A 72,089-nucleotide genomic window follows, 5' to 3' on the forward strand; every position below is an offset into this window, starting at 1 on the left:
TTTCCATAGAAACGTTACTCGATTTAGAAGGAAAAGTTTTAGAACACATAGTATTTCAAAGCGACGCAATTTCCGTGTGAATTCGTCAATGAGTGGGAGTGAGGGATACAGTAAAGAAGGATTAGAGGTTCGGAAATGTGATTGTCGTATCCCAAAAGAAAATCCTGTCGTTTCCATAGAAACGTTACTCGATTTAGAAGGAGAAGTCATAGAACCCATAGTATTTCATAGCGACGCAATTTCCTTGGGAATTCGTCAATGTGTGGTAGTGAGGGATGCAGTAAAGAAGGATTAGTGGATCGGAAATGAGATTGTCGTATCCCAAAAGAAAATCCTGTCGTTTCCATAGAAACGTTACTCGATTTAGAAGGAAATGTCTTAGAACACATAGTATTTCATAGCGACGCAATTTCTGTGTGAATTCGTCAATGAGTGGGAGTGAAGGATGCAGGAAAGAAGGATTAGTGGATCGGAAATGAGATTGTCGTATCCCAAAAGAAAATCCTGTCGTTTCCATAAAAACGTTACTCGATTTAAAAGGAAGTGTCTTAGAACACATAGTATTTCATAGCGACGCAATTTTCGTGTGAATTCGTCAATGAGTGGGAGTGAGGGTGCAGTAAAGAAGGATTAGTGGATCGGAAATGAGATTGTCGTATCCCAAAAGAAAATCCTGTCGTTTCCATAGAAACGTTACTCGATTTAGAAGGAAATGTCTTAGAAAACATAGTATTTCAAAGCGACGCAATATCCGTGTGAACTTGTCAATGTGTGGGAGTGAGGGATGCAGTAAAGAAGGATTAGTGGATCGGAAATGTGATTGTCGTATCCCAAAGTAAATCCTGTCGTTTCCATAGAAACGTTACTCGATTTAGAATGAAATGTCTTAGAACGCACAGTATTATTTAGCGACGCAATTTCCGAGTGAATTCGTCAGTGTGTGGGGGTGAGGGACGCAGTAAAGAAGGATTAGTAGATCGGAAATGAGATTGTCGTATCCCAAAGTAAATCCTGTCGTTTCCATAGAAACGTTACTCGATTTAGAATGAAATGTCTTAGAACGCACAGTATTTCTTAGCGACGCAATTTCCGAGTGAATTCGTCAGTGTGTGGGGGTGAGGGACGCAGTAAAGAAGGATTAGTAGATCGGAAATGAGATTGTCGTATCCCAAAGTAAATCCTGTCGTTTCCATAGAGACGTTACTCGATTTAGAAGGAGAAGTCATAGAACCCATAGTTTTTCATAGCGACTCAATTTCTGTGTTAATTCGTCAATGTGAGGGAGCTAGCAATGCAATAAAGAAGGAATAGTGCATCGAGAAGGAGATACTCGTATCGCAAAAGAAAAGCCAGTCGTTTCCAAAGAAACGATACTCGATTTAGAAGGAGAAGTCATAGAACCCATAGTATTTCATAGCGACGCAATTTCCGTGTGAATTCGTCAATGTGTGTAAGTGAGGGATGCAGTATAGAAGGATTAGTGGATCGGAAATGTGATTGTCGTATCCCAAAAGAAAATCCTGTCGTTTCCATAGAAACGTTACTCGACTTAGAAGGAAATGTCTTAGAACACATAGTATTTCATAGCGACGCAATTTCCGTGTGAATTCGACAGTGAGTGGGAGTGAGGGATGCAGTAAAGAAGGATTAGTGGATCGGAAATGTGATTGTCGTATCCCAAAGTAAATCCTGTCGTTTCCATAGAAACGTTACTCGATTTAGAAGGAGAAGTCATAGAACCCATAGTATTTCATAGCGACGCAATTTCCGTGTGAATTCGTCAATGTGTGGGAGTGAGGGATGCAGTAAAGAAGGATTAGTGGATCGGAAATGTGATTGTCGTATCCCAAAAGAAAATCCTGTCGTTTCCATAGAAACGTTACTCGATTTAGAAGGAGAAGTCATAGAACCCATAGTTTTTCATAGCGACGCAATTTCCGTGTGAATTCGTCAATGAGTGGGAGTGAGGGATGCAGTAAAGAAGGATTAGTGGATTGGAAATGAGATTGTCGTATCCCAAAAGAAAATCCTGTCGTTTCCATAGAAACGTTGCTCGATTTAGAAGTAAATGTCTTAGAACACATAGTATTTCATAGCGACGCAATTTCCGTGTGAATTCGTGAATGTGTGGGAGTGAGGGATGCAGTAAAGAAGGATTGGTGGATCGGAAATGAGATTGTTGTATCCCAAAAGAAAATCCTGTCGTTTCCATAGAAACGTTACACGATTTAGAAGGAGAGGTCATAAAACCCAAAGTATTTCATAGCGACGCAATTTCCGTGTGAATTCGTCAAAGTGTAGGAGTGAGGGATGCAGTAAAGAAGGATTAGTGGATCGGAAATGTGATTGTCGTATCCCAAAAGAAAATCCTGTCGTTTCCATAGAAACGTTACTCGATTTAGAAGGAAATGTCTTAGAACACATAGTATTTCATAGCGACACAATTTCCTTGTGAATTCGTCAATGTGTGGTAGTGAGGGATGCAGTAAAGAAGGATTAGTGGATGGGAAATGAGATTGTCGTATCCCAAAAGAAAATCCTGTCGTTTCCATAGAAACGTTACTCGATTTAGAAGGAAATGTCTTAGAACACATAGTATTTCATAGCGACGCAATTTCTGTGTGAATTCGTCAATGAGTGGGAGTGAAGGATGCAGTAAAGGAGGATTAGCGGATCGGAAATGAGATTGTCGTATCCCAAAAGAAAATCCTGTCGTTTCCATAGAAACGTTACTCGATTTAAAAGGAAATGTCTTAGAACACATAGTATTTCATAGCGACGCAATTTCCGTGTGAATTCGTCAATGAGTGGGAGTGAGGGTGCAGTAAAGAAGGATTAGTGGATCGGAAATGAGATTGTCGTATCCCAAAAGAAAATCCTGTCGTTTCCATAGAAACGTTACTCGATTTAGAAGGAAATGTCTTAGAACACATAGTATTTCATAGCGACGCAATTTCTGTGTGAATTCGTCAATGAGTGGGAGTGAAGGATGCAGTAAAGAAGGATTAGTGGATCGGAAATGAGATTGTCGTATCCCAAAAGAAAATCCTGTCGTTTCCATAGAAACGTTACTCGATTTAGAAGGAAATGTCTTAGAACACATAGTATTTCATAGCGACGCAATTTCTGTGTGAATTCGTCAATGAGTGGGAGTGAAGGATGCAGGAAAGAAGGATTAGTGGATCGGAAATGAGATTGTCGTATCCCAAAAGAAAATCCTGTCGTTTCCATAAAAGCGTTACTCGATTTAAAAGGAAATGTCTTAGAACACATAGTATTTCATAGCGACGCAATTTTCGTGTGAATTCGTCAATGAGTGGGAGTGAGGGTGCAGTAAAGAAGGATTAGTGGATCGGAAATGAGATTGTCGTATCCCAAAAGAAAATCCTGTCGTTTCCATAGAAACGTTACTCGATTTAGAAGGAAATGTCTTAGAAAACATAGTATTTCAAAGCGACGCAATATCCGTGTGAACTTGTCAATGTGTGGGAGTGAGGGATGCAGTAAAGAAGGATTAGTGGATCGGAAATGTGATTGTCGTATCCCAAAAGAAATCCTGTCGTTTCCATAGAAACCTTACTCGATTTAGAAGGAGAAATCATCGAACCCGTAGTATTTCATAGCGACGCAATTTCCGTTTGAATTCGTCAATGAGTGGGAGTGAGGGATGCAGTAAAGAAGGATTAGTGGATCGGAAATGAGATTGTCGTATCCCAAATTATAATCCTGACGTTTCCATAGAAACGTTACTCGATTCAGACGGAACTGTCTTAGAACACATAGTACTTCATAGCGACGCAATTTCCGTGTGAATTCGTCAATGTGTTGGAGTGAGGGATGCAGTACAGAAGGATTGGTGGATCGGAAATGAGATTGTCGTATCCCAAAAGAAAATCCTGTCGTTTCCATAGAAACGTTACTCGATTTAGAAGGAGAAGTCATGGAACCCATAGTATTTCATAGCGACGCAATTTCCGTGTGAATTAGTCAATGAGTGGGAGTGAGGGATGCAGTAAAGGAGGATTAGTGGATCGGAAATGAGATCGTCGTATCCCAAAAGAAAATCCAGTCGTTTCCATAGAAACGTTACTCGATTTAGAAGGAGAGGTTATAGAACCTATAGTATTTCAAAGCGACTCAATTTCTGTGTTAATTCGTCAATGTGAGGGAGCTAGGGATGCAATAAAGAAGGAATAGTGCACCGAGAAGGAGATACTTGTATCGCAAAAGAAAAGCAGTCGTTTCCATAGAAACGAAACTCGATTTAGAAGGAGAAGTCATAGAACCCATAGTATATCATAGCGACTCAATTTCTGTGTTAATTCGTCAATGTGAGTTAGCTAGGGATGCAATAAAGAAGGAATAGTGCATCGAGAAGGAGATACTCGTATTGCAAAAGAAAAGCCAGTCGTTTCCATAAAAACGATACTCGATTTAGAAGGAAAAGTCATAGAACACATAGTATTTCATAGCGACGCAATTTCCGTGTGAATTCGTCAATGAGTGGGAGTGAGGGAAGCAGTAAAGTAGGATTAGTGGATCGGAAATGTGACTGTCGTATCCCAAAAGAAAATCCTGTCGTTTCCATAGAAACGTTACTCGATTTAGAAGTAGAAGTCATAGAACCCATAGTATTTCATAGCGACGCAATTTCCGTGTGAATTCGTCAATGAGAGGGAGTGAGGGATGCAGTAAAGAAGGATTAGTGGATCGGAAATGTGATTTTCGTATCCCAAAAGAAAATCCTTTCGTTTCCATAGAAACGTTACTCGATTTAGAAGGAGAAGTCATAGAACCCTTAGTATTTCATAGCGACTCAATGTTTGTGTTAATTCGTCAATGTGAGGGAGCTAGGGATGCAATAAAGAAGGAATAGTGCATCGAGAAGGAGATACTCGTATCGCAAAAGAAAAGCCAGTCGTTCCATAGAAACGATACTCGATTTAGAAGGAGAAGTCATAGAACCCACAGTATTTCTTTGCGACGCAATTGCTGTGTTAATTCGTCAATGTGTGGGAGTGAGGGATGCAGTAAAGAAGGATTAGTGGATCGGAAATGTGATTGTCGTATCCCAAAAGAAAATCCTGTCGTTTCCATAGAAACGTTACTCGATTTACAAGGAGAAGTCATAGAACCCATAGTATTTCATAGCGACGCAATTTCCGTGTGAATTCGTCAATGAGTGGGAGTGAGGGATGAAGTAAAGAAGGATTAGTGGATCGGAAATGTGATCGTCGTATCCCAAAAGAAAATCCTGTCGATTCCATAGAAACGTTACTCGATTTAAAAGGAAATGTTTTAGAACACATAGTATTTCCTAGCGACGCAATTTCCGTGTGAATTCGTCTATGAGTGGGAGTGAGGGATGCAGTAAAGAAGGATTAGTGGATCGGAAATGAGATTGTCGTATCCGAAAAGAAAATCCTGTCGTTTCCATAGAAACGTTACTCAATTTAGAAGGAGCAGTCATAGAACCCATAGTATTTCATAGCGACTCAATTTCTGTGTTAATTCGTCAATGTGAGGGAGCTAGCAATGCAATAAAGAAGGAATAGTGCATCGAGAAGGCGATACTCGTATCGCAAAAGAAAAGCCAGTCGTTTCCATACAAACGATACTCGATTTAGAAGGAGAAGTCATAGAACCCATAGTATTTCATAGCGACGCAATTTCCTTGTGAATTCGTCAATGTGTGGGAGTGAGGGATGCAGTATAGAAGGATTAGTGTATCGGAAATGTGATTGTCGTATCCCAAAAGAAAATCCTTTTGTTTCCATAGAAACGTTACTCGACTTAGAAGGAAATGTCTTAGAACACATAATATTACAAAGCGACGGAATTTCCGTCTGAATTCGTCAATGTGTGGGAGTGAGGGATGCAGTAAAGAAGGATTAGTGGATCGGAAATGTGATTGTCGTATCCCAAAAGAAAATCCTGTCGTTTCCATAGAAACCTTACTCGATTTAGAAGGAGAAGTCATAGAACACATAGTATTTCATAGCGACGCAATTTCCGTGTGAATTCGTCAATGTGTGGGGTCAATGTGTGGGAGTGAGGGATGCAGTAAAGAAGAATTAGTGAATCGGAAATGAGATTGTCGTATCCCAAAAGAAAATCCTGTCGTTTCCATAGAAACATTACTCGATTTAGAATGAAATGTCTTAGAACACACAGTATTTCATAGCGTCAAAATTTCCTTGTCAATTCGTCAATGTGTGGGAGTGAGGGATGCAGTAAAGAAGGATTAGTGGATCGGAAATGAGATTGTCATATCCCAAAAGAAAATCCTGTCGTTTCCATAGCAACGTTACTCGATTTTGAAGGAGAAGTCATAGAACCCATAGTATTTCATAGCGACGCAATGTCCGTGTGAATTCGTCAATCTGTGGGAGTGCGGGATGCAGTAAAGAAGGATTAGTGGATCGGAAAAGTGATTGTCGTATCCCAAAAGAAAATCCTGTCGTTTCCATAGAAACGTTACTCGAATTAGAAGGAAATGTCTTAGAACACATAGTATTTCATAGCGAAACAATTTCCGTGTGAATTCGTCAATGTGTGGGAGTGAGGGATGCAGTAAAGAAGGATTAGTGGATCGGAAATGTGATTGTCGTATCCCAAAAGAAAATCCTGTCGTTTCCATAGAAACGCTACTCGATTTAGAAGGAGAAGTCATAGAACCCATAATATTTCATAGCGACGCATTTTCCGTGTGAATTCGTCAATGAGTGGGAGTGAGGGATGCAGTAAAGAAGGATTAGTGGATCGGAAATGAGATTGTCGTATCCCAAAAGAAAATCCTGTCGTTTCCATAGAAACGTTACTCGATTTAGAAGGAAATGTCTTAGAACACATAGTATTTCATAGCGACGCAATTTCCGTGTGAATTCGTCAATGTGTGGGAGTGAGAGATGCAGTAAAGAAGGATTAGTGGATCAGAAATGAGATTGTTGTATCCCAAAAGAAAATCCTGTCGTTTCCATAGAAACGTTACTCGATTTAGAAGGAGAGGTCATAGAACCCAAAGTATTTCATAGCGACGCGATTTCCGTGTGAATTCGTCAATGTGTAGGAGTGAGGGATGCAGTAAAGAAGGATTAGTGGATCGGAAATGTGATTGTCGTATCCCAAAAGATAATCCTGTCGTTTCCATAGAAACGTTACTCGATTTAGAAGGAAATGTCTTAGAACACATAGTATTTCATACCGACGCAATTTCCGTGTGAATTCGTCAATTTGTGGGAGTGAGGGATGCAGTAAAGAATAATTAGTGGATCGGAAATGTGATTGTCGTATCCCAAAAGAAAATCCTGTCGTTTCCAAAGAAACGTTACTCGATTTAGAAGGAAATGTCTTAGAACACATAGTATTTCATAGCGACGCAATATCTGTGTGAATTCGTCAATGAGTGGGAGTGAGGGATGCAGCAAAGAAGGATTAGTGGATCGGAAATGAGATTGTCGTATCCCAAAAGAAAATCCTGTCGTTTCCATAGAAACGTTACTAGATTTAAAAGGAAATGTCTTAGAACACATAGTATTTCATAGCGACGAAATTTCCGTGTGAATTCGTCAATGAGTGGGAGTGAGGGATGCAGTAAAGAAGGATTAGTGGATCGGAAATGTGATTGTCGTATCCCAAAAGATAATCCTGTCGTTTCCATAGAAACGTTATTCGATTTAGAAGGAAATGTCTTAGAACACATAGTATTTCATAGCGACGCAATTTCCGTGTGAATTCGTCAATGAGTGGGAGTGAGGGATGCAGTAAAGGAGGATTAGTGGATCGGAAATGAGATTGTCGTATCCCAAAAGAAAATCCTGTCGTTTCCATAGAAACGTTACTCGACGTAGAAGGAGAAGTCATAGAACCCATAGTATTCCATAGCGACGCAATTTCTGAGTTAATTCGTCAATGTGAGTTAGCTAGGGATGCAATAAAGAATGAATAGTGCATCGAGAAGGAGATACACGTATCACAAAAGAAAAGCCAGTCGTTTCCATAGAAATGAAACTCGATTTAGAAGGAGAAGTCATAGAACCCATAGTGTTTCATTGCGACGCAACTGCTGTGTTATTTCGTCAATGTGTGGGTGTGAGGGATGCAGTAAAGAAGGATTAGAGGATCGGAAATGTGATTGTCATATCCCAAAAGAAAATCCTTTCGTTTCCATAGAAACGTTACTCGATTTAGAAGGAGAAGTCATAGAACCCATAGTATTTCATAGCGACGCAATTTCCTTGTGAATTCGTCAATGAGTGGGAGTGAGGGATGCTGTGAAGAAGGATTGGTGGATCGGAAATGAGATTGTTGTATCCCAAAAGAAAATCCTGTCGTTTCCATAGAAACGTTACTCGATTTAGATGGAGAAGTCATAGAACCCTTAGTATTTCATAGCGACTCAATTTGTGTGTTAATTCGTCAATGTGAGGGAGCTAGGGATGCAATAAAGAAGGAATAGTGCATCGAGAAGGAGATACTCGTATCGCAAAAGAAAAGCCAGTCGTTTCCATAGAAACGATACTCGATTTAGAAGGAGAGGTCATAGAACCCATAGTATTTCATTGCGACGCAACTGCTGTGTTTATTCGTCAATGTGTGGGTGTGAGGGATGCAGTAAAGAAGGATTAGTGGATCGGAAATGTGATTGTCGTATCCCAAAAGAAAATCCTGTCGTTTCCATAGAAACCTTACTCGATTTAGAAGGAGAAGTCATCGAACCCATAGTATTTCACAGCGACGCAATTTCCGTTTGAATTCGTCAATGAGTGTGAGTGAGGGATGCAGCAAAAAAGGATTAGTGGATCGGAAATGAGATTGTCGTATCCCAAAATATAATCCTGTCGTTTCCATAGAAACGTTACTCGATTAAGACGGAACTGTCTTAGAACACATAGTATATCATAGCGACGCAATTTCCGTGTGAATTCGTCAATGTGTGGGAGTGAGGGATGCAGTAAAGAAGGATTAGTGGATCGGAAATGATATTGTCGTATCCCAAAAGAAAATCCTGTCGTTTCCATAGAAACGTTACTCGATTTAGAAAGAGAAGTCATGGAACCCATAGTGTTTCATAGCGACGCAACTTCCGTGTGAATTCGTCAATGAGTGGGAGTGAGGGATGCAGTAAAGGAGGATTAGTTGATCGGAAATGAGATTATCGTATCCCAAAAGTAAATCCTGTCGTTTCCATAGAAACGTTACTCGATTTAGAAGGAGAAGTCATAGAACCCATAGTATTTCATAGCGACTTAATATCTGTGTTAATTCGTCAATGTGAGGGAGCTAGGGATGCAATAAAGAAGGAATAGTGCATCGAGAAGGCGATACTCGTATCGCAAAAGAAAAGACAGTCGTTTCCATAGAAACGAAACTCGATTTAGAAGGAGAAGTCATTGAACCCATAGTATTTCATAGCGACTCAATTTCTGTGTTAATTCGTCAATGTGAGTTAGCTAGAGATGCAATAAAGAAGGAATAGTGCATCGAGAAGGAGATACTCGTATTGCAAAAGAAAAGCCAGTCGTTTCCATAAAAACGATACTCGATTTAGAAGGAAAAGTCATAGAACACATAGTATGTCATAGCGACGCAATTTCCGTGTGAATTCGTCAATGAGTGGGAGTGAGGGAAGCAGTAAAGAAGGATTAGTGGATCGGAAATGTGACTGTCGTATCCCAAAAGAAAATCCTGTCGTTTCCATAGAAACGTTACTCGATGTAGAAGGAGAAGTCATAGAACCCATAGTATTTCATAGCGACGCAATTTCCGTGTGAATTCGTCAATGAGTGGGAGTGAGGGATGCAGTAAAGAAGGATTAGTGGATCGGAAATGTGATTGTCGTATCCCAAAAGAAATTCCTGTCGTTTCCATAGAAACGTTACTCGATTTAGAAGGAGAAGTCATAGAACCCATAGTATTTCATAGCGACGCAATTTCCAAGTGAATTCGTCAATGTGTGGGAGTGAGGGATGCAGTAAAGAATGATTAGTGGATAGAAAATGTGATTGTCGTATCCCAAAAGAAAATCCTGTCGTTTCCATAGAAACGTTACTCGATTTAGAAGGAGAAGTCATAGAACCCATAGTATTTCATAGTGACGCAATTTTCGTGTGAATTCGTCAATGAGTGGGAGTGAGGGATGCTGTAAAGAAGGATTAGTGGATCGGATATGAGATTGTCGTATCCCAAAAGAAAATCCTGTCGTTGCCATACAAACGTTACTCGATTTAGAAGGAAATGCCTTAGAACACATAGTATTTCATAGCGACGCAATTTCCGTGTGAATTCGTCAATGTGTGGAAGTAAGGGATGCAGCAAAGAAGGATTAGTGGATCAGAAATTTGATTGTCGCATCCCAAAAGAAAATCCTGTCGTTTCCATAGAAACGTTACTTGATTCAGAGGGAAATGTCTTAGAACACATAGTATTCCATAGCGACGCAATTTCCGTGTGAATTCGTCAATGAGTGGGAGTGAGGGATGCAGTAAAGAGGGATTAGTGGATCAGAAATGAGATTGTCGTAGCCCAAAAGAAAATCCTGTCGTTTCCATAGAAACGTTACTCGATTTAGAAGGAGAAGTCATAGAACCCATAGTTTTTCATAGCGACGCAATTTCCGTGTGAATTTGTCAATGTGTGGGAGTGAGGGATGCAGTAAAGAAGGATTAGTGGATCGGAAATGAGCTTGTCGTATCCCAAAAGAGATTATTGTCGTTTCCATAGAAAGGTTACTCGATTTATAAGGAAATGTCTTAGAACACATAGTATTTCATAGCGACGCAATTTGCGTGTGAATTCGTCAATGTGTAGGAGTGAGGGATGCAGTAAAGAAGGATTAGTGGATCGGAAATGTGATTGTCGTATCGCAAAAGAAAATCCTGTCGTATCCATAGAAACGTTACTGGATTTAGATGGAAATGTATTAGAACACATAGTATTTCATAGCGACGCAATTTCCGTGTGAATTCGTCAATTAGTGGGAGTGAGGGATGCAGTAAAGAAGGATTAGTGGATCGGAAATGAGATTGTCGTATCCCAAAAGAAAATCCTGTCGTTTCCATAGAAACGTTACTCGATTTAGAAGGAAATGTCTTAGAACACATAGTATTTCATAGCGACGCAATTTCCGTGTGAATTCGTCAATGTGTGGGAGTGAGAGATGCAGTAAAGAAGGATTAGTGTATCAGAAATGAGATTGTTGTATCCCAAAAGAAAATCCTGTCGTTTCCATAGAAACGTTACTCGATTTAGAAGGAGAGGTCATAGAACCCAAAGTATTTCATAGCGACGCGATTTCCGTGTGAATTCGTCAATGTGTAGGAGTGAGGGATGCAGTAAAGAAGGATTAGTGGATCGGAAATGTGATTGTCGTATCCCAAAAGATAATCCTGTCGTTTCCATAGAAACGTTACTCGATTTAGAAGGAAATGTCTTAGAACACATAGTATTTCATAGCGACGCAATTTCCGTGTGAATTCGTCAATTTGTGGGAGTGAGGGATGCAGTAAAGAATAATTAGTGGATCGGAAATGTGATTGTCGTATCCCAAAAGAAAATCCTGTCGTTTCCATAGAAACGTTACTCGATTTAGAAGGAAATGTCTTAGAACACATAGTATTTCATAGCGACGCAATTTCTGTGTGAATTCGTCAATGAGTGGGAGTGAGGGATGCAGCAAAGAAGGATTAGTGGATCGGAAATGAGATTGTCGTATCCCAAAAGAAAATCCTGTCGTTTCCATAGAAACGTTACTAGATTTAAAAGGAAATGTCTTAGAACACATAGTATTTCATAGCGACGAAATTTCCGTGTGAATTCGTCAATGAGTGGGAGTGAGGGTTGCAGTAGAGAAGGATTAGTGGATCGGAAATGTGATTGTCGTATCCCAAAAGATAATCCTGTCGTTTCCATAGAAACGTTATTCGATTTAGAAGGAAATGTCTTAGAACACATAGTATTTCATAGCGACGCAATTTCCGTGTGAATTCGTCAATGAGTGGGAGTGAGGGATGCAGTAAAGGAGGATTAGTGGATCGGAAATGAGATTGTCGTATCCCAAAAGAAAATCCTGTCGTTTCCATAGAAACGTTACTCGATTTAGAAGGAGAAGTCATAGAACCCATAGTATTTCATAGCGACGCAATTTCCTTGTGAATTCGTCAATGAGTGGGAGTGAGGGATGCTGTGAAGAAGGATTGGTGGATCGGAAATGAGATTGTTGTATCCCAAAAGAAAATCCTGTCGTTTCCTTAGAAACGTTACTCGATTTAGATGGAGAAGTCATAGAACCCTTAGTATTTCATAGCGACTCAATTTGTGTGTTAATTCGTCAATGTGAGGGAGCTAGGGATGCAATAAAGAAGGAATAGTGCATCGAGAAGGAGATACTCGTATCGCAAAAGAAAAGCCAGTCGTTTCCATAGAAACGATACTCGATTTAGAAGGAGAGGTCATAGAACCCATAGTATTTCATTGCGACGCAACTGCTGTGTTTATTCGTCAATGTGTGGGTGTGAGGGATGCAGTAAAGAAGGATTAGTGGATCGGAAATGTGATTGTCGTATCCCAAAAGAAAATCCTGTCGTTTCCATAGAAACCTTACTCGATTTAGAAGGAGAAGTCATCGAACCCATAGTATTTCACAGCGACGCAATTTCCGTTTGAATTCGTCAATGAGTGTGAGTGAGGGATGCAGCAAAAAAGGATTAGTGGATCGGAAATGAGATTGTCGTATCCCAAAATATAATCCTGTCGTTTCCATAGAAACGTTACTCGATTTAGACGGAACTGTCTTAGAACACATAGTATATCATAGCGACGCAATTTCCGTGTGAATTCGTCAATGTGTGGGAGTGAGGGATGCAGTAAAGAAGGATTAGTGGATCGGAAATGATATTGTCGTATCCCAAAAGAAAATCCTGTCGTTTCCATAGAAACGTTACTCGATTTAGAAAGAGAAGTCATGGAACCCATAGTGTTTCATAGCGACGCAACTTCCGTGTGAATTCGTCAATGAGTGGGAGTGAGGGATGCAGTAAAGGAGGATTAGTTGATCGGAAATGAGATTATCGTATCCCAAAAGTAAATCCTGTCGTTTCCATAGAAACGTTACTCGATTTAGAAGGAGAAGTCATAGAACCCATAGTATTTCATAGCGACTTAATATCTGTGTTAATTCGTCAATGTGAGGGAGCTAGGGATGCAATAAAGAAGGAATAGTGCATCGAGAAGGCGATACTCGTATCGCAAAAGAAAAGACAGTCGTTTCCATAGAAACGAAACTCGATTTAGAAGGAGAAGTCATTGAACCCATAGTATTTCATAGCGACTCAATTTCTGTGTTAATTCGTCAATGTGAGTTAGCTAGAGATGCAATAAAGAAGGAATAGTGCATCGAGAAGGAGATACTCGTATTGCAAAAGAAAAGCCAGTCGTTTCCATAAAAACGATACTCGATTTAGAAGGAAAAGTCATAGAACACATAGTATGTCATAGCGACGCAATTTCCGTGTGAATTCGTCAATGAGTGGGAGTGAGGGAAGCAGTAAAGAAGGATTAGTGGATCGGAAATGTGACTGTCGTATCCCAAAAGAAAATCCTGTCGTTTCCATAGAAACGTTACTCGATGTAGAAGGAGAAGTCATAGAACCCATAGTATTTCATAGCGACGCAATTTCCGTGTGAATTCGTCAATGAGTGGGAGTGAGGGATGCAGTAAAGAAGGATTAGTGGATCGGAAATGTGATTGTCGTATCCCAAAAGAAATTCCTGTCGTTTCCATAGAAACGTTACTCGATTTAGAAGGAGAAGTCATAGAACCCATAGTATTTCATAGCGACGCAATTTCCAAGTGAATTCGTCAATGTGTGGGAGTGAGGGATGCAGTAAAGAATGATTAGTGGATAGAAAATGTGATTGTCGTATCCCAAAAGAAAATCCTGTCGTTTCCATAGAAACGTTACTCGATTTAGAAGGAGAAGTCATAGAACCCATAGTATTTCATAGTGACGCAATTTTCGTGTGAATTCGTCAATGAGTGGGAGTGAGGGATGCTGTAAAGAAGGATTAGTGGATCGGATATGAGATTGTCGTATCCCAAAAGAAAATCCTGTCGTTGCCATACAAACGTTACTCGATTTAGAAGGAAATGCCTTAGAACACATAGTATTTCATAGCGACGCAATTTCCGTGTGAATTCGTCAATGTGTGGAAGTAAGGGATGCAGCAAAGAAGGATTAGTGGATCAGAAATGTGATTGTCGCATCCCAAAAGAAAATCCTGTCGTTTCCATAGAAACGTTACTTGATTCAGAGGGAAATGTCTTAGAACACATAGTATTCCATAGCGACGCAATTTCCGTGTGAATTCGTCAATGAGTGGGAGTGAGGGATGCAGTAAAGAGGGATTAGTGGATCAGAAATGAGATTGTCGTAGCCCAAAAGAAAATCCTGTCGTTTCCATAGAAACGTTACTCGATTTAGAAGGAGAAGTCATAGAACCCATAGTTTTTCATAGCGACGCAATTTCCGTGTGAATTTGTCAATGTGTGGGAGTGAGGGATGCAGTAAAGAAGGATTAGTGGATCGGAAATGAGCTTGTCGTATCCCAAAAGAGAATATTGTCGTTTCCATAGAAAGGTTACTCGATTTATAAGGAAATGTCTTAGAACACATAGTATTTCATAGCGACGCAATTTGCGTGTGAATTCGTCAATGTGTAGGAGTGAGGGATGCAGTAAAGAAGGATTAGTGGATCGGAAATGTGATTGTCGTATCGCAAAAGAAAATCCTGTCGTATCCATAGAAACGTTACTGGATTTAGAAGGAAATGTATTAGAACACATAGTATTTCATAGCGACGCAATTTCCGTGTGAATTCGTCAATTAGTGGGAGTGAGGGATGCAGTAAAGAAGGATTAGTGGATCGGAAATGAGATTGTCGTATCCCAAAAGAAAATCCTGTCGTTTCCATAGAAACGTTACTCGATTTAGAAGGAAATGTCTTAGAACACATAGTATTTCATAGCGACGCAATTTCCGTGTGAATTCGTCAATGTGTGGGAGTGAGAGATGCAGTAAAGAAGGATTAGTGTATCAGAAATGAGATTGTTGTATCCCAAAAGAAAATCCTGTCGTTTCCATAGAAACGTTACTCGATTTAGAAGGAGAGGTCATAGAACCCAAAGTATTTCATAGCGACGCGATTTCCGTGTGAATTCGTCAATGTGTAGGAGTGAGGGATGCAGTAAAGAAGGATTAGTGGATCGGAAATGTGATTGTCGTATCCCAAAAGATAATCCTGTCGTTTCCATAGAAACGTTACTCGATTTAGAAGGAAATGTCTTAGAACACATAGTATTTCATAGCGACGCAATTTCCGTGTGAATTCGTCAATTTGTGGGAGTGAGGGATGCAGTAAAGAATAATTAGTGGATCGGAAATGTGATTGTCGTATCCCAAAAGAAAATCCTGTCGTTTCCATAGAAACGTTACTCGATTTAGAAGGAAATGTCTTAGAACACATAGTATTTCATAGCGACGCAATTTCTGTGTGAATTCGTCAATGAGTGGGAGTGAGGGATGCAGCAAAGAAGGATTAGTGGATCGGAAATGAGATTGTCGTATCCCAAAAGAAAATCCTGTCGTTTCCATAGAAACGTTACTAGATTTAAAAGGAAATGTCTTAGAACACATAGTATTTCATAGCGACGAAATTTCCGTGTGAATTCGTCAATGAGTGGGAGTGAGGGATGCAGTAAAGGAGGATTAGTGGATCGGAAATGAGATTGTCGTATCCCAAAAGAAAATCCTGTCGTTTCCGTAGAAACGTTACTCGACTTAGAAGGAGAAGTCATAGAACCCATAGTATTCCATAGCGACGCAATTTCTGAGTTAATTCGTCAATGTGAGGGAGCTAGGGATGCAATAAAGAATGAATAGTGCATCGAGAAGGAGATACACGTATCACAAAAGAAAAGCCAGTCGTTTCCATAGAAATGAAACTCGATTTAGAAGGAGAAGTCATAGAACCCATAGTGTTTCATTGCGACGCAACTGCTGTGTTATTTCGTCAATGTGTGGGTGTGAGGTATGCAGTAAAGAAGGATTAGTGGATCGGAAATGTGATTGTCATATCCCAAAAGAAAATCCTTTCGTTTCCATAGAAACGTTACTCGATTTAGAAGGAGAAGTCATAGAACCCATAGTATTTCACAGCGACGCAATTTCCGTTTGAATTCGTCAATGAGTGTGAGTGAGGGATGCAGTAAAAAAGGATTAGTGGATCGGAAATGAGATTGTCGTATCCCAAAATATAATCCTGTCGTTTCCATAGAAACGTTACTCGATTTAGACGGAACTGTCTTAGAACACATAGTATATCATAGCGACGCAATTTCCGTGTGAATTCGTCAATGTGTGGGAGTGAGGGATGCAGTAAAGAAGGATTAGTGGATCGGAAATGAGATTGTCGTATCCCAAAAGAAAATCCTGTCGTTTCCATAGAAACGTTACTCGATTTAGAAGGAGAAGTCATAGAACCCATAGTATTTCATAGCGACGCAATTTCCAAGTGAATTCGTCAATGTGTGGGAGTGAGGGATGCAGTAAAGAATGATTAGTGGATCGGAAATGAGATTGTCGTATCCCAAAAGAAAATCCTGTCGTTTCCAAAGAAACGTTACTCGATTTAGAAGGAAATGTCTTAGAACACATAGTATTTCATAGCGACGCAATATCTGTGTGAATTCGTCAATGAGTGGGAGTGAGGGATGCAGCAAAGAAGGATTAGTGGATCGGAAATGAGATTGTCGTATCCCAAAAGAAAATCCTGTCGTTTCCATAGAAACGTTACTAGATTTAAAAGGAAATGTCTTAGAACACATAGTATTTCATAGCGACGAAATTTCCGTGTGAATTCGTCAATGAGTGGGAGTGAGGGATGCAGTAAAGAAGGATTAGTGGATCGGAAATGTGATTGTCGTATCTCAAAAGAAAATCCTGTCGTTTCCATAGAAACGTTACTCGATTTAGAAGGAGAAGTCATGGAACCCATAGTGTTTCATAGCGACGCAACTTCCGTGTGAATTCGTCAATGTGTGGGAGTGAGGGATGCAGTAAAGGAGGATTAGTTGATCGGAAATGAGATTGTCGTATCCCAAAAGAAAATCCTGTCGTTTCCATAGAAACGTTACTCGATTTAGAAGGAGAAGTCATAGAACCCATAGTATTTCATAGCGACTCAATATCTGTGTTAATTCGTCAATGTGAGGGAGCTAGGGACGCAATAAAAAAGGAATAGTGCATCGAGAAGGCGATACTCGTATCGCAAAAGAAAAGCCAGTCGTTTCCACAGAAACGAAACTCGATTTAGAAGGAGAAGTCATTGAACCCATAGTATTTCATAGCGACTCAATTTCTGTGTTAATTCGTCAATGTGAGTTAGCTAGAGATGCAATAAAGAAGGAATAGTGCATCGAGAAGGAGATACTTGTATTGCAAAAGAAAAGCCAGCCGTTTCCATAAAAACGATACTCGATTTAGAAGGAAAAGTCATAGAACACATAGTATGTCATAGCGACGCAATTTCCGTGTGAATTCGTCAATGAGTGGGAGTGAGGGAAGCAGTAAAGAAGGATTAGAGGATCGGAAATGTGACTGTCGTATCCCAAAAGAAAATCCTGTCGTTTCCATAGAAACGTTACTCGATGTAGAAGGAGAAGTCATAGAACCCATAGTATTTCATAGCGACGCAATTTCCGTGTGAATTCGTCAATGAGTGGGAGTGAGGGATGCAGTAAAGAAGGATTAGTGGATCGGAAATGTGATTGTCGTATCCCAAAAGAAATTCCTGTCGTTTCCATAGAAACGTTACTCGATTTAGAAGGAGAAGTCATAGAACCCATAGTATTTCATAGCGACGCAATTTCCAAGTGAATTCGTCAATGTGTGGGAGTGAGGGATGCAGTAAAGAATGATTAGTGGATCGGAAATGAGATTGTCGTATCCCAAAAGAAAATCCTGTCGTTGCCATACAAACGTTACTCGATTTAGAAGGAAGTGTCTTAGAACACATAGTATTTCATAGCGACGCAATTTCCGTGTGAATTCGTCAATGTGTGGAAGTAAGGGATGCAGCAAAGAAGGATTAGTGGATCAGAAATGTGATTGTCGCATCTCAAAAGAAAATCCTGTCGTTTCCATAGAAACGTTACTTGATTCAGAGGGAAATGTCTTAGAACACATAGTATTTCATAGCGACGCAATTTCCGTGTGAATTCGTCATTGTGGTGAAGTAAGGGATGCAGCAAAGAAGGATTAGTGGATCGGAAATGTGATTGTCGTATCCCAAAAGAAAATCCTGTCGTTTCCATAGAAACGTTACTTGATTTAGAAGGAAATGTCTTAGAACACATAGTATTCCATAGCGACGCAATTTCCGTGTGAATTCGTCAATGAGTGGGAGTGAGGGATGCAGTAAAGAGGGATTAGTGGATCGCAAATGAGATTGTCGTAGCCCAAAAGAAAATCCTGTCGTTTCCATAGAAACGTTACTCGATTTAGAAGGAGAAGTCATAGAACCCATAGTTTTTCATAGCGACGCAATTTCCGTGTGAATTTGTCAATGTGTGGGAGTGAGGGATGCAGTAAAGAAGGATTAGTGGATCGGAAATGAGCTTGTCGTATCCCAAAAGAGAATCCTGTCGTTTCCATAGAAAGGTTACTCGATTTATAAGGAAATGTCTTAGAACACATAGTATTTCATAGCGACGCAATTTCCGTGTGAATTCGTCAATGTGTAGGAGTGAGGGATGCAGTAAAGAAGGATTAGTGGATCGGGAATGTGATTGTCGTATCCCAAAAGAAAATCCTGTCGTATCCATAGAAACGTTACTGGATTTAGAAGGAAATGTATTAGAACACATAGTATTTCATAGCGACGCAATTTCCGTGTGAATTCGTCAATGAGTGGGAGTGAGGGATGCAGTAAAGGAGGATTAGTGGATCGGAAATGACATTGTCGTATCCCAAAAGAAAATCCTGTCGTTTCCATAGAAACGTTACTCGATTTAGATGGAGAAGTCATAGAACACAATGTATTTTATAGCGACGCAATTTCCGTGTGAATTCGTCAATGTGTGGGAGTGAGGGATGCAGTAAAGGAGGATTAGTGGATCGGAAATGAGATTGTTGTATCCCAAAAGAAAATCCTGTCGTTTCCATAGAAACGTTACTCGATTTAGAAGGAAATGTCTTAGAACACATAGTATTTCATAGCGACGCAATTTCCGTGTGAATTCGTCAATGTGAGGGAGCTAGGGATGCAATAAAGAAGGAATAGTGCATCGAGAAGGAGATACTCGTATCGCAAAAGAAAAGCCAGTCGTTTCCACAGAAACGATACTCGATTTAGAAGGAGAAGTCATAGAACCCATAGTATTTCATTGCGACGCAATTGCTGTGTTAATTCGTCAATGTGTGAGAGTGAGGGATGCAGTAAAGATGGACTAGTGGATCGGAAATGTGATTGTCGTACCCCAAAAGATAATCCTGTTGTTTCCATAGAAACGTTACTCGATTTAGAAGGAAATGTCTTAGAACACATAGTAATTCATAGCGACGCAATTTCCGTGTGAATTCGTCAATGTGTGGGACTGAGGGATACAGTAAAGAAGGATTAGTGGATCGGAAATGAGATTGTCGTATCCCAAAGAAAATCCTGTCGTTTCCATAGAAACGTTACTCGATTTAGAAGGAAATGTCTTAGAACACATAGTATTTCATAGCGACGCAATTTCCGTGTGGATTCGTCAATGTGTGGGAGTAAGGGATGCAGCAATGAAGGATTAGTGGATCGGAAATGTGATTGTCGTATCCCAAAAGAAAATCCTGTCGTTTCCATAGAAACGTTAATCGATTTAGAAGGAAATGTCTTAGAACACATAGTATTTCATAGCGACGCAATTTCCGTGTGAATTCGTCAATGAATGGGAGTGAGGGATGCAGTAAAGAAGGATTAATGGATCGGAAATGAGATTGTCGTATCCCAAAAGAAAATCCTGTCGTTTCCATAGAAACGTTACTCGATTTAGAAGGAGAAGTCATAGAACCCATAGTATTTCATAGCGACTCAATTTCTGTATTAATTCGTCAATGTGAGGGAGCTAGGGATGCAATATAGAAGGAGTAGTGCATCGAGAAGGACATACTCGTATCGCAAAAGAAAAGCCAGTCGTTTCCACAGAAACGATACTCGATTTAGAAGGAGAAGTCATAGAACCCATAGTATTTCATTGCGACGCAATTGCTGTGTTAATTCGTCAATGTGTGGGAGTGAGGGGTGCAGTAAAGAAGGATTAGTGGATCGGAAATGTGATTGTCGTATCACAAAAGAAAATCCTGTCGTTTCCATAGAAACGTTACTCGATTTAGAAGGAAATGTCTTAGAACACAAAGTATTTCATAGCGACACAATTTCCGTGTGAATTCGTCAATGTGTGGGAGTGAGGGATGCAGTAAACAAGGATTAGTGGATCGGAAATGAGATTGTCGTATCCCAAAAGAAAATCCTGTCGTTTCCATAGAAACGTTACTCGATTTGGAAGGAAATGTCTTAGAACACATAGTATTTCATAGCCACGCAATTTCCGTGTGAATTCGTCAATGAGTGGGAGTGAGGGATGCAGTAAAGAAGGATTAGTGGATCGGAAATGTGACTGTCGTATCACAAAAGAAAATCCTGTCGTTTCCATAGAAACGTTACACGATTTAGAAGGAAATGTCTTAGAACTCATAGTAATTCATAGCGACGCAATTTCCGTGTGAATTCGTCAATGTGTGGGAGGGAGGGATGCAGTAAAGAAGGATAAGTGGATCGGAAATGAGATTGTCGTACCCCAAAAGAAAATCCTGTCGTTTCCATAGAAACGTTACTCGATTTGGAAGGAAATGTCTTAGAACACATAGTATTTCATAGCGACGCAATTTCCGTGTGAATTCGTCAATGAGTGGGAGTGAGGGTTGCAGTAAAGAAGGATTAGTAGATCGGAAATGAGATTGTCGTATCCCAAAAGAAAATCCTGTCGTTTCCATAGAAACGTTACTCGATTTGGAAGGAAATGTCTTAGAACACATAGTATTTCATAGCGACGCAATTTCCGTGTGAATTCGTCAATGAGTGGGAGTGAGCGTTGCAGTAAAGAAGGATTAGTGGATCGGAAATGAGATTGTCGTATCCCAAAAGAAAATCCTGTCTTTTCCATAGAAACGTTACTCGATTTAGAAGGAGAAGTCATAGAACCCATGGTATATCATAGCGACTCAATTTCTGTGTTAATTCGCAATGTGAGGGAGCTAGGGATGCAATAAAGAAGGAATAGTGCATCGAGAAGGAGATACTCGTATCGCAAAAGAAAAGCCAGTCGTTTACACAGAAACGATACTCGATTTAGAAGGAGAAGTCATAGAACCCATAGTATTTCATTGCGACGCAATTTCCGTGTGAATTCGTCAATGAGTGGGAGTGAGGGATGCAGTAAAGAAGGATTAGTGGATCGGAAATGTGATTCTCGTATCCCAAAAGAAAATCCTGTCGTTTCCATAGAAACGTTACTCGATTTAGAAGGAAATGTCTTAGAACACATAATATTTCACAGCGTCGCAATTTCCGTGTGAATTCGTCAATGGGTGGGAGTGAGGGATGCAGTAAAGAAGGATTACTGGATCGGAAATGAGATTGTCGTATACCAAAAGAAAATCGTGTCGTTTCCATATAAACGTTACTCGATTTAGAAGGAGAAGTCATAGAACCCATAGTATTTCATAGCGACTCAATTTCTGTGTTAATTCGTCAATCTGAGGTAGCTAGGGATGCATCAAAGAAGGCATAGTGCATCGAGAAGGAGATACTCGTATCGCAAAAGAAAAACCAGTCGTTTCCATAGAAGCGATACTCGATTTAGAAGGAGAAGTCATACAACCCATAGTATTTCATAGCGACGCAATTCCCGTGTGAATTCGTCAATGTGTGGGAGTGAGGGATGCAGTAAAGAAGGACTAGTGGATCGGAAATGGATTGTCGTATCCCAAAAGAAAATCCTGTCGTTTCCATAGGAACGTTACTCGGTTTGGAAGTAGATGTCTTAGAACACATAGTATTTCATAGCGACGCAATTTCCGTGTGAATTCGTCAATGAGTGGGAGTGAGGGATGCAGTAAAGAGGGATTAGTGGATCGGAAATGAGATTGTCGTAGCCCAAAAGAAAATCCTGTCGATTCCATAGAAACGTTACTCGATTTAGAAGGAGAAGTCATAGAACCCATAGTATTTCATAGCGACGCAATTTCCGTGTGTATTCGTCAATGTGTGGGAGTGAGGGATGCAGTAAAGAAGGATTAGTGGATCGGAAATGAGCTTGTCGTATCCCAAAAGAGAATCCTGTCGTTTCCATAGAAAGGTTACTCGATTTATAAGGAAATGTCTTAGAACACATAGTATTTCATAGCGACGCAATTTCCGTGTGAATTCGTCAATGAGTGGGAGTGAGGGATGCAGTAAAGAAGGATTAGTGGATCGGCAATGAGATTGTCGTATCCCAAAAGAAAATCCTGTCGTTTCCATAGAAACGTTACTCGATTTAGAAGGAGAAGTCATAAAACACATAGTATTTCATAGCGACGCAATTTCCGTGTGAATTCGTCAATGTGTGGGAGTGAGGGATGCAGTAAAGAAGGATTAGTGGATCGGAAATGAGATTGTCGTATCCCAAAAGAAAATCCTGTCGTTTCCATAGAAACGTTACTCGATTTAGAATTAAATGTCTTAGAACACATAGTATTTCATAGCGACGCAATTTCCGTGTGAATTCGTCAATGTATGGGAGTGAAGGTTGCAGTCAAGAAGGATTAGTGGATCGGAAATGTTATTGTCGTATCCCAAAAGAAAATCCTGTCGTTTCCATAGAAACGTTACTCGATTTAGAAGGAAATGTCTTAGAACACATAGTATTTCATAGCGACGCAATTTCCGTGTGAATTCGTCAATGAGTGGGAGTGAGGGATGCAGTAAAGAAGGATTAGTGGATCGGAAATGAGATTGTCGTATCCCAAAAGAAAATCCTGTCGTTTCCATAGAAACGTTACTCGATTTAGAAGGAGAAGTCATAGAACCCATAGTATTTCATAGCGTCTCAATTTCTGTGTTAATTCGTCAATGTGAGGGAGCTAGGGATGCAATAAAGAAGGAGTAGTGCATCGAGAAAGAGTTACTCGTATCGCAAAAGAAAAGCCAGACGTTTCCACAGAAACGATACTCGATTTAGAAGGAGAAGTCATAGAACCCATAGTATTTCATAGCGACTCAATTTCTGTGTTAATTCGTCAATGTGAGGGAGCTAGGGATGCAATATAGAACTAATAGTGCATCGGGAAGGAGATACTCGTATCGCAAAAGGAAAGCCAGTCGATTACACAGAAACGATACTCGATTTAGAAGGAGAAGTCGTAGAACCCATAGTATTTCATTGCGACGCAATTGCTGTGTTAATTCGTCAATGTGTGGGAGTGAGGGATGCAGTAAAGAAGGATTAGTGGATCGGAAATGTGATTGTCGTATCCCAGAAGAAAATCCTGTCGTTTCCATAGAAACGTTACTCGATTTAGAAGGAAATGTCTTAGAACACATAGTATTTAATAGCGACGCAATTTCCGTGTGAATTCGTCAATGTGTATGAGTGGGGGATGCAGTAAAGAAGGATTAGTGGATCGGAAATGTTATTGTCGTATCCCAAAAGAAAATCCTGTCGTTACCATAGAAACGTTACTCGATTTAGAAGGAAATGTCTTAGAACACATAGTATTTCATAGCGACGCAATTTCCGTGTGAATTCGTCAATGTGTGGCAGTAAGGGATGCAGCAATGAAGGATTAGTGGATCGGAAATGTGATTGTCGTATCCCAAAAGAAAATCCCGTCGTTTCCATAGAAACGTTACTCGATTTAGAAGGAAATGTCTTAGAACACATAGTATTTCATAGCGACGCAATTTCCGTGTGAATTCGTCAATGAGTGGGAGTGAGGGATGCAGTAAAGAACCGGAAGTGAACAGTAACGAAATCCTAGACACAGAATGGAATATATACCGCAAGGATAGGATAAACGCCAATGGTGGAGGAGTATTTATAGCAGTAAGGAATTCAATAATATCCAGTGAAGTTATTAGCGAATGCGAATGTGAAATAATCTGGGTTAAGTTAAGTATCAAAGGTGGGTCAGATATGACAGTCGGATGCTTCTATAGACCACCTGCATCAGCAACCGTAGTAGTTGAGCGCCTCAGAGAGAACCTGCAGAACGTCGTGAAGAAGTTTCGTGATCATACTATTGTAATAGGGGGAGACTTCAATCTACCAGGTATAGAATGGGATAGTCACACAATCAGAACTGGAGCCAGGGACAGAGACTCTTGTGACATTATCCTGACTGCCTTGTCCGAGAATTACTTCGAGCAGATAGTTAGAGAACCAACTCGTGAAGCTAACGTTTTAGACCTCATAGCAACAAATAGACCGGAACTTTTCGACTCCGTGAATGAAGAAGAGGGTATCAGTGATCATAAGTCAGTGGTTGCATCAATGACTACAAGTGTAATAAGAAATGCCAAGAAAGGAAGGAAAATATATTTGCTTAACAAGAGTGATAGGGCACAAATCGCAGAATATCTGAGTGACCACCATCAAACGTTCATTTCTGAGGAAGAGGATGTGGAACAAAAATGGAAAAAATTCAGAAACATCGTCCAGTACGCCTTAGATAAGTTCGTACCGACTAAGGTCCAAAGCGAGGGGAAATATCCACCGTGGTATAACAATCATGTACGAAAGGTACTACGGAAACAAAGAAAGCTTCATCATAGGTTTAAGAGTAGTCGAATCATAGCTGATAAGGAAAAGCTGAACGAAGCGAAAAAGAGCGTAAAGAGAGTAATGAGAGAAGCATTCAACGAATTCGAACATAAAACATTGGCAAACAATCTAAACAAGAACCCTAAAAAGTTTTGGTCATATGTAAAATCGGTAAGCGGATCTAAATCCCCTATTCAGTCACTCGTTGACCACGATGGCACCGAAACAGAGGACGACCGAAGAAAGGCAGAAATACTGAATTCAGTGTTCCGAAACTGTTTCACTGGGGAAAATCGTAACACGGTCCCTGACTTCAGCCGTCGCACGGACGCCAAAATGGAAAATATTGAAATAAACGATATCGGAATTGAAAAGCAACTGCTATCACTTAGTATCGGAAAAGCATCCGGACCAGACGAGATACCCTTAAGATTCTACAGTGATTATGCTAAAGAACTTGCCCCCTTTCTATCAGCAATTTATCGTAGATCGCTGGAAGAACGTAAAGTACCTAGCGACTGGAAGAAAGCGCAGGTCGTTCCCATTTTCAAGAAGGGTCATAAATCAGATGCGAATAATTATAGGCCTATTTCGCTTACGTCAATCTGTTGTAGAATAATGGAACATGTTTTGTGTTCTCGTATTATGACGTTCTTAGATAATACAAGTCTCCTTCATCATAACCAACATGGATTCCGCAAACAGAGATCATGTGAAACTCAGCTCGCCCTATTTGCCCAAGAAATTCACAGTGCCGTAGACACTGGCGAGCAGATTGATGCCGTATTCCTGGACTTCAGGAAGGCATTTGATACGGTTCCGCACTTACGTTTAGTGAAAAAAATACGAGCTTACGGAATATCGGACCAGGTTTGTGATTGGATTCAGAATTTCCTAGAAGAAAGAACACAACATGTCATTCTTAACGGTTCAAAATCTGCAGATGTAGAGGTAATTTCGGGAGTACTGCAGGGAAGCGTGATAGGACCTTTATTTTTTACAATATACATAAATGACTTAGTTGACAACATCGGTAGCTCCGTGAGGCTATTTGCAGATGACACGGTTGTCTACAAGAAAGTAGCAACATCAGAAGACTCGTACGTACTCCAGGAGGACCTGCAGAGGATTAATGCATGGTGCGACAGCTGGCAGCTTTCCCTAAACGTAGATAAATGTAATATAATGCGCATACATAGGGGCAGAAATCCATTCCAGTACGATTATGCCATAGGTGGTAAATCATTGGAAGCGGTAACGACCGTAAAATACTTAGGAGTTACTATCCGGAGCGATCTGAAGTGGAATGATCACATAAAACAAATAGTGGGAAAAGCAGGCGCCAGGTTGAGATTCATAGGAAGAATTCTAAGAAAATGTGACTCATCGACGAAAGAAGTAGCTTCCAAAACGCTTGTTCGTCCGATTCTTGAGTATTGCTCATCAGTATGGGACCCTTACCAGGTAGGATTAATAGAAGAGATAGACATGATCCAGCGAAAAGCAGCGCGATTCGTCAAGGGGACATTTAGTCAGCGCGAGAGCGTTACGGAGATGCTGAACATGCTCCAGTGGCGGACACTTCAAGAAAGGCGTTACGCAATACGGAGAGGTTTATTATCGAAATGACGAGAGAGCACATTCCGGGAAGAGATGGGCAACATATTACTACCGCCCAGATATATCTCGCGTAATGATCACAACGAAAAGATCTGAGAAATTAGAGCAAATACGGAGACTTACAAGCGGTCGTTCTTCCCACGCACAATTCGTGAATGGAACAGGAAAGGGGGGATCAGATAGTGGTACAATAAGTACCCACCGCCACACACCGTAAGGTGGCTCCTGGAGTATAGATGTAGATGTAGAAGTCATAGAACCCACAGTATTTCATAGCGACTCAATTTCTGTGTTAATTCGTCAATGTGAGGGAGCTAGGGATGCAATAAAGAAGGAATAGTGCATCGAGAAGGAGATACTCGTATCGCAAAAGAAAAGCCAGTCGTTTCCACAGAGACGATACTCGATGTAGAAGGAGAAGTCATAGAACCCATAGTATTTCATAGCGACGCAATTTCCGTGTGAATTCGACAACGAGTGGGAGTGAGGGATGCAGTAAAGAAGGATTAGTGGATCGGAAATGTGATTGTCGTATCCCAAAAGAAAATCCTGTCGTTTCCATAGAAACGTTACTCGATTTAGAAGGAGAAGTCATAGAACCCATAGTTTTTCATAGCGACGCAATTTCCAAGTGAATTCGTCAATGTGTGGGAGTGAGGGATGCAGTAAAGAAGGATTAGTGGATAGGAAATGTGATTGTCGTATCCCAAAAGAAAATCCTGTCGTTTCCATAGATACGTCACTCGATTTAGAAGGAGAAGTCATAGAACCCATAGGATTTCACAGCGACGCAATTTTCGTGTGAATTCGTCAATGAGTGGGAGTGAGGGATGCTGTAAAGAAGGATTAGTGGATCGGAAATGAGATTGTCGTATCCCAAAAGAAAATCCTGTCGTTTCCATAAAAACGTTACTCGATTAAGAAGGAAATGTCTTAGAACACATAGTATTTCATAGCGACGCAATTTCCGTGTGAATTCGTCAATGTGTGGAAGTAAGGGATGCAGCAAAGAAGGATTAGTGGATCGGAAATGTGATTGTCGTATCCCAAAAGAAAATCCCGTCGTTTCCATAGAAACGTTACTTGATTTAGAGGGAAATGTCTTAGAACACATAGTATTTCATAGCGACGCAATTTCCGTGTGAATTCGTCAAAGTGGTGAAGTAAGGGATGCAGCAAAGAAGGATTAGTGGATCGGAAATGTGATTGTCGTATCCCAAAAGAAAATCCTGTCGTTTCCATAGAAACGTTACTTGATTTAGAAGGAAATGTCTTAGAACACATAGTATTTCATAGCGACGCAATTTCCGTGTGAATTCGTCAATGAGTGGGAGTGAGGGATGCAGTAAAGAAGGATTAGTGGATCGGAAATGAGATTGTCGTATCCCAAAAGAAAATCCTGTCGTTTCCATAGAAACGTTACTCGATTTAGAAGGAGAAGTCATAGAACGCATAGTAATTCATAGCGACTCAATTTCTGTGTTAATTCGTCAATGTGAGGGAGCTAGGGATGCAATAAAGAAGGAATAGTGCATCGAGAAGGAGATACTCGTATCGCAAAAGAAAAGCCAGTCGTTTCCAAAGAAACGATACTCGATTTAGAAGGAGAAGTCATAGAACCCATAGTATTTCATTGCTACGCAATTGCTGTGTTAATTCGTCAATGTGTGGGAGTGAGGGATGCAGTAAAGAAGGATTAGTGGATCGGAAATGAGATTGTCGTATCCCAAAAGAAATTCCTGCCGTTTCCATAGATACGTTACTCGATTTGGAAGGAAATGTATTAGAACACATAGTATTTCATAGCGACGCAATTTACGTGTGAATTCGTCAATGAGTGGGAGTGAGGGATGCAGTAAAGAAGGATTAGTGGATCGGAAATGTGATTGTCGTATCCCAAAAGAAAATCCTGTCGTTTCCATTGAAACGTTACTCGATTTAGAAGGAAATGTCTTAGAACACATAGTATTTCATAGCGACGCAATTTCCGTGTGAATTCGTCAATGTGTGGGAGCAACGGATGCAGTAAAGAAGGATTAGTGGATCGAAAATGAGATTGTCGTATCCCAAAAGAAAATCCTGTCGTTGCCATAGAAACGTTACTCGATTTAGAAGGAGAAGTCATAGAACCCATAGTATTTCATAGCGACTCAATTTCTGCGTTAATTCGTCAATGTGAGGGAGCTAGGGATGCAATAAAGAAGGAGTAGTGCATCGAGAAGGAGATACTCGTATCGCAAAAGAAAAGCCAGTCGTTTCCACAGAAACGATACTCGATTTAGAAGGAGAAGTCATAGAACCCATAGTATTTCATTGCGACGCCATTGCTGTGTTAATTCGTCAATGTGTGGGAGTGAGGGATGCAGTAAAGAAGGATTAGTGGATCGGAAATGTGATTGTCGTATCCCAAAAGAAAATCCTGTCGTTTCCATAGAAACGTTACTCGATTTAGGAGGAAATGTCTTAGAACACAATGTATTTCATAGCGACGCAATTTCCGTGTGAATTCGTCAATGTGTGGGAGTGAGGGATGCAGTAAAGAAGGATTAGTGGATCGGAAATGAGATTGTCGTATCCCAAAAGAAAATCCTGTCGTTTCCATAGAAACGTTACTCGATTTGGAAGGAAATGTCTTAGAACACATAGTATTTCATAGCGACGCAATTTCCGTGTGAATTCGTCAATGAGTGGGAGTGAGGGATGCAGTAAAGAAGGATTAGTGTATCGGAAATGTGAGTGTCGTATCACAAAAGAAAATCCTGTCGTTTCCATAGAAACGTTACTCGATTTAGAAGGAAATGTCTTAGAACACATAGTAATTCATAGCGACGCAATTTCCGTGTGAATTCGTCAATGTGTGGGAGTGAGGGATGCAGTAATGAAGGATTAGTGGATCGGAAATGAGATTGTCGTATCCCAAACGCGAATCCTGTCGTTTCCATAGAAACGTTACTCGATTTGGAAGGAAATGTCTTAGAACACATAGTATTTCATAGCGACGCAATTTCCGTGTGAATTCGTCAATGAGTGGGTGTGAGGGATGCAGTAAAGAAGGATTAGTGGATCGGAAATGAGATTGTCGTATCCCAAAAGAAAATCCTGTCGTTTCCATAGAAACGTTACTCGATTAGAAGGAGAAGTCGTAGAACCCATAGTATTTCATAGCGACGCAATTTCCGTGTGAATTCGTCAATGTGTGGGAGTGAGGGATGCAGTAAAGAAGGATTAGTAGATCGGAAATGAGATTTTCGTATCCCAAAAGAGAATCTTGTTGTTTCCATAGAAACGTTACTCGATTTAGAAGGAAATGTCTTAGAACACATAGTATTTCATAGCGACGCAATTTCCGTGTGAATTCGTCAATGAGTGGGAGTGAGGGTTGCAGTAAAGAAGGATTAGTGGATCGGAAATGTGATTGTCGTATCCCAAAAGAAAATCCTGTCGTTTCCATAGAAACGTTACTCGATTTAGAAGGAAATGTCTTAGAACACATTGTATTTCATAGCGACGCAATTTCCGTGTGAATTCGTCAGTGAGTGGGAGTGAGGGATGCAGTAAAGAAGGATTAGTGGATCGGAAATGAGACCGTCGTATCCCAAAAGAAAATCCTGTCGTTTCCATAGAAACGTTACTCGATTTAGAAGGAGAAGTCATAGAACCCTTAGTATTTCATAGCGACTCAATTTCTGTGTTAATTCGTCAATGTGAGGGAGCTAGGGATACAATAAAGTAGGAATAGTGCATCGAGAAGGAGTTACTCGTATCGCAAAAGAAAAGCCAGTCGTTTCCAAAGAAACGATACTCGATTTAGAAGGAGAAGTCATAGAACCCATAGTATTTCATTGCTACGCAATTGCTGTGTTAATTCGTCAATGTGTGGGAGTGAGGGATGCAGTAAAGAAGGATTAGTGGATCGGAAATGAGATTGTCGTATCCCAAAAGAAATTCCTGCCGTTTCCATAGATACGTTACTCGATTTGGAAGGAAATGTATTAGAACACATAGTATTTCATAGCGACGCAATTTACGTGTGAATTCGTCAATGAGTGGGAGTGAGGGATGCAGTAAAGAAGGATTAGTGGATCGGAAATGTGATTGTCGTATCCCAAAAGAAAATCCTGTCGATTCCATTGAAACGTTACTCGATTTAGAAGGAAATGTCTTAGAACACATAGTATTTCATAGCGACGCAATTTCCGTGTGAATTCGTCAATGTGTGGGAGCAACGGATGCAGTAATGAAGGATTAGCGGATCGGAAATGTGATTGTCGTATCCCAAAAGGAAATCCTGTCGTTTCCATAGAAACGTTACTCGATTTAGAGGGAAATGTCTTAGAACACATAGTATTTCATAGCGACGCAATGTCAGTGTGAATTCGTCAATGTGTGGGAGTAAGGGATGCAGCAAAGAAGGATTAGTGGATCGGAAATGTGATGTCGTATCCCAAAAGAAAATCCTGTCGTTTCCATAGAAACGTTACTCGATTTAGAAGGAAATGTCTTAGAACACATAGTATTTCATAGCGAAGCAATTTCCGTGTAATTCGTCAATGAGTGGGAGTGAGGGATGCAGTAAAGAAGGATTAGTGGATCGGAAATGAGATTGTCGTATCCCAAAAGAAAATCCTGTCGTTTCCATAGAAACGTTACTCGATTTAGAAGGAGAAGTCATAGAACACATAGTATTTCATAGCGACGCACTTTCCGTGTGAATTCGTCAATGTGTGGGAGTGAGGGATGCAGTAAAGAAGGATTAGTGGATCGGAAATTGGATTGTCGTATCCCAAAAGGAAATCCTGTCGTTTCCATAGAAACGTTACTCGATTTAGATGGAAATGTCTTAGAACACATAGTATTTCATAGCGACGCAATTTCCGTGTGAATTCGTCAATGTGTGGGAGTGTGGGATGCAGTAAAGAAGGATTAGTGGATCGGAAATGTGATTGTCGTATCCCAAAAGAAAATCCTGTCGTTTCCATAGAAACGTTACTCGTTTTAGAAGGAAATGTCTTAGAACACACAGTATTTCATAGCGACGCAATTTCCGTGTTAATTCGTCAATGTGTGGGAGTAAGGGATGCAGCAATGAAAGATTAGTGGATCGGAAATGTGATTGTCGTATCCCAAAAGAAAATCCTGACGTTTCCACAGAAACGTTACTCGATTTAGAAGGAAATGTCTTAGAACACATAGTATTTCATAGCGACGCAATTTCCGTGTGAATTCGTCAATGAGTGGGAGTGAGGGATGCAGTAAAGAAGGATTAGTGGATCGGAAATGTGATTGTCGTATCCCAAAAGAAAATCCTGTCGTTGCCATAGAAACGTTACTCGATTTGGAAGGAGAAGTCATAGAACCCATAGTATTTCATAGCGACTCAATTTCTGCGTTAATTCGTCAATGTGAGGGAGCTAGGGATGCAATAAAGAAGGAGTAGTGCATCGAGAAGGAGATACTCGTATCGCAAAAGAAAAGCCAGTCGTTTCCACAGAAACGATACTCGATTTAGAAGGAGAACTCATAGAACCCATAGTATTTCATTGCGACGCAATTGCTGTGTTAATTCGTCAATGTGTGGGAGTGAGGGATGCAGTAAAGAAGGATTAGTGGATCGGAAATGTGATTGTCGTATCCCAAAAGAAAATCCTGTCGTTTCCATAGAAACGTTACTCGATTTAGAAGGAAATGTCTTAGAACACATAGTATTTCATAGCGACGCAATTTCCGTGTGAATTCGTCAATTAGTGGGAGTGAGGGATGCAGTAAAGAAGGATTAGTGTATCGGAAATGTGAGTGTCGTATCACAAAAGAAAATCCTGTCGTTTCCATAGAAACGTTACTCGATTTAGAAGGAAATGTCTTAGAACACATAGTAATTCATAGCGACGCAATTTCCGTGCGAATTCGTCAATGTGTGGGAGTGAGGGATGCAGTAAGGAAGGATTAGTGGATCGGAAATGAGATTGTCGTATCCCAAAAGCGAATCCTGTCGTTTCCATAGAAACGTTACTCGATTTGGAAGGAAATGTCTTAGAACACATAGTATTTCATAGCGACGCAATTTCCGTGTGAATTCGTCAATGAGTGGGTGTGAGGGATGCAGTAAAGAAGGATTAGTGGATCGGAAATGAGATTGTCGTATCCCAAAAGAAAATCCTGTCGTTTCCATAGAAACGTTACTAGATTTAGAAGGAGAAGTCATAGAACACATAGTATTTCATAGCGACGCTATTTCCGTGTGAATTCGTCAATGTGTGGGAGTGAGGGATGCAGTAAAGAAGGATTAGTGGATCGGAAATTGGATTGTCGTATCCCAAAAGGAAATCCTGTCGTTTCCATAGAAACGTTACTCGATTTAGATGGAAATGTCTTAGAACACATAGTATTTCATAGCGACGCAATTTCCGTGTGAATTCGTCAATGTGTGGGAGTGTGGGATGCAGTAAAGAAGGATTAGTGGATCGGAAATGTGATTGTCGTATACCAAAAGAAAATCCTGTCGTTTCCATAGAAACGTTACTCGTTTTAGAAGGAAATGTCTTAGAACACACAGTATTTCATAGCGCCGCAATTTCCGTGTTAATTCGTCAATGTGTGGGAGTAAGGGATGCAGCAATGAAAGATTAGTGGATCGGAAATGTGATTGTCGTATCCCAAAAGAAAATCCTGACGTTTCCATAGAAACGTTACTCGATTTAGAAAGAAATGTCTTAGAACACATAGTATTTCATAGCGACGCAATTTCCGTGTGAATTCGTCAATGAGTGGGAGTGAGGGATGCAGTAAAGAAGGATTAGTGGATCGGAAATGAGATTGTCGTATCCCAAAACAAAATCCTGTCGTTGCCATAGAAACGTTACTCGATTTAGAAGGAGAAGTCATAGAACCCATAGTATTTCATAGCGACTCAATTTCTGCGTTAATTCGTCAATGTAAGGGAGCTAGGGATGCAATAAAGAAGGAGTAGTGCATCGAGAAGGAGATACTCGTATCGCAAAAGAAAAGCCAGTCGTTTCCACAGAAACGATACTCGATTTAGAAGGAGAACTCATAGAACCCATAGTATTTCATTGCGACGCAATTGCTGTGTTAATTCGTCAATGTGTGGGAGTGAGGGATGCAGTAAAGAAGGATTAGTGGATCGGAAATGTGATTGTCGTATCCCAAAAGAAAATCCTGTCGTTTCCATAGAAACGTTACTCGATTTAGAAGGAAATGTCTTAGAACACAAAGTATTTCATAGCGACGCAATTTCCGTGTGAATTCGTCAATGTGTGGGAGTGAGGGATGCAGTAAAGAAGGATTAGTGGATCGGAAATGAGATTGTCGTATCCCAAAAGAAAATCCTGTCGTTTCCATAGAAACGTTACTCGATTTGGAAGGAAATGTCTTAGAACACATAGTATTTCATAGCGACGCAATTTCCGTGTGAATTCGTCAATGAGTGGGAGTGAGGGATGCAGTAAAGAAGGATTAGTGTATCGGAAATGTGAGTGTCGTATCACAAAAGAAAATCCTGTCGTTTCCATAGAAACGTTACTCGATTTAGAAGGAAATGTCTTAGAACACATAGTAATTCATAGCGACGCAATTTCCGTGTGAATTCGTCAATGTGTGGGAGTGAGGGATGCAGTAAAGAAGGATTAGTGGATCGGAAATGAGATTGTCGTATCCCAAAAGCGAATCCTGTCGTTTCCATAGAAACGTTACTCGATTTGGAAGGAAATGTCTTAGAACACATAGTATTTCATAGCGACGCAATTTCCGTGTGAATTCGACAATGAGTGGGTGTGAGGGATGCAGTAAAGAAGGATTAGTGGATCGGAAATGAGATTGTCGTATCCCAAAAGAAAATCCTGTCGTTTCCATAGAAACGTTACTCGATTAGAAGGAGAAGTCATAGAACCCATAGTATTTCATAGCGACGCAATTTCCGTGTGAATTCGTCAATGTGTGGGCGTGAGGGATGCAGTAAAGAAGGATTAGTAGATCGGAAATGAGATTGTCGTATCCCAAAAGAGAATCCTGTTGTTTCCATAGAAACGTTACTCGATTTAGAAGGAAATGTCTTAGAACACATTGTATTTCATAGCGACGCAATTTCCGTGTGAATTTGTCAATGAGTGGGAGTGAGGGATGCAGTAAAGAAGGATTAGTGGATCGGAAATGAGACCGTCGTATCCCAAAAGAAAATCCTGTCGTTTCCATAGAAACGTTACTCGATTTAGAAGGAGAAGTCATAGAACCCTTAGTATTTCATAGCGACTCAATTTCTGTGTTAATTCGTCAATGTGAGGGAGCTAGGGATACAATAAAGTAGGAATAGTGCATCGAGAAGGAGTTACTCGTATCGCAAAAGAAAAGCCAGTCGTTTCCAAAGAAACGATACTCGATTTAGAAGGAGAAGTCATAGAACCCATAGTATTTCATTGCTACGCAATTGCTGTGTTAATTCGTCAATGTGTGGGAGTGAGGGATGTAGTAAAGAAGGATTAGTGGATCGGAAATGAGATTGTCGTATCCCAAAAGAAATTCCTGCCGTTTCCATAGATACGTTACTCGATTTGGAAGGAAATGTATTAGAACACATAGTATTTCATAGCGACGCAATTTACGTGTGAATTCGTCAATGAGTGGGAGTGAGGGATGCAGTAAAGAAGGATTAGTGGATCGGAAATGTGATTGTCGTATCCCAAAAGAAAATCCTGTCGTTTCCGTTGAAACGTTACTCGATTTAGAAGGAAATGTCTTAGAACACATAGTATTTCATAGCGACGCAATTTCCGTGTGAATTCGTCAATGTGTGGGAGCAACGGATGCAGTAAAGAAGGATTAGCGGATCGGAAATGTGATTGTCGTATCCCAAAAGAAAATCCTGTCGTTTCCATAGAAACGTTACTCGATTTAGAGGGAAATGTCTTAGAACACATAGTATTTCATAGCGACGCAATGTCAGTGTGAATTCGTCAATGTGTGGGAGTAAGGGATGCAGCAAAGAAGGATTAGTGGATCGGAAATGTGATTGTCGTATCCCAAAAGAAAATCCTGTCGTTTCCATAGAAACGTTACTCGATTTAGAAGGAAATGTCTTAGAACACATAGTATTTCATAGCGAAGCAATTTCCGTGTAAATTCGTCAATGAGTGGGAGTGAGGGATGCAGTAAAGAAGGATTAGTGGATCGGAAATGAGATTGTCGTATCCCAAAAGAAAATCCTGTCGTTTCCATAGAAACGTTACTCGATTTAGAAGGAGAAGTCATAGAACACATAGTATTTCATAGCGACGCAATTTCCGTGTGAATTCGTCAATGTGTGGGAGTGAGGGATGCAGTAAAGAAGGATTAGTGGATCGGAAATTGGATTGTCGTATCCCAAAAGGAAATCCTGTCGTTTCCATAGAAACGTTACTCGATTTAGATGGAAATGTCTTAGAACACATAGTATTTCATAGCGACGCAATTTCCGTGTGAATTCGTCAATGTGTGGGAGTGTGGGATGCAGTAAAGAAGGATTAGTGGATCGGAAATGTGATTGTCGTATCCCAAAAGAAAATCCTGTCGTTTCCATAGAAACGTTACTCGTTTTAGAAGGAAATGTCTTAGAACACATAGTATTTCATAGCGACGCAATTTCCGTGTGAATTCGTCAATGTGTGGGAGTGTGGGATGCAGTAAAGAAGGATTAGTGGATCGGAAATGTGATTGTCGTATCCCAAAAGAAAATCCTGTCGTTTCCATAGAAACGTTACTCGTTTTAGAAGGAAATGTCTTAGAACACACAGTATTTCATAGCGACGCAATTTCCGTGTTAATTCGTCAATGTGTGGGAGTAAGGGATGCAGCAATGAAAGATTAGTGGATCGGAAATGTGATTGTCGTATCCCAAAAGAAAATCCTGACGTTTCCATAGAAACGTTACTCGATTTAGAAGGAAATGTCTTAGAACACATAGTATTTCATAGTGACGCAATTTCCGTGTGAATTCGTCAATGAGTGGGAGTGAGGGATGCAGTAAAGAAGGATTAGTGGATCGGAAATGTGATTGTCGTATCCCAAAAGAAAATCCTGTCGTTGCCATAGAAACGTTACTCGATTTAGAAGGAGAAGTCATAGAACCCATAGTATTTCATAGCGACTCAATTTCTGCGTTAATTCGTCAATGTGAGGGAGCTAGGGATGCAATAAAGAAGGAGTAGTGCATCGAGAAGGAGATACTCGTATCGCAAAAGAAAAGCCAGTCGTTTCCACAGAAACGATACTCGATTTAGAAGGAGAAGTCATAGAACCCATAGTATTTAATTGCGACGCAATTGCTGTGTTAATTCGTCAATGTGTGGGAGTGAGGGATGCAGTAAAGAAGGATTAGTGGATCGGAAATGTGATTGTCGTATCCCAAAAGAAAATCCTGTCGTTTCCATAGAAACGTTACTCGATTTAGAAGGAAATGTCTTAGAACACAAAGTATTTCATAGCGACGCAATTTCCGTGTGAATTCGTCAATGTGTGGGAGTGAGGGATGCAGTAAAGAAGGATTAGTGGATCGGAAATGAGATTGTCGTATCCCAAAAGAAAATCCTGTCGTTTCCATAGAAACGTTACTCGATTTGGAAGGAAATGTCTTAGAACACATAGTATTTCATAGCGACGCCATTTCCGTGTGAATTCGTCAATGAGTGGGAGTGAGGGATGCAGTAAAGAAGGATTAGTGTATCGGAAATGTGAGTGTCGTATCACAAAAGAAAATCCTGTCGTTTCCATAGAAACGTTACTCGATTTAGAAGGAAATGTCTTAGAACACATAGTAATTCATAGCGACGCAATTTCCGTGTGAATTCGTCAATGTGTGGGAGTGAGGGATGCAGTAAAGAAGGATTAGTGGATCGGAAATGAGATTGTCGTATCCCAAAAGAAAATCCTGTCGTTTCCATAGAAACGTTACTCGATTAGAAGGAAAAGTCATAGAACCCATAGTATTTCATAGCGACGCAATTTCCGTGTGAATTCGTCAATGTGTGGGAGTGAGGGATGCAGTAAAGAAGGATTAGTAGATCGGAAATGAGATTGTCGTATCCCAAAAGAGAATCCTGTTGTTTCCATAGAAACGTTACTCGATTTAGAAGGAAATGTCTTAGAACACATAGTATTTCATAGCGACGCAATTTCCGTGTGAATTCGTCAATGAGTGGGAGTGAGGGTTGCAGTAAAGAAGGATTAGTGGATCGGAAATGTGATTGTCGTATCCCAAAAGAAAATCCTGTCGTTTCCATAGAAACGTTACTCGATTTAGAAGGAAATGTCTTAGAACACATTGTATTTCATAGCGACGCAATTTCCGTGTGAATTCGTCAATGAGTGGGAGTGAGGGATGCAGTAAAGAAGGATTAGTGGATCGGAAATGAGACCGTCGTATCCCAAAAGAAAATCCTGTCGTTTCCATAGAAACGTTACTCGATTTAGAAGGAGAAGTCATAGAACTCTTAGTATTTCATAGCGACTCAATTTCTGTGTTAATTCGTCAATGTGAGGGAGCTAGGGATACAATAAAGTAGGAATAGTGCATCGAGAAGGAGTTACTCGTATCGCAAAAGAAAAGCCAGTCGTTTCCATAGAAACGATACTCGATTTAGAAGGAGAAGTCATAGAACCCATAGTATTTCATTGCGACGCAATTGCTGTGCTAATTCGTCAATGTGTGGGAGTGAGTGATGCAGTAAAGAAGGATTAGTGGATCGGAAATGTGATTGTCGTATCCCAAAAGAAAATCCTGTCGTTTCCATAGAAACGTTACTCGATTTAGAAGCAGAAGTCATAGAACCCATAGTATTTCATAGCGACGCAATTTCCGTGCGAATTCGTCAATGAGTGGGAGTGAGGGATGCTGTAAAGAAGGATTAGTGGATCGGAAATGAGATTGTCGTATCCCAAAAGAAAATCCTGTGGTTTCCATAGAAACGTTACTCGATTTAGAAGGAGAAGTCATAGAAACCTTAGTATTTCATAGCGACTGAATTTCTGTGTTAATTCATCAATGTGAGGGAGCTAGGGATGCAATAAAGAAGGAATAGTGCATCGAGAAGGAGATACTCGTATCGCAAAAGAAAAGCCAGTCGTTTCCATAGAAACAATACTCGATTTAGAAGGAGAAGTCATAGAACCCTTAGTATTTCATAGCGACTCAATTTCAGTGTTAATTCGTCAATGTGAGGGAGCTAGGGAAGCAATAAAGAAGGAATAGTGCATCGAGAAGGAGATACTCGTATCGCAAAAGAAAAGCCAGTCATTTCCATAGAAACAATACTCGATTTAGAAGGAGAAGTCATTGAACCCATAGTATTTCATTGCGACGCAATTGCTGTGTTAATTCGTCAATGTGTGGGAGTGAGTGATGCAGTAAAGTAGGATTAGTGGATCGGAAATGTGAATGTCGTATCCCAAAAGAAAATCCTGTCGTTTCCATAGAAACGTTACTCAATTTAGAAGGAGAAGTCATAGAACCCATAGTATTTCATAGCGACGCAATTTCCGTGTGAATTAGTCAATGAGTGGGAATGAGGGATGCAGTAAAGAAGGATTAGTGGATCGGAAATGTAATTGTCGTATCCCAAAAGAAAATCCTGTCGTTTCCATAGAAATGTTACTCGATTTAGAAGGAAATGTCTTAGAACACATAGTATTTCATAGCGACGCAATTTCCGTGTGAATTCGTCAATGTGTGGGAGTGATTGATGCAGTAAAGAAGGATTAGTGGATCGGAAATGTGATTGTCGTATCCCAAAAGAAAATCCTGTCGTTTCCATAGAAACGTTACTCGATTTAGAAGGAAATGTCTTAGAAAACATAGTATTTCATAGCGACGCAATTTCCGTGTGAATTCGTCAATGTGAGGGAGCTAGGGATGCAATAAAGAAGGAATAGTGCATCGAGAAGGAGATACTCGTATCGCAAAAGAAAAGCCTGTCGTTTCTATAGAAACGATACTCGATTTAGAAGGAGAAGTCATAGAACCCATAGTATTTCATTGCGACGCAATTGCTGTGTTAATTCGTCAATATGTGGGAGTGAGGGATGCAGTAAAGAAGGATTAGTGGATCGGAAATGTGATTGTCGTATCCCAAAAGAAAATCCTGTCGTTTCCATAGAAACGTTACTCGATTTAGAAGGAAATGTCTTAGTGTAACGCCGGAAATGCATATCCTCCTATTTCCATCTATTGTACTATTATTTTTTTCCTTGTTTTGTTACCTCATATGACATTTCTGTCTCTTTATATATTGTAATTGTTTTACTGTTTGTATATATATATATATATTTATGCATTTATGTCGATGTATAATTGGTTTGTTTCGTAAATATTATTTGTATTTTTACGCTGGGTCTTGCCTAGGGAAAACTGCTATCGAACGATTACATCGATAGGTCGGGTGAAGAATCAAAGTGTGTAGGATCTTTGGTAGTGTTAACGCTGCCGCGTGGAGCGCGGGCAGAGCAAGTGAGGGGTCTGGCTGGAGTAGCGAGTGGAGCAGGTGTGTTGTGTGACGCTCCCGCGAGTTGCCGCGCTTTCGGGGTTTGGCAGCATGTAATTGCGCTCGACTCGCGATGATAGTTTCTGACATGGTGTCGCGGACGGGAAGCATTAGCTGGCGCACATCAAGAGCCCGTTTCGCCTGGTGACCGTGTCGAGAAGAAGGCGCGCCAACATCCAGCTTCTGCAACAGCGACGGCCGACAATGAGTGACTGTCGCCACCTCCTCGATCGACGGCTTCAAACCTTCAATCAACCAACAAGGAAGACTAAAAGCACGTAAAGTTTCAGAACTGTATGGCAGACCTCAGCTTTTCAAATTGTTCCATTTGCCTCGCAAAATTACAGCAACTTAGCATGAACCTCTGTTGCTCATTGTCCCAATTGCATTGCCAAGCAGGGTCCCTTCCTTTTCCGAAATGAACCCGAGTGTCGTTGAAATTCAAACGCCAGCATAATTCCATTTCACTGCTTCAATTTCAAAGTTCAATTCAAGCATTAGCTGGCTACAATAGTTAGATTACACAAGCACAAATTAAGAGTGCGAGTTTTGTTACCGTATTTTAGCTTACCTGTGACTGCAGCTCAGCTTGGTACGTACTAAATTTTACTATTGTTAATTGTTCAGAATCGTTTAATTCAAGTTCAAAGTTAAATCACTTCTTTCTAAATTGCGTAGATTCAAGTAGCTTTAGAAATGATTGTTGAGGTAGTCCAAGACTAACTGTATTTCGATGTGCTTCAGAAAGAAAGCTCACTATTAACTTCAGTCACTAAATTTACTTTCGATTTTCCGGTTTCATTAATTCTTTTGCTAAATTAAGTGTAGCGAAATTTATTACTTCTGACAAACTTTCAGATTTCACACTACACGTGTCAACCTTCAGTTGCCACGCTTCTAGTGTTAATTATATGTGTAACAACCTTTCATTTTCAGTTACTATAGTAATTGTCCTTAGGACTGGCGACCGTGATTTCCCCCAAATCTCAAATATCTAATTACCGCTAGTTAATTGTTAACGTAACGGCCACACATTTACTTTCTTTATTAACTTTACCCCTTTTCAAAATTAATTTCCACCAGTTTCATTTGCATTTTTCCTTTCATTAAGATGTAACCCTTTCCTCCCTCTTTACCGACAGATTAACTTCGGTGACGATTGCTTTTCCCAAATTCCCATTAGGTACACGCGGTTTCATTTTTCACTGTCATTAAGGTCGATAAGAGAGGGGGGAGGTTACACGTGGCGACCTGGTGACAGGACAATCTTCGGATTTGAGGTTGTTCTGGACACGAATTTTGTTTGGTGCAAATGTCGTAACAAAGTATTGGTTACGAACAGGTCGTTACGTCAGCGAGATTAAGTAGTGGGAGGAATCCTAATGAGATTTGAGATTTGTCATTTATATTGAAAATTATTAAAATGAGTGAAGGCAACAATTACCAAAATTTGGTAGACTTGGATACGGAACAATCGGTCGAACAGTGGGAAACGCGCACCGCGGTACCCATTGTTCAGGGGCAGGCGGCTAGCGTGAAAGACGCGACCGCCGAAACGCAACAAAGAGCAGAAATGGAATTCCAAACTTTAGAAAATGTTTCGGAATCAGAAGTGAAAATCAAATCTGAATCCCTTGATGACGAATACGGGGGGACAATTAAAGAGGAAGCCGCTACGGAAGTAAAACCGGTAGTTTCCGGGAATTTAACTGATTTATTGAATGTTTTGATTAACGAAATCAAGAGTCAATCGGTCAAGCAAGAAGATCAGGCTGCCAAGCAAGAAGCTCGGGCTGCCAAGCAAGAAGCTCAGTCTGAAAAATTTGAACGGATGCTAGACAATCAGAACAAAGCTGTTGATGTTGTTAACAACAATGTTGAAGTTGTTAACACAAAAGTTGATAAAATCAAAGACGATATTGTCGTGACTAATACCGAAATCGGTAACCTTAAACAGGAAATGATAGGCGTTCAGGCGGAAATTGCGAGCATAAATACTCGTTTTGATTCCGAAATTAGCAGAATCGAGAAAAGTGTAGGAGACGCAGTTGCTCCGATCATCGAGAATAAGGTGACGGAACAAATTCAATTAGTGAGAAAAGAGGATCAACAGAAGGTGGAAACTTTAAAGGCTTTAGTATCCGAAGTAGATACCAAAGTGACGAAGCAGGCTAATACCTGCGAAGAGAAAAAGAGGGAAGTGGAAACGCTTGCGACAACCACTTGCCAAGTGATTACGAGGGTGTCGGAATTAGAAAGGAAACTTGACGAAAAACAGAGCTATGTGCCAATCTGTGCACATAGTTCGGAGTTGTTGACGAAAGAGGAGCGGTTCGACCCCTTGAAAAAAGGCGGTATACACCCGACGGATTTCATTAAAAATTGTGAAAGAGTTTTACCCAGATCATGGACTAATGAGAGAAAAATTAATGCGGTTATTGATGTGCTGGCTGGTGATGCCAAGCGTTGGGGCTTAAACCTCAACATTACGAACCTGACTTTTGACGAGTTTAAAAATTTGTTTCTGGCTGAATACTGGTCAGAGCAGAAACAGCAAGGTGTCTGGCGCGAATTTGTCGTATCGAGGCCTTTCGATGCGAATTCGCGCGTTTCGATGAAGGAGTTTTGTGAGGGCTGGATCCGCAAGTTGGAATATTTGCGTGATCGCCGCACGGAATCCGAAATAGTCTGGGAACTCTACAAAAAGCTTCCAGATGATACAAAACGGTACGTAGGAAGCAATTACAGGACAATCAATGATTTCCTGGAAAGAGTGGAGGACGAGGACAATTGGCGCAATAATCGCGACAGTGGTAGAGGCCGTGGTAAAAACAACGGGTACCACAGGAACCACAACAACGATAACCATGGGAATAATGCATACCGCAACCACGGCAGCAATAACAATAATGGTTCGGACCGTAATAACAATCGGTACAATGCAAATAATAACAGGAATAACGGAAACCAGTATCATACTAGCGTGATACGGGCTTCGCGCAATAGTAATAACGTCAGAGGGTGTGACCAGCCGCCTCAGCAGTATCCGGGGAGAGTATCTGCTGGGACGAGACAGGGAAACCATTAGCCGCGCCGGAGAGGGGCCGACCGGGCGTGGAGAAATTTTGGCGGCCCAATAATAGGAGAAAACCCAGGTGTCGTCGTTATGAAAATTCCGTATGGAATAATCAACGGCGGGAGAGTGTGCCAGTATTAGGAGAAAGGACTGCGCCCACAAGTAGTAGATCAGCTGTAGACACGGCAGTAGAAAATACATTCACTGTCAGTGAGAACAATTTAAGTAGTGTTCCGGAAATCGATTATAAAGTGGCAGCTGTAACACCCACAGTGGAACTGGAGATTGAGTTTAAGAATGATTCGCAAGTGTTGAAAGAAGATCAGATGTCGGATAAAACGTCCGTCATCGAGCGAGGGGATGCAAAGAGGGATGAGGTCTGGTTAAGGCAGTTCGGTCGCTTATACGACGAACTAAAAGATTATAGGGGCCTGTACGGGAGAAGTGTTTATGGGGAGCACGGGCAGAATTTGCCGCGTCTCGTCCCGCAGGAAGATAGTGATTGTGAAGTGATGGAAAGTTCTGGCCCTAACCGGCAGACTTTACTAGAAATAGTTGATGTTAACGGGGAGCACGAGCAAGATGCGTCGTGTTTCGTCCCGCAAGAGTTGGATGTTGAAGTAGTAACGGAAAGTTCTGGCCCTAACCGGCAGACTTTACCGAAAGTTTCAGTGGTAGAAGTAGCCGACCCATCCGACGCAAACCTCCAGTTTAAACATTGCGAAAGTATTAAGGAGAAAGATTGCGAAAATTTTAGTGATAGCCGGACACGATTGGTAGAAAACCACGTAAATTACAGTGTGTATGAGGTTAGAGCTGACGTTATACGGTCAGACGATAACAGTGTGGGTTGCGCAGATCCAGAGGAAGTAATTGCAGATACTACTGGGCACATGTCTCCAGGTAGATTGGTAGATGAGATCAATCTGATTAAAGAGGAATCAACGAAGGTGACAATTAGTGAATTGATAGCAAAGCAACACTCACTAGTTGACGAGTTACAGGAAAAGGTTTCGATATTAGAGGCGACGCTACAGACTAAGCCTCAGGACAAACGTGTTGAAATTAAAACTGTATGTGAACAGAGGCTGAAAAAGCCGCCAGATAAACCGGATTTAGGATCAAAGCCGGATGGTTTTTTCTGGAATGACCTGGATATAGACGAGGATTTACTGTGGGAAAATAATGAAACAGTCGAGGACAAGTGTAGACAGATAGTAGTGTCTGTTAATATGCACGACCTACAACTAAACGTGTTGATTGACACCGGTGCAGAATTGAGTGCTGTATCTGGGAAAATATTTGAGTTACTGAAAGATAGACCTGGCATCGTAGTTATGCCAGTAACAGGAGTGAAAATTATCGGTGCTACTGGGAAGGCCAGTAAACCGGTCACAAAACAGATTTTTGTCCACTTCGAGATATGTGGGGCACGATTTGAACAAGAGTTTGTCGTCGTGCCAGACTTAACTACGGAAGTAATTATCGGGTTAGATTGGCTATTAAAGTACCGTGCAGTGATTAATTGCGAAAGCAAAACTTTGACTTGTACGTCACAACTTAAAACAAATAGTAGTTAGTTTTGACAAGGCAGGAGACGGTGTGCATAGGCAATACCAGCCTATACACGTTGTTAACTGGCCGAATGGTATTGACGTACGTATGAATTTGAACTACTGTACTGTGAGGAATTTCGGCATTGACAAAAGTGTAGAAAGTGAATTGGAAGAGATAATCAAATTCCCTCCACGGATTAACATTAGTATTGGTGTGAAAAAAAGATCGTTTGCGAGAAGTAATGAAGCTAAAAGCCGATGCTCGCATACGTCGTCATGACGCTAAAGCGCGTTTTGCTAAGTTTGCAATCGGAGACTTAGTACTTGTAAAAGCTCATGAGAAATCGAGCGAGATAGACAATGAAATCTCTAAATTTAAGTTTGTTTATAATGGACCACATAAAGTCATTGGTATACCTCACACAAATGCTTATTGCTTAGAGTATCCAAGCTCTGGAAAGCTATTAGGTATATGAAACATAGTAGACCTGAAATTGTACCAACCTAGGATCGATTAATACCACACAATGGGTAATTTGTACAATATGTAAATATAGAGTGTAAGATTTAAGGTTTGCTAGATTGCCATGCTTTTGCCTGACCAAGAGGACATTAAAGAAGTTGTAATTAATAAGTAATTAATTTTGACTAAATGATTTAAGAGAGAGTGATTATTTATCAATTGAAAAATCCAAGCTGCTAGTTTAAGTTTTCAGCTGAGTCACAGTAGATTAAGCAATGTAAATATGATTTTGTAACTAGCTGTAAGATTCCATGAATATGTGTTTTACTACTCATTGCCGATTTACTTAGACGCTGTTTTAAGTTTCAGGCTTGTACATGTGTGATTATGGACAGTGTTGAGTTATCCACTGTGATAGTGTTAATGGACTCCTTGAAATTACTCGGGAGTGAGTTTTTCCTAAAGAATTCAGTGAAACGGACGTTCTGGAAACGCCGTCACAAGGGCGAGTGAGATCAAGCGTGCCGCACACGCGGGCGCAACAATACTGGCGAGGCGAGCCGCTGTCGGCTCTTGTGCCGCTGTCGGCTCTTGGGCCGCTGTCGGCATTCTTTGTACTGGCGAGTACGGAAGGCGGAATTGTTTTCTTCCTGGACAGCTGAAAGAATTCTACTGTCAATATTTATGTTTTTTTTTCGATCTGATGTGTGTTATTTTCTTGTTTAGCGTTTAATGGACTCCCATGACGAGAATAATAATTATGAAAGGGTTATGTAAAAATGTGTATTCTATGTAATTAATTATTAATTTGCGTATTTTGATCTACCTGTTTTTATGACCATGTACTCTGATTAATTTTGTAAATAGTATTCCATTTCATGATAGTGTTACGGATTTTGACGATTTTGGAATAGCTAAACCATTTTCTATATCTTCTATGAATTTTAATATGTTGTCAACCTGTTTTATTTTGTGCAAGATGACAGAGTGGAATAAGATTAGGAGTGTCTCCACTCAGTTATTATGGTCTAAAAATTGATTTATGGTTAATTAGACGAATGCTAAATTTTGTTGATGTTTTGAGCATATGCATTTCCGCTGTTTCTTTTTTGGGACATTTTCTGAGTCTGTTTACGTTACACGAACATCCTCAGACAATGTGGGGCACGTGTAACGCCGGAAATGCATATCCTCCTATTTCCATCTATTGTACTATTATTTTTTTCCTTGTTTTGTTACCTCATATGACATTTCTGTCTCTTTATATATTGTAATTGTTTTACTGTTTGTATATATATATATATATATTTATGCATTTATGTCGATGTATAATTGGTTTGTTTCGTAAATATTATTTGTATTTTTACGCTGGGTCTTGCCTAGGGAAAACTGCTATCGAACGATTACATCGATAGGTCGGGTGAAGAATCAAAGTGTGTAGGATCTTTGGTAGTGTTAACGCTGCCGCGTGGAGCGCGGGCAGAGCAAGTGAGGGGTCTGGCTGGAGTAGCGAGTGGAGCAGGTGTGTTGTGTGACGCTCCCGCGAGTTGCCGCGCTTTCGGGGTTTGGCAGCATGTAATTGCGCTCGACTCGCGATGATAGTTTCTGACATGGTGTCGCGGACGGGAAGCATTAGCTGGCGCACATCAAGAGCCCGTTTCGCCTGGTGACCGTGTCGAGAAGAAGGCGCGCCAACATCCAGCTTCTGCAACAGCGACGGCCGACAATGAGTGACTGTCGCCACCTCCTCGATCGACGGCTTCAAACCTTCAATCAACCAACAAGGAAGACTAAAAGCACGTAAAGTTTCAGAACTGTATGGCAGACCTCAGCTTTTCAAATTGTTCCATTTGCCTCGCAAAATTACAGCAACTTAGCATGAACCTCTGTTGCTCATTGTCCCAATTGCATTGCCAAGCAGGGTCCCTTCCTTTTCCGAAATGAACCCGAGTGTCGTTGAAATTCAAACGCCAGCATAATTCCATTTCACTGCTTCAATTTCAAAGTTCAATTCAAGCATTAGCTGGCTACAATAGTTAGATTACACAAGCACAAATTAAGAGTGCGAGTTTTGTTACCGTATTTTAGCTTACCTGTGACTGCAGCTCAGCTTGGTACGTACTAAATTTTACTATTGTTAATTGTTCAGAATCGTTTAATTCAAGTTCAAAGTTAAATCACTTCTTTCTAAATTGCGTAGATTCAAGTAGCTTTAGAAATGATTGTTGAGGTAGTCCAAGACTAACTGTATTTCGATGTGCTTCAGAAAGAAAGCTCACTATTAACTTCAGTCACTAAATTTACTTTCGATTTTCCGGTTTCATTAATTCTTTTGCTAAATTAAGTGTAGCGAAATTTATTACTTCTGACAAACTTTCAGATTTCACACTACACGTGTCAACCTTCAGTTGCCACGCTTCTAGTGTTAATTATATGTGTAACAACCTTTCATTTTCAGTTACTATAGTAATTGTCCTTAGGTCTGGCGACCGTGATTTCCCCCAAATCTCAAATATCTAATTACCGCTAGTTAATTGTTAACGTAACGGCCGCACATTTACTTTCTTCATTAACTTTACCCCTTTTCAAAATTATTTTCCACCAGTTTCATTTGCATTTATCCTTTCATTTAGATGTAACCCTTTCCTCCCTCTTTACCGACAGATTAACTTCGGTGACGATTGCTTTTCCCAAATTTCCATTAGGTACACGCGGTTTAATTTTTCGCTGTCATTAAGGTCGATAAGTGAGGGGGGAGGTTACATTAGAACACATAGTATTTCATAGCGACGCAATTTCCGTGTGATTTCGTCAATGTGTGGGAGTTAGGGATGCAGTAAAGAAGGATTAGTGGATCGGAAATGTGATTGTCGTATCCCAAAAGAAAATCCTGCCGTTTCCATAGAAACGTTACTCGATTTGGAAGGAAATGTCTTAGAACACATAGTATTTCATAGCGACGCAATTTCCGTGTGAATTCGTCAGTGAGTGGGAGTGAGGGATGCAGTAAAGATTGATTAGTGGATCGGAAATGAGATTGTCGTATCCCAAAAGAAAATCCTGTCGTTTCCATAGAAACGTTACTCGATTTAGAAGGAGAAGTCATAGAACCCATAGTATTTCATAGCGATGCAATTTCCGTGTGAATTCGTCAATGTGTGGGAGTGAGGGATGCAGTAAAGAAGGATTAGTGGATCGGAAATGAGATTGTCGTATCCCAAAAGAGAATCCTGTCGTTTCCATAGAAACGTTACTCGATTTAGAAGGAAATGTCTTAGAACACATAGTATTTCATAGCGACGCAATTTCCGTGTGAATTCGTCAATGTGTGGGAGTGAGGGTTGCAGTAAAGAAGGATTAGTGGATCGGAAATGTGATTGTCGTATCCCAAAAGGAAATCCTGTCGTTTCCATAGAAACGTTACTCGATTTAGAAGGAAATGTCTTAGAACACATAGTATTTCATAGCGACGCAATTTCCGTGTGAATTCGTCAATGAGTGGGAGTGAGGGATGCAGTAAAGAAGGATTAGTGGATCGGAAATGAGACTGTCGTATCCCAAAAGAAAATCCTGTCGTTTCCATAGAAACGTTACTCGATTTAGAAGGAGAAGTCATAGAACCCTTAGTATTTCATAGCGACTCAATTTCTGTGTTAATTCGTCAATGTGAGGGAGCTAGGGATACAATAAAGTAGGAATAGTGCATCGAGAAGGAGTTACTCGTATCGCAAAAGAAAAGCCAGTCGTTTCCATAGAAACGATACTCGATTTAGAAGGAGAAGTCATAGAACCCATAGTATTTCATTGCGACGCAATTGCTGTGTTAATTCGTCAATGTGTGGGAGTGAGTGATGCAGTAAAGAAGGATTAGTGGATCGGAAATGTGATTGTCGTATCCCAAAAGAAAATCCTGTCGTTTCCATAGAAACGTTACTCGATTTAGAAGGAGAAGTAATAGGACCCATAGTATTTCATAGCGACGCAATTTCCGTGTGAATTCGTCAATGAGTGGAAGTGAGGGATGCAGTAAAGAAGGATTAGTGGATCGGAAATGAGATTGTCGTATCCCAAAAGAAAATCCTGTCGTTTCCATAGAAACGTTACTCGATTTAGAATGAGAAGTCATAGAACCCATAGTATTTCATAGCGACGCAATTTCCGTGTGAATTAGTCAATGAGTGGGAATGAGGGATGCAGTAAAGAAGGATTAGTGGATCGGAAATGTTATTGTCGTATCCCAAAAGAAAATCCTGTCGTTTCCATAGAAATGTTACTCGATTTAGAAGGAAATGTCTTAGAACACATAGTATTTCATAGCGACGCAATTTCCGTGTGAATTCGTCAATGTGTGGGAGTGATTGATGCAGTAAAGAAGGATTAGTGGATCGGAAATGTGATTGTCGTATCCCAAAAGAAAATCCAGTCGTTTCCATAGAAACGTTACTCGATTTAGAAGGAAATGTCTTAGAACACATAGTATTTCATAGCGACGCAATTTCCGTGTGAATTCGTCAATGTGAGGGAGCTAGGGATGCAATAAAGAAGGAATAGTGCATCGAGAAGGAGATACTCGTATCGCAAAAGAAAAGCCTGTCGTTTCTATAGAAACGATACTCGATTTAGAAGGAGAAGTCATAGAACCCATAGTATTTCATTGCGACGCTATTGCTGTGTTAATTCGTCAATGTGTGGGAGTGAGGGATGCAGTAAAGAAGGATTAGTGGCTCGGAAATGTGATTGTCGTATCCCAAAAGAAAATCCTGTCGTTTCCATAGAAACGTTACTCGATTTAGAAGGAAATGTCTTAGAACACATAGTTAATTATAGCGACGCAATTTCCGTGTGAATTCGTCAATGTGTGTGAGTTAGGGATGCAGTAAAGAAGGATTAGTGGATCGGAAATGTGATTGTCGTATCCCAATAGAAAATCCTGTCGTTTCCATAGAAACGTTACTCGATTTGGAAGGAAATGTCTTAGAACACATAGTATTTCATAGCGACGCAATTTCCGTGTGAATTCGTCAATGAGTGGGAGTGAGGGATGCAGTAAAGAATGATTAGTGGATCGGAAATGAGATTGTCGTATCCCAAAAGAAAATCCTGTCGTTTCCATAGAAACGTTACTCGATTTAGAAGGAGAAGTCATAGAACCCATAGTATTTCATAGCGATGCAATTTCCGTGTGAATTCGTCAATGTGTGGGAGTGAGGGATGAGTAAAGAAGGATTAGTGGATCGGAAATGAGATTGTCGTATCCCAAAAGAGAATCCTGTCGTTTCCATAGAAACGTTACTCGATTTAGAAGGAAATGTCTTAGAACACATAGTATTTCATAGCGACGCAATTTCCGTGTGAATTCGTCAATGTGTGGGAGTGAGGGTTGCTGTAAAGAAGAATTAGTGGATCGGAAATGTGATTGTCGTATCCCAAAAGGAAATCCTGTCGTTTCCATAGAAACGTTACTCGATTTAGAAGGAAATGTCTTAGAACACATAGTATTTCATAGCGACGCAATTTCCGTGTGAATTCGTCAGTGAGTGGGAGTGAGGGATGCAGTAAAGAAGGATTAGTGGATCGGAAATGAGACTGTCGTATCCCAAAAGAAAATCCTGTCGTTTCCATAGAAACGTTACTCGATTTAGAAGGAGAAGTCATAGAACCCTTAGTATTTCATAGCGACTCATTTTCTGTGTTAATTCGTCAATGTGAGGGAGCTAGGGATACGATAAAGTAGGAATAGTGCATCGAGCAGGAGTTACTCGTATCGGAAAAGAAAAGCCAGTCGCTTCCATAGAAACGATACTCGATTTAGAAGGAGAAGTCATAGAACCCATAGTATTTCATTGCGACACAATTGCTGTGTTAATTCGTCAATGTGTGGGAGTGAGTGATGCAGTAAAGAAGGATTACTGGATCGGAAATGTGATTGTCGTATCCCAAAAGAAAATCCTGTCGTTTCCATAGAAACGTTACTCGATTTAGAAGGAGAAGTCATAGGACCCATAGTATTTCATAGCGACGCAATTTCCGTGCGAATTGGTCAATGAGTGGGAGTGAGGGATGCTGTAAAGAAGGATTAGTGGATCGGAAATGAGATTCTCGTATCCCAAAAGAAAATCCTGTCGTTTCCATAGAAACGTTACTCGATTTAGAAGGAGAAGTCATAGAACAATTAGTATTTCATAGCGACTGAATTTCTGTGTTAATTCGTCAATGTGAGGGAGCTAGGGATGCAATAAAGAAGGAATAGTGCATCGAGAAGGAGATACTCGTATCGCAAAAGAAAAGCCAGTCGTTTCCATAGAAACAATACTCGATTTAGAAGGAGAAGTCATAGAAATCTTAGTATTTCATAGCGACTCAATTTCTGTGTTAATTCGTCAATGTGAGGGAGCTAGGGATGCAATAAAGAAGGAATAGTGCATCGAGAAGGAGATACTCGTATCGCAAAAGAAAAGCCAGTCGTTTCCATAGCAACAATACTCGATTTAGAAGGAGAAGTCATAGAACCCATAGTATTTCATTGCGACGCAATTGCTGTGTTAATTCGTCAATGTGTGGGAGTGAGTGATGCAGTAAAGTAGGATTAGTGGATCGGAAATGTGAATGTCGTATCACAAAATAAAATCCTGTCGTTTCCATAGAAACGTTACTCGATTTAGAAGGAGAAGTCATAGAACCCATAGTATTTCATAGCGACGCAATTTCCGTGTGAATTCGTCAATGAGTGGGTGTGAGGGATGCAGTAAAGAAGGATTAGTGGATCGGAAATGTGTTCGTCGTATCCCAAAAGAAAATCCTGTCGATTCCATAGAAACGTTACTCTATTTAGAAGGAAATGTCTTAGAACACATTGTATTTCATAGCGACGCAATTTCCGTGTGAATTCGTCAATGAGTGGAAGTGAGGGATGCAGTAAAGAAGGATTAGTGGATCGGAAATGAGATTGTCGTATCCCAAAAGAAAATCCTGTCGTTTCCATAGAAATGTTACTCGATTTTGAAGGAAATGTCTTAGAACACATAGTATTTCATAGCGACGCAATTTCCGTGTGAATTCGTCAATGTGTGGGAGTTAGGGATGCAGTAAAGAAGGATTAGTGGATCGGAAATGTGATTGTCGTATCCCAAAAGAGAATCCTGTCGTTTCCATAGAAACGTTACTCGATTTAGAAGGAAATGTCTTAGAACACATAGTATTTCATAGCGACGCAATTTCCGTGTGACTTCGTCAATGTGTGGGAGTGAGGGTTGCAGTAAAGAAGGATTAGTGGATCGGAAATGTGATTGTCGTATCCCAAAAGGAAATCCTGTCGTTTCCATAGAAACGTTACTCGATTTAGAAGGAAATGTCTTAGAACACATAGTATTTCATAGCGACGCAATTTCCGTGTGAATTCGTCAATGAGTGGGAGTGAGGGATGCAGTAAAGAAGGATTAGTGAATCGGAAATGAGACTGTCGTATCCCAAAAGAAAATCCTGTCGTTTCCATAGAAACGTTACTCGATTTAGAAGGAGAAGTCATAGAACCCTTAGTATTTCATAGCGACTCAATTTCTGTGTTAATTCGTCAATGTGAGGGAGTTAGGGATACAATAAAGTAGGAATAGTGCATCGAGAAGGAGTTACTCGTATCGCAAAAGAAAAGCCAGTCGTTTCCATAGAAACGATACTCGATTTAGAAGGAGAAGTCATAGAACCCATTGTATTTCATTGCGACGCAATTGCTGTGTTAATTCGTCAATGTGTGAGAGTGAGTGATGCAGTAAAGAAGGATTAGTGGATCGGAAATGTGATTGTCGTATCCCAAAAGAAAATACTGTCGTTTCCATAGAAACGTTACTCGATTTAGAAGGAGAAGTCATAGGACCCATAGTATTTCATAGCGACGCAATTTCCGTGCGAATTCGTCAATGAGTGGAAGTGAGGGATGCTGTAAAGAAGGATTAGTGGATCGGAAATGTGAATGTCGTATCCCAAAAGAAAATCCTGTCGTTTCCATAGAAACGTTACTCGATTTAGAAGGAGAAGTCATAGAACCCTTAGTATTTCATAGCGACTGAATTTCTGTGTTAATTCATCAATGTGAGGGAGCTAGGGATGCAATAAAGAAGGAATAGTGCATCGAGAAGGAGATACTCGTATCGCAGAAGAAAAGCCAGTCGTTTCCATAGAAACAATACTCGATTTAGAAGGAGAAGTCATAGAACCCTTAGTATTTCATAGCGACTCAATTTCTGTGTTAATTCGTCAATGTGAGGGAGCTAGGGATGCAATAAAGAAGGAATAGTGCATCGAGAAGGAGATACTCGTATCGCAAAAGAAAAGTCAGTCGTTTCCATAGAAACAATACTCGATTTAGAAGGAGAAGTCATAGAACCCATAGTATTTCATTGCGACGCAATTGCTGTGTTAATTCGTCAATGTGTGGGAGTGAGTGATGCAGTAAAGTAGGATTAGTGGATCGGAAATGTGAATGTCGTATCACAAAATAAAATCCTGTCGTTTCCATAGAAACGTTACTCGATTTAGAAGGAGAAGTCATAGAACCCATAGTATTTCATAGCGAAGCAATTTCCGTGTGAATTCGTCAATGAGTGGGTGTGAGGGATGCAGTAAAGAAGGATTAGTGGATCGGAAATGTGTTCCTCGTATCCCAAAAGAAAATCCTGTCGATTCCATAGAAACGTTACTCTATTTAGAAGGAAATGTCTTAGAACACATAGTATTTCATAGCGACGCAATTTCCGTGTGAATTCGTCAATGAGTGGAAGTGAGGGATGCAGTAAAGAAGGATTAGTGGATCGGAAATGAGATTGTCGTATCCCAAAAGAAAATCCTGTCGTATCCATAGAAATGTTACTCGATTTTGAAGGAAATGTCTTAGAACACATAGTATTTCATAGCGACGTAATTTCCGTGTGAATTCGTCAATGTGTGGGAGTTAGGGATGCAGTAAAGAAGGATTAGTGGATCGGAAATGTGATTGTCGTATCCCAAAAGAAAATCCTGTCGTTTCCATAGAAACGTTACTCGATTTGGAAGGAAATGTCTTAGAACACATAGTATTTCATAGCGACGCAATTTCCGTGTGAATTCGTCAATGTGTGGGAGTGAGGGTTGCAGTAAAGAAGGATTAGTGGATCGGAAATGTGATTGTCGTATCCCAAAAGGAAATCCTGTCGTTTCCATAGAAACGTTACTCGATTTAGAAGGAAATGTCTTAGAACACATAGTATTTCATAGCGACGCAATTTCCGTGTGAATTCGTCAATGAGTGGGAGTGAGGGATGCAGTAAAGAAGGATTAGTGGATCGGAAATGAGACTGTCGTATCCCAAAAGAAAATCCTGTCGTTTCCATAGAAACGTTACTCGATTTAGAAGGAGAAGTCATAGAACCCTTAGTATTTCATAGCGACTCAATTTCTGTGTTAATTCGTCAATGTGAGGGAGTTAGGGATACAATAAAGTAGGAATAGTGCATCGAGAAGGAGTTACTCGTATCGCAAAAGAAAAGCCAGTCGTTTCGATAGAAACGATACTCGATTTAGAAGGAGAAGTCATAGAACCCATAGTATTTCATTGCGACGCAATTGCTGTGTTAATTCGTCAATGTGTGGGAGTGAGTGATGCAGTAAAGAAGGATTAGTGGATCGGAAATGTGATTGTCGTATCCCAAAAGAAAATCCTGTCGTTTCCATAGAAACGTTACTCGATTTAGAAGGAGAAGTAATAGGACCCATAGTATTTCATAGCGACGCAATTTCCGTGCGAATTCGTCAATGAGTGGGAGTGAGGGATGCTGTAAAGAAGGATTAGTGGATCGGAAATGAGATTGTCGTATCCCAAAAGAAAATCCTGTCGATTCCATAGAAACGTTACTCGATATAGAAGGATATGTCTTAGAACTCATAGTATTTCATAGCGACGCAATTTCCGTGTGAATTCGTCAATGAGTGGAAGTGAGGGATGCAGTAAAGAAGGATTAGTGGATCGGAAATGAGATTGTCGTATCCCAAAAGAAAATCCTGTCGTTTCCATAGAAACGTTACTCGATTTAGAATGAGAAGTCATAGAACCCATAGTATTTCATAGCGACGCAATTTCCGTGTGAATTAGTCAATGAGTGGGAATGAGGGATGCAGTAAAGAAGGATTAGTGGATCGGAAATGTTATTGTCGTATCCCAAAAGAAAATCCTGTCGTTTCCATAGAAATGTTACTCGATTTAGAAGGAAATGTCTTAGAACACATAGTATTTCATAGCGACGCAATTTCCGTGTGAATTCGTCAATGTGTGGGAGTGATTGATGCAGTAAAGAAGGATTAGTGGATCGGAAATGTGATTGTCGTATCCCAAAAGAAAATCCTGTCGTTTCCATAGAAACGTTACTCGATTTAGAAGGAAATGTCTTAGAACACATAGTATTTCATAGCGACGCAATTTCCGTGTGAATTCGTCAATGTGAGGGAGCTAGGGATGCAATAAAGAAGGAATAGTGCATCGAGAAGGAGATACTCGTATCGCAAAAGAAAAGCCTGTCGTTTCTATAGAAACGATACTCGATTTAGAAGGAGAAGTCATAGAACCCATAGTATTTCATTGCGACGCTATTGCTGTGTTAATTCGTCAATGTGTGGGAGTGAGGGATGCAGTAAAGAAGGATTAGTGGATCGGAAATGTGATTGTCGTATCCCAAAAGAAAATCCTGTCGTTTCCATAGAAACGTTACTCGATTTAGAAGGAAATGTCTTAGAACACATAGTTAATTATAGCGACGCAATTTCCGTGTGAATTCGTCAATGTGTGTGAGTTAGGGATGCAGTAAAGAAGGATTAGTCGATCGGAAATGTGATTGTCGTATCCCAATAGAAAATCCTGTCGTTTCCATAGAAACGTTACTCGATTTGGAAGGAAATGTCTTAGAACACATAGTATTTCATAGCGACGCAATTTCCGTGTGAATTCGTCAATGAGTGGGAGTGAGGGATGCAGTAAAGAATGATTAGTGGATCGGAAATGAGATTGTCGTATCCCAAAAGAAAATCCTGTCGTTTCCATAGAAACGTTACTCGATTTAGAAGGAGAAGTCATAGAACCCATAGTATTTCATAGCGATGCAATTTCCGTGTGAATTCGTCAATGTGTGGGAGTGAGGGATGAGTAAAGAAGGATTAGTGGATCGGAAATGAGATTGTCGTATCCCAAAAGAGAATCCTGTCGTTTCCATAGAAACGTTACTCGATTTAGAAGGAAATGTCTTAGAACACATAGTATTTCATAGCGACGCAATTTCCGTGTGAATTCGTCAATGTGTGGGAGTGAGGGTTGCTGTAAAGAAGAATTAGTGGATCGGAAATGTGATTGTCGTATCCCAAAAGGAAATCCTGTCGTTTCCATAGAAACGTTACTCGATTTAGAAGGAAATGTATTAGAACACATAGTATTTCATAGCGACGCAATTTCCGTGTGAATTCGTCAGTGAGTGGGAGTGAGGGATGCAGTAAAGAAGGATTAGTGGATCGGAAATGAGACTGTCGTATCCCAAAAGAAAATCCTGTCGTTTCCATAGAAACGTTACTCGATTTAGAAGGAGAAGTCATAGAACCCTTAGTATTTCATAGCGACTCATTTTCTGTGTTAATTCGTCAATGTGAGGGAGCTAGGGATACGATAAAGTAGGAATAGTGCATCGAGCAGGAGTTACTCGTACCGCAAAAGAAAAGCAAGTCGCTTCCATAGAAACGATACTCGATTTAGAAGGAGAAGTCATAGAACCCATAGTATTTCATTGCGACGCCATTGCTGTGTTAATTCGTCAATGTGTGGGAGTGAGTGATGCAGTAAAGAAGGATTACTGGATCGGAAATGTGATTGTCGTATCCCAAAAGAAAATCCTGTCGTTTCCATAGAAACGTTACTCGATTTAGAAGGAGAAGTCATAGGACCCATAGTATTTCATAGCGACGCAATTTCCGTGCGAATTCGTCAATGAGTGGGAGTGAGGGATGCTGTAAAGAAGGATTAGTGGATCGGAAATGAGATTCTCGTATCCCAAAAGAAAATCCTGTCGTTTCCATAGAAACGTTACTCGATTTAGAAGGAGAAGTCATAGAACAATTAGTATTTCATAGCGACTGAATTTCTGTGTTAATTCGTCAATGTGAGGGAGCTAGGGATGCAATAAAGAAGGAATAGTGCATCGAGAAGGAGATACTCGTATCGCAAAAGAAAAGCCAGTCGTTTCCATAGAAACAATACTCGATTTAGAAGGAGAAGTCATAGAAATCTTAGTATTTCATAGCGACTCAATTTCTGTGTTAATTCGTCAATGTGAGGGAGCTAGGGATGCAATAAAGAAGGAATAGTGCATCGAGAAGGAGATACTCGTATCGCAAAAGAAAAGCCAGTCGTTTCCATAGAAACAATACTCGATTTAGAAGGAGAAGTCATAGAACCCATAGTATTTCATTGCGACGCAATTGCTGTGTTAATTCGTCAATGTGTGGGAGTGAGTGATGCAGTAAAGTAGGATTAGTGGATCGGAAATGTGAATGTCGTATCACAAAATAAAATCCTGTCGTTTCCATAGAAACGTTACTCGATTTAGAAGGAGAAGTCATAGAACCCATAGTATTTCATAGCGACGCAATTTCCGTGTGAATTCGTCAATGAGTGGGTGTGAGGGATGCAGTAAAGAAGGATTAGTGGATCGGAAATGTGTTCGTCGTATCCCAAAAGAAAATCCTGTCGATTCCATAGAAACGTTACTCTATTTAGAAGGAAATGTCTTAGAACACATTGTATTTCATAGCGACGCAATTTCCGTGTGAATTCGTCAATGAGTGGAAGTGAGGGATGCAGTAAAGAAGGATTAGTGGATCGGAAATGAGATTGTCGTATCCCAAAAGAAAATCCTGTCGTTTCCATATAAATGTTACTCGATTTTGAAGGAAATGTCTTAGAACACATAGTATTTCATAGCGACGCAATTTCCGTGTGAATTCGTCAATGTGTGGGAGTTAGGGATGCAGTAAAGAAGGATTAGTGGATCGGAAATGAGATTGTCGTATCCCAAAAGAAAATCCTGTCGTTTCCATAGAAACGTTACTCGATTTAGAATGAGAAGTCATAGAACCCATAGTATTTCATAGCGACGCAATTTCCGTGTGAATTGGTCAATGAGTGGGAATGAGGGATGCAGTAAAGAAGGATTAGTGGATCGGAAATGTTATTGTCGTATCCCAAAAGAAAATCCTGTCGTTTCCATAGAAATGTTACTCGATTTAGAAGGAAATGTCTTAGAACACATAGTATTTCATAGCGACGCAATTTCCGTGTGAATTCGTCAATGTGTGGGAGTGATTGATGCAGTAAAGAAGGATTAGTGGATCGGAAATGTGATTGTCGTATCCCAAAAGAAAATCCTGTCGTTTCCATAGAAACGTTACTCGATTTAGAAGGAAATGTCTTAGAACACATAGTATTTCATAGCGACGCAATTTCCGTGTGAATTCGTCAATGTGAGGGAGCTAGGGATGCAATAAAGAAGGAATAGTGCATCGAGAAGGAGATACTCGTATCGCAAAAGAAAAGCCTGTCGTTTCTATAGAAACGATACTCGATTAGAAGGAGAAGTCATAGAACCCATAGTATTTCATTGCGACGCTATTGCTGTGTTAATTCGTCAATGTGTGGGAGTGAGGGATGCAGTAAAGAAGGATTAGTGGATCGGAAATGTGATTGTCGTATCCCAAAAGAAAATCCTGTCGTTTCCATAGAAACGTTACTCGATTTAGAAGGAAATGTCTTAGAACACATAGTTAATTATAGCGACGCAATTTCCGTGTGAATTCGTCAATGTGTGTGAGTTAGGGATGCAGTAAAGAAGGATTAGTGGATCGGAAATGTGATTGTCGTATCCCAATAGAAAATCCTGTCGTTTCCATAGAAACGTTACTCGATTTGGAAGGAAATGTCTTAGAACACATAGTATTTTATAGCGACGCAATTTCCGTGTGAATTCGTCAATGAGTGGGAGTGAGGGATGCAGTAAAGAATGATTAGTGGATCGGAAATGAGATTGTCGTATCCCAAAAGAAAATCCTGTCGTTTCCATAGAAACGTTACTCGATTTAGAAGGAGAAGTCATAGAACCCATAGTATTTCATAGCGATGCAATTTCCGTGTGAATTCGTCAATGTGTGGGAGTGAGGGATGAGTAAAGAAGGATTAGTGGATCGGAAATGAGATTGTCGTATCCCAAAAGAGAATCCTGTCGTTTCCATAGAAACGTTACTCGATTTAGAAGGAAATGTCTTAGAACACATAGTATTTCATAGCGACGCAATTTCCGTGTGAATTCGTCAATGTGTGGGAGTGAGGGTTGCTGTAAAGAAGAATTAGTGGATCGGAAATGTGATTGTCGTATCCCAAAAGGAAATCCTGTCGTTTCCATAGAAACGTTACTCGATTTAGAAGGAAATGTATTAGAACACATAGTATTTCATAGCGACGCAATTTCCGTGTGAATTCGTCAGTGAGTGGGAGTGAGGGATGCAGTAAAGAAGGATTAGTGGATCGGAAATGAGACTGTCGTATCCCAAAAGAAAATCCTGTCGTTTCCATAGAAACGTTACTCGATTTAGAAGGAGAAGTCATAGAACCCTTAGTATTTCATAGCGACTCATTTTCTGTGTTAATTCGTCAATGTGAGGGAGCTAGGGATACGATAAAGTAGGAATAGTGCATCGAGCAGGAGTTACTCGTATCGCAAAAGAAAAGCCAGTCGCTTCCATAGAAACGATACTCGATTTAGAAGGAGAAGTCATAGAACCCATAGTATTTCATTGCGACGCCATTGCTGTGTTAATTCGTCAATGTGTGGGAGTGAGTGATGCAGTAAAGAAGGATTACTGGATCGGAAATGTGATTGTCGTATCCCAAAAGAAAATCCTGTCGTTTCCATAGAAACGTTACTCGATTTAGAAGGAGAAGTCATAGGACCCATAGTATTTCATAGCGACGCAATTTCCGTGCGAATTCGTCAATGAGTGGGAGTGAAGGATGCTGTAAAGAAGGATTAGTGGATCGGAAATGAGATTCTCGTATCCCAAAAGAAAATCCTGTCGTTTCCATAGAAACGTTACTCGATTTAGAAGGAGAAGTCATAGAACAATTAGTATTTCATAGCGACTGAATTTCTGTGTTAATTCGTCAATGTGAGGGAGCTAGGGATGCAATAAAGAAGGAATAGTGCATCGAGAAGGAGATACTCGTATCGCAAAAGAAAAGCCAGTCGTTTCCATAGAAACAATACTCGATTTAGAAGGAGAAGTCATAGAAATCTTAGTATTTCATAGCGACTCAATTTCTGTGTTAATTCGTCAATGTGAGGGAGCTAGGGATGCAATAAAGAAGGAATAGTGCATCGAGAAGGAGATACTCGTATCGCAAAAGAAAAGCCAGTCGTTTCCATAGAAACAATACTCGATTTAGAAGGAGAAGTCATAGAACCCATAGTATTTCATTGCGACGCAATTGCTGTGTTAATTCGTCAATGTGTGGGAGTGAGTGATGCAGTAAAGTAGGATTAGTGGATCGGAAATGTGAATGTCGTATCACAAAATAAAATCCTGTCGTTTCCATAGAAACGTTACTCGATTTAGAAGGAGAAGTCATAGAACCCATAGTATTTCATAGCGACGCAATTTCCGTGTGAATTCGTCAATGAGTGGGTGTGAGGGATGCAGTAAAGAAGGATTAGTGGATCGGAAATGTGTTCGTCGTATCCCAAAAGAAAATCCTGTCGATTCCATAGAAACGTTACTCTATTTAGAAGGAAATGTCTTAGAACACATTGTATTTCATAGCGACGCAATTTCCGTGTGAATTCGTCAATGAGTGGAAGTGAGGGATGCAGTAAAGAAGGATTAGTGGATCGGAAATGAGATTGTCGTATCCCAAAAGAAAATCCTGTCGTTTCCATATAAATGTTACTCGATTTTGAAGGAAATGTCTTAGAACACATAGTATTTCATAGCGACGCAATTTCCGTGTGAATTCGTCAATGTGTGGGAGTTAGGGATGCAGTAAAGAAGGATTAGTGGATCGGAAATGTGATTGTCGTATCCCAAAAGAGAATCCTGTCGTTTCCATAGAAACGTTACTCGATTTAGAAGGAAATGTCTTAGAACACATAGTATTTCATAGCGACGCAATTTCCGTGTGACTTCGTCAATGTGTGGGAGTGAGGGTTGCAGTAAAGAAGGATTAGTGGATCGGAAATGTGATTGTCGTATCCCAAAAGGAAATCCTGTCGTTTCCATAGAAACGTTACTCGATTAAGAAGGAGAAGTCATAGAACCCATAGTATTTCATAGCGATGCAATTTCCGTGTGAATTCGTCAATGTGTGGGAGTGAGGGATGCAGTAAAGAAGGATTAGTGGATCGGAAATGAGATTGTCGTATCCCAAAAGAGAATCCTGTCGTTTCCATAGAAACGTTACTCGATTTAGAAGGAAATGTCTTAGAACACATAGTATTTCATAGCGACGCAATTTCCGTGTGAATTCGTCAATGTGTGGGAGTGAGGGTTGCAGTAAAGAAGGATTAGTGGATCGGATATGTGATTGTCGTATCCCAAAAGAAAATCCTGTCGTTTCCATAGAAACGTTACTCGATTTAGAAGGAAATGTCTTAGAACACATAGTATTTCATAGCGACGCAATTTCCGTGTGAATTCGTCAGTGTGTGGGAGTGAGGGATGCAGTAATGAAGGATTAGTGGATCGGAAATGAGATTGTCGTATCCCAAAAGAAAATCCTGTCGTTTCCATAGAAACGTTACTCGATTTAGAAGAAAATGTCTTAGAACACATAGTATTTCATAGCGACGTAATTTCCGTGTGAATTCGTCAATGTGGGGGAGTAAGGGATGCAGTAAAGAAGGATTAGTGGATCGGAAATGAGATTGTCGTATCCCAAAAGAAAATCCTGTCGTTTCCATAGAAACGTTACTCGATTTAGAAGGAGAAGTCATAGAACCCATAGTATTTCATAGCGACTCAATTTCTGTGTTAATTCGTCAATGTGAGGGAGCTAGGGATGCAATAAAGAAGGAATAGTGCATCGGGAAGGAGATACTCGTATCGCAAAAGAAAAGCCAGTCGTTTCCATAGAAACGATACTCGATTTAGAAGGAGAAGTCATAGAACCCATAGTATTTCATTGCGACGCAATTGCTGTGTTGATTCGTCAATGTGTGGGAGTGAGGGATGCAGTAAAGAATTATTAGTGGATCGGAAATGTGATTGTCGTATCCCAAAAGAAAATCCTGTCGTTTCCATAGAAACGTTACTCGATTTAGAAGGAAATGTCTTAGAACACATAGTTAATTATAGCGACGCAATTTCCGTGTGAATTCGTCAATGTGTGTGAGTTAGGGATGCAGTAAAGAAGGATTAGTGGATCGGAAATGTGATTGTCGTATCCCAATAGAAAATCCTGTCGTTTCCATAGAAACGTTACTCGATTTGGAAGGAAATGTCTTAGAACACATAGTATTTCATAGCGACGCAATTTCCGTGTGAATTCGTCAATGAGTGGGAGTGAGGGATGCAGTAAAGAATGATTAGTGGATCGGAAATGAGATTGTCGTATCCCAAAAGAAAATCCTGTCGTTTCCATAGAAACGTTACTCGATTTAGAAGGAGAAGTCATAGAACCCATAGTATTTCATAGCGATGCAATTTCCGTGTGAATTCGTCAATGTGTGGGAGTGAGGGATGAGTAAAGAAGGATTAGTGGATCGGAAATGAGATTGTCGTATCCCAAAAGAGAATCCTGTCGTTTCCATAGAAACGTTACTCGATTTAGAAGGAAATGTCTTAGAACACATAGTATTTCATAGCGACGCAATTTCCGTGTGAATTCGTCAATGTGTGGGAGTGAGGGTTGCTGTAAAGAAGAATTAGTGGATCGGAAATGTGATTGTCGTATCCCAAAAGGAAATCCTGTCGTTTCCATAGAAACGTTACTCGATTTAGAAGGAAATGTATTAGAACACATAGTATTTCATAGCGACGCAATTTCCGTGTGAATTCGTCAGTGAGTGGGAGTGAGGGATGCAGTAAAGAAGGATTAGTGGATCGGAAATGAGACTGTCGTATCCCAAAAGAAAATCCTGTCGTTTCCATAGAAACGTTACTCGATTTAGAAGGAGAAGTCATAGAACCCTTAGTATTTCATAGCGACTCATTTTCTGTGTTAATTCGTCAATGTGAGGGAGCTAGGGATACGATAAAGTAGGAATAGTGCATCGAGCAGGAGTTACTCGTATCGCAAAAGAAAAGCCAGTCGCTTCCATAGAAACGATACTCGATTTAGAAGGAGAAGTCATAGAACCCATAGTATTTCATTGCGACGCCATTGCTGTGTTAATTCGTCAATGTGTGGGAGTGAGTGATGCAGTAAAGAAGGATTACTGGATCGGAAATGTGATTGTCGTATCCCAAAAGAAAATCCTGTCGTTTCCATAGAAACGTTACTCGATTTAGAAGGAGAAGTCATAGGACCCATAGTATTTCATAGCGACGCAATTTCCGTGCGAATTCGTCAATGAGTGGGAGTGAGGGATGCTGTAAAGAAGGATTAGTGGATCGGAAATGAGATTCTCGTATCCCAAAAGAAAATCCTGTCGTTTCCATAGAAACGTTACTCGATTTAGAAGGAGAAGTCATAGAACAATTAGTATTTCATAGCGACTGAATTTCTGTGTTAATTCGTCAATGTGAGGGAGCTAGGGATGCAATAAAGAAGGAATAGTGCATCGAGAAGGAGATACTCGTATCGCAAAAGAAAAGCCAGTCGTTTCCATAGAAACAATACTCGATTTAGAAGGAGAAGTCATAGAAATCTTAGTATTTCATAGCGACTCAATTTCTGTGTTAATTCGTCAATGTGAGGGAGCTAGGGATGCAATAAAGAAGGAATAGTGCATCGAGAAGGAGATACTCGTATCGCAAAAGAAAAGCCAGTCGTTTCCATAGAAACAATACTCGATTTAGAAGGAGAAGTCATAGAACCCATAGTATTTCATTGCGACGCAATTGCTGTGTTAATTCGTCAATGTGTGGGAGTGAGTGATGCAGTAAAGTAGGATTAGTGGATCGGAAATGTGAATGTCGTATCACAAAATAAAATCCTGTCGTTTCCATAGAAACGTTACTCGATTTAGAAGGAGAAGTCATAGAACCCATAGTATTTCATAGCGACGCAATTTCCGTGTGAATTCGTCAATGAGTGGGTGTGAGGGATGCAGTAAAGAAGGATTAGTGGATCGGAAATGTGTTCGTCGTATCCCAAAAGAAAATCCTGTCGATTCCATAGAAACGTTACTCTATTTAGAAGGAAATGTCTTAGAACACATTGTATTTCATAGCGACGCAATTTCCGTGTGAATTCGTCAATGAGTGGAAGTGAGGGATGCAGTAAAGAAGGATTAGTGGATCGGAAATGAGATTGTCGTATCCCAAAAGAAAATCCTGTCGTTTCCATATAAATGTTACTCGATTTTGAAGGAAATGTCTTAGAACACATAGTATTTCATAGCGACGCAATTTCCGTGTGAATTCGTCAATGTGTGGGAGTTAGGGATGCAGTAAAGAAGGATTAGTGGATCGGAAATGTGATTGTCGTATCCCAAAAGAGAATCCTGTCGTTTCCATAGAAACGTTACTCGATTTAGAAGGAAATGTCTTAGAACACATAGTATTTCATAGCGACGCAATTTCCGTGTGACTTCGTCAATGTGTGGGAGTGAGGGTTGCAGTAAAGAAGGATTAGTGGATCGGAAATGTGATTGTCGTATCCCAAAAGGAAATCCTGTCGTTTCCATAGAAACGTTACTCGATTAAGAAGGAGAAGTCATAGAACCCATAGTATTTCATAGCGATGCAATTTCCGTGTGAATTCGTCAATGTGTGGGAGTGAGGGATGCAGTAAAGAAGGATTAGTGGATCGGAAATGAGATTGTCGTATCCCAAAAGAGAATCCTGTCGTTTCCATAGAAACGTTACTCGATTTAGAAGGAAATGTCTTAGAACACATAGTATTTCATAGCGACGCAATTTCCGTGTGAATTCGTCAATGTGTGGGAGTGAGGGTTGCAGTAAAGAAGGATTAGTGGATCGGATATGTGATTGTCGTATCCCAAAAGAAAATCCTGTCGTTTCCATAGAAACGTTACTCGATTTAGAAGGAAATGTCTTAGAACACATAGTATTTCATAGCGACGCAATTTCCGTGTGAATTCGTCAGTGTGTGGGAGTGAGGGATGCAGTAATGAAGGATTAGTTAATCGGAAATGAGATTGTCGTATCCCAAAAGAAAATCCTGTCGTTTCCATAGAAACGTTACTCGATTTAGAAGAAAATGTCTTAGAACACATAGTATTTCATAGCGACGTAATTTCCGTGTGAATTCGTCAATGTGGGGGAGTAAGGGATGCAGTAAAGAAGGATTAGTGGATCGGAAATGAGATTGTCGTATCCCAAAAGAAAATCCTGTCGTTTCCATAGAAACGTTACTCGATTTAGAAGGAGAAGTCATAGAACCCATAGTATTTCATAGCGACTCAATTTCTGTGTTAATTCGTCAATGTGAGGGAGCTAGGGATGCAATAAAGAAGGAATAGTGCATCGGGAAGGAGATACTCGTATCGCAAAAGAAAAGCCAGTCGTTTCCATAGAAACGATACTCGATTTAGAAGGAGAAGTCATAGAACCCATAGTATTTCATTGCGACGCAATTGCTGTGTTGATTCGTCAATGTGTGGGAGTGAGGGATGCAGTAAAGAAGGATTAGTGGATCGGAAATGTGATTGTCGTATCCCAAAAGAAAATCCTGTCGTTTCCATAGAAACGTTACTCGATTTGGAAGGAAATGTCTTAGAACACATAGTATTTCATAGCGACGCAAATTCCGTGTGAATTCGTCAATGAGTGGGAGTGAGGGATGCAGTAAAGAATGATTAGTGGATCGGAAATGAGATTGTCGTATCCCAAAAGAAAATCCTGTCGTTTCCATAGAAACGTTACTCGATTTAGAAGGAGAAGTCATAGAACCAATAGTATTTCATAGCGATGCAATTTCCGTGTGAATTCGTCAATGTGTGGGAGTGAGGGATGCAGTAAAGAAGGATTAGTGGATCGGAAATGAGATTGTCGTATCCCAAAAGAGAATCCTGTCGTTTCCATAGAAACGTTACTCGATTTAGAAGGAAATGTCTTAGAACACATAGTATTTCATAGCGACGCAATTTCCGTGTGAATTCGTCAATGTGTGGGAGTGAGGGTTGCAGTAAAGAAGGATTAGTGGATCGGATATGTGATTGTCGTATCCCAAAAGAAAATCCTGTCGTTTCCATAGAAACGTTACTCGATTTAGAAGGAAATGTCTTAGAACACATAGTATTTCATAGCGACGCAATTTCCGTGTGAATTCGTCAGTGTGTGGGAGTGAGGGATGCAGTAATGACGGATTAGTGGATCGGAAATGAGATTGTCGTATCCCAAAAGAAAATACTGTCGTTTCCATTGAAACGTTACTCGATTTAGAAGAAAATGTCTTAGAACACATAGTATTTCATAGCGACGTAATTTCCGTGTGAATTCGTCAATGTGGGGGAGTAAGGGATGCAGTAAAGAAGGATTAGTGGATCGGAAATGAGATTGTCGTATCCCAAAAGAAAATCCTGTCGTTTCCATAGAAACGTTACTCGATTTAGAAGGAGAAGTCATAGAACCCTTAGTATTTCATAGCGACTCAATTTCTGTGTTAATTCGTCAATGTGAGGGAGTTAGGGATACAATAAAGTAGGAATAGTGCATCGAGAAGGAGTTACTCGTATCGCAAAAGAAAAGCCAGTCGTTTCCATAGAAACGATACTCGATTTAGAAGGAGAAGTCATAGAACCCATTGTATTTCATTGCGACGCAATTGCTGTGTTAATTCGTCAATGTGTGAGAGTGAGTGATGCAGTAAAGAAGGATTAGTCGATCGGAAATGTGATTGTCGTATCCCAAAAGAAAATACTGTCGTTTCCATAGAAACGTTACTCGATTTAGAAGGAGAAGTCATAGGACCCATAGTATTTCATAGCGACGCAATTTCCGTGCGAATTCGTCAATGAGTGGAAGTGAGGGATGCTGTAAAGAAGGATTAGTGGATCGGAAATGTGAATGTCGTATCCCAAAAGAAAATCCTGTCGTTTCCATAGAAACGTTACTCGATTTAGAAGGAGAAGTCATAGAACCCTTAGTATTTCATAGCGACTCAATTTCTGTGTTAATTCGTCAATGTGAGGGAGCTAGGGATGCAATAAAGAAGGAATAGTGCATCGAGAAGGAGATACTCGTATCGCAAAAGAAAAGCCAGTCGTTTCCATAGAAACAATACTCGATTTAGAAGGAGACGTCATAGAACCCTTAGTATTTCATAGCGACTCAATTTCTGTGTTAATTCGTCAATGTGAGGGAGCTAGGGATGCAATAAAGAAGGAATAGTGCATCGAGAAGGAGATACTCGTATCGCAAAAGAAAAGCCAGTCGTTTCCATAGAAACAATACTCGATTTAGAAGGAGAAGTCATAGAACCCATAGTATTTCATTGCGACGCAATTGCTGTGTTAATTCGTCAATGTGTGGGAGTGAGTGATGCAGTAAAGTAGGATTAGTGGATCGGAAATGTGAATGTCGTATCACAAAATAAAATCCTGTCGTTTCCATAGAAACGTTACTCGATTTAGAAGGAGAAGTCATAGAACCCATAGTATTTCATAGCGAAGCAATTTCCGTGTGAATTCGTCAATGAGTGGGTGTGAGGGATGCAGTAAAGAAGGATTAGTGGATCGGAAATGTGTTCGTCGTATCCCAAAAGAAAATCCTGTCGATTCCATAGAAACGTTACTCTATTTAGAAGGAAATGTCTTAGAACACATAGTATTTCATAGCGACGCAATTTCCGTGTGAATTCGTCAATGAGTGGAAGTGAGGGATGCAGTAAAGAAGGATTAGTGGATCGGAAATGAGATTGTCGTATCCCAAAAGAAAATCCTGTCGTTTCCATAGAAATGTTACTCGATTTTGAAGGAAATGTCTTAGAACACATAGTATTTCATAGCGACGTAATTTCCGTGTGAATTCGTCAATGTGTGGGAGTTAGGGATGCAGTAAAGAAGGATTAGTGGATCGGAAATGTGATTGTCGTATCCCAAAAGAAAATCCTGTCGTTTCCATAGAAACGTTACTCGATTTGGAAGGAAATGTCTTAGAACACATAGTATTTCATAGCGACGCAATTTCCGTGTGAATTCGTCAATGAGTGGGAGTGAGGGATGCAGTAAAGAATGATTAGTGGATCGGAAATGAGATTGTCGTATCCCAAAAGAAAATCCTGTCGTTTCCATAGAAACGTTACTCGATTTAGAAGGAGAAGTTATAGAACCCATAGTATTTCATAGCGATGCAATTTCCGTGTGAATTCGTCAATGTGTGGGAGTGAGGGATGCAGTAAAGAAGGATTAGTGGATCGGAAATGAGATTGTCGTATCCCAAAAGAGAATCCTGTCGTTTCCATAGAAACGTTACTCGATTTAGAAGGAGATGTCTTAGAACACATAGTATTTCATAGCGACGCAATTTCCGTGTGACTTCGTCAATGTGTGGGAGTGAGGGTTGCAGTAAAGAAGGATTAGTGGATCGGAAATGTGATTGTCGTATCCCAAAAGGAAATCCTGTCGTTTCCATAGAAACGTTACTCGATTTAGAAGGAAATGTCTTAGAACACATAGTATTTCATAGCGACGCAATTTCCGTGTGAATTCGTCAATGAGTGGGAGTGAGGGATGCAGTAAAGAAGGATTAGTGGATCGGAAATGAGACTGTCGTATCCCAAAAGAAAATCCTGTCGTTTCCATAGAAACGTTACTCGATTTAGAAGGAGAAGTCATAGAACCCTTAGTATTTCATAGCGACTCAATTTCTGTGTTAATTCGTCAATGTGAGGGAGTTAGGGATACAATAAAGTAGGAATAGTGCATCGAGAAGGAGTTACTCGTATCGCAAAAGAAAAGCCAGTCGTTTCGATAGAAAAGATACTCGATTTAGAAGGAGAAGTCATAGAACCCATAGTATTTCATTGCGACGCAATTGCTGTGTTAATTCGTCAATGTGTGGGAGTGAGTGATGCAGTAAAGAAGGATTAGTGGATCGGAAATGTGATTGTCGTATCCCAAAAGAAAATCCTGTCGTTTCCATAGAAACGTTACTCGATTTAGAAGGAGAAGTCATAGGACCCATAGTATTTCATAGCGACGCAATTTGCGTGCGAATTCGTCAATGAGTGGAAGTGAGGGATGCTGTAAAGAAGGATTAGTGGATCGGAAATGTGAATGTCGTATCCCAAAAGAAAATCCTGTCGTTTCCATAGAAACGTTACTCGATTTAGAAGGAGAAGTCATAGAACCCTTAGTATTTCATTGCGACGCAATTGCTGTGTTAATTCGTCAATGTGTGGGAGTGAGGGATGCAGTAAAGAAGGATTAGTGGATCGGAAATGTGATTGTCGTATCCCAAAAGAAAATCCTGTCGTTTCAATAGAAACGTTACTCGATTTAGAAGGAGAAGTCATAGAACCCATAGTATTTCATAGCGACGCAATTTCCTAGTGAATTCGTCAATGAGTGGGAGTGAGGGATGCAGTAAAGAAGGATTAGTAGATCGGAAATGTGTTCGTCGTATCCCAAAAGAAAATCCTGTCGTTTCCATAGAAACGTTACTCGATTTAGAAGGAAATGTCTTAGAACACATAGTATTTCATAGCGACGCAATATCCGTGTGAATTCGTCAATGTGTGGGAGTTAGGGATGCAGTAAAGAAGGATTAGTGGATCGGAAATGTGATTGTCGTATCCCAAAAGAAAATCCTGTCGTTTCCATAGAAACGTTACTCGATTTGGAAGGAAATGTCTTAGAACACATAGTATTTCATAGCGACGCAATTTCCGTGTGAATTCGTCAATGAGTGGGAGTGAGGGATGCAGTAAAGAATGATTAGTGGATCGGAAATGAGATTGTCGTATCCCAAAAGAAAATCCTGTCGTTTCCATAGAAACGTTACTCGATTAAGAAGGAGAAGTCATAGAACCCATAGTATTTCATAGCGATGCAATTTCCGTGTGAATTCGTCAATGTGTGGGAGTGAGGGATGCAGTAAAGAAGGATTAGTGGATCGGAAATGAGATTGTCGTATCCCAAAAGAGAATCCTGTCGTTTCCATAGAAACGTTACTCGATTTAGAAGGAAATGTCTTAGAACACATAGTATTTCATAGCGACGCAATTTCCGTGTGAATTCGTCAATGTGTGGGAGTGAGGGTTGCAGTAAAGAAGGATTAGTGGATCGGATATGTGATTGTCGTATCCCAAAAGAAAATCCTGTCGTTTCCATAGAAACGTTACTCGATTTAGAAGGAAATGTCTTAGAACACATAGTATTTCATAGCGACGCAATTTCCGTGTGAATTCGTCAGTGTGTGGGAGTGAGGGATGCAGTAATGAAGGATTAGTGGATCGGAAATGAGATTGTCGTATCCCAAAAAAAAATCCTGTCGTTTCCATAGAAACGTTACTCGATTTAGAAGAAAATGTCTTAGAACACATAGTATTTCATAGCGACGTAATTTCCGTGTGAATTCGTCAATGTGGGGGAGTAAGGGATGCAGTAAAGAAGGATTAGTGGATCGGAAATGAGATTGTCGTATCCCAAAAGAAAATCCTATCGTTTCCATAGAAACGTTACTCGATTTAGAAGGAGAAGTCATAGAACCCATAGTATTTCATAGCGACTCAATTTCTGTGTTAATTCGTCAATGTGAGGGAGCTAGGGATGCAATAAAGAAGGAATAGTGCATCGGGAAGGAGATACTCGTATCGCAAAAGAAAAGCCAGTCGTTTCCATAGAAACGATACTCGATTTAGAAGGAGAAGTCATAGAACCCATAGTATTTCATTGCGACGCAATTGCTGTGTTGATTCGTCAATGTGTGGGAGTGAGGGATGCAGTAAAGAAGGATTAGTGGATCGGAAATGTGATTGTCGTATCCCAAAAGAAAATCCTGTCGTTTCCATAGAAACGTTACTCGATTTGGAAGGAAATGTCTTAGAACACATAGTATTTCATAGCGACGCAAATTCCGTGTGAATTCGTCAATGAGTGGGAGTGAGGGATGCAGTAAAGAATGATTAGTGGATCGGAAATGAGATTGTCGTATCCCAAAAGAAAATCCTGTCGTTTCCATAGAAACGTTACTCGATTTAGAAGGAGAAGTCATAGAACCAATAGTATTTCATAGCGATGCAATTTCCGTGTGAATTCGTCAATGTGTGGGAGTGAGGGATGCAGTAAAGAAGGATTAGTGGATCGGAAATGAGATTGTCGTATCCCAAAAGAGAATCCTGTCGTTTCCATAGAAACGTTACTCGATTTAGAAGGAAATGTCTTAGAACACATAGTATTTCATAGCGACGCAATTTCCGTGTGAATTCGTCAATGTGTGGGAGTGAGGGTTGCAGTAAAGAAGGATTAGTGGATCGGATATGTGATTGTCGTATCCCAAAAGAAAATCCTGTCGTTTCCATAGAAACGTTACTCGATTTAGAAGGAAATGTCTTAGAACACATAGTATTTCATAGCGACGCAATTTCCGTGTGAATTCGTCAGTGTGTGGGAGTGAGGGATGCAGTAATGACGGATTAGTGGATCGGAAATGAGATTGTCGTATCCCAAAAGAAAATACTGTCGTTTCCATTGAAACGTTACTCGATTTAGAAGAAAATGTCTTAGAACACATAGTATTTCATAGCGACGTAATTTCCGTGTGAATTCGTCAATGT

Source organism: Schistocerca piceifrons, chromosome 7 (genome assembly GCF_021461385.2).
Source record: "Schistocerca piceifrons isolate TAMUIC-IGC-003096 chromosome 7, iqSchPice1.1, whole genome shotgun sequence".
Classification (NCBI taxonomy): domain Eukaryota; kingdom Metazoa; phylum Arthropoda; class Insecta; order Orthoptera; family Acrididae; genus Schistocerca; species Schistocerca piceifrons.